The following is a 72,089-nucleotide window of genomic DNA, read 5'->3' on the forward strand; positions in this document are numbered from 1 at the left end:
TTTTTCTTCGAATTTTTCCCTTTGGTCCCCCCTTGGGGAAAGTGGGTCCGCAAATTTCCAAATTTTTGAATTTTTCACTTTGGTCCCCCCTTGGGAGAAGAGGGTTCGCAAATTTTCAATTTTTCTTCGAATTTTTCCTTTTGGTCCCCCCTTGTAGGGAAGGGGGCCCACAAATTTTTAAATTTTTGAAGTTTTCCCTTTGGACCCCCTTTGGGGGCTGTCCATTAATTACGTAAGAAAAAAATTACGATTTTTCGACAGCCCCACCCCCCTTGTAATATTTTTTGTATGAGAACCCTAAACATTTTTGTTTGTTTTCGATTTCTCAAACCCCCCTTCCCCCTATAAACCCTTACATAATTAATAGACAGCACCTTGGGGGAAGGGGGTCCGCAAATTTTCATATTTTTGAATTTTTCTCTTTGGTCCCCCCTTGGTGGAAGAGGGTCCGCTAATTTTCAATTTTTTGATTTTTTCTCTTTGGTCCCCCCTTGGGAGAAGAGGGTCTGCAAATTTTCAAATTTTTCCCTTTAGTCCCCCCTTGGTGGAAGAGGGTCCGCAAATTTTCAATTTTTTGAATTTTTCCCATTAGCCCCCCCTTGGGGGAAGGGGGTTCGCAAATTTTCAAATTTTTGAAGTTTTCCCTGGTCCTTCCTCGGAGAAAGAAAGTTTGCAAATTTTTCAAATTTTTTGATTTTTTCCTTTGGTTCCCTCTTGGGGGAAGTTGGTCCGCAAATTTTTTTTAATTGTTTTCTTTGGGGGAAATGGGTCCCTGTGGCCCCCTTGGAAAAAATGGATCCAAAAATTTACATTTTTTTTTAAATTTTTCACTTTGGTCCCCACTTGGGAGAAGAGGGTTCGCAAATTTTCAATTTTTTTTTTAAATTTCCCTTTGGTCCCCCATTGGGGGAAGAAGGTCCGCAAATTTCCGATTTTTTGAATTTTTCAAATTTTCAAATTTTCAAATTTTTCTCTTAGGTTCCCTCTTGGAGGAAGAGTCCGCAAAATTTCAAATTTTTGAATTTTTCCCTTTGGTCCCCCCTTGGGGGATGTAGGTCCGCAATTTTTCATTTTTTCCCTTCAGTCCCCTTTTGGGGGAGGGGGGTCCGCCAAATTTCAAATTTTAGAATTTTTCTTTCTGGCCCCCTTGGGGAAGAGGGTCTACAAATTTTCAAAATTTTCTCTTTAGTCCCCTCTTGGTGGAAGAGGGTCCGCAAATTTTCAATTTTTTGAATTTTTCCCATTGGTCCCCCCTTGGGGGAAGGGGGTTCGCAAATTTTCAAATTTTTGATGTTTTCCCTTTGGTCCCCCCTTGAGGGAAGGGAGTCCGCATTTTTTCAAATTTTTCCTTTTGGTCCCCCCTTGGTGGAAGAGGGTTCGCTAATTTTCAATTTTTTGAATTTTTCTCTTTGGTCCCCCCTTGGGAGAAGAGGGTCTGCAAATTTTCAAATTTTTCCCTTTAGTCCCCCCTTGGTGGAAGAGGGTCCGCAAATTTTCAATTTTTTGAATTTTTCCCATTAGCCCCCCCTTGGGGGAAGTTGGTCCGCAAATTTTTTTTAATTGTTTTCTTTGGGGGAAATGGGTCCCTGTGGCCCCCTTGGAAAAAATGCATCCAAAAATTTACATTTTTTTTTTAAATTTTTCCCTTTGGTCCCCTCTTGGGGAAAATGGATCCGAAAATTGTGAACTTTTTGAATTTTTCCCTTGAAGGAAGTGGGTCCGCAATTTTTTTCCCCTTTGGGGAAAATGGTTCCGCAAATTTTAATTTTTTGAATTTTTGCCTTTGGCCCCCTTGGAGGAAGCGGGTCTGCAATTTATCATTTTTTTGAATTTCTCCTTTTGGTTCCCCCTTGGGGGAAGTGGGTCCATAAATTTTCATTTTTTTATTTTTTCCCTTTGGTCCCCCCTTGGGGGAAGTGGGTCCGCAAATTTCCAAATTTTTGAATTTTTCACTTTGGTCCCCCCTTGGGAGAAGAGGGTTCGCAAATTTTCAAATTTTTTTTTTTAAATTTCCCTTTGGTCCCCCATTGGGGGAAGAAGGTCCGCAAATTTCCGATTTTTTTAATTTTTCCCTTTGGTCCCCCCTTGGGGGAAGAAGGTCCGCAAATTTTCAATTTTTCTTCGAATTTTTCCCTTTGGTCCCCCCTTGTAGGGAAAGGGGCCCACAAATTTTTAAATTTTTGAAGTTTTCCCTTTGGACCCCCTTTGGGGGCGTAAGAAAAAATTACGATTTTTCGACAGCCCCACCCCTCTTGTAATATTTTTTGTATGAGAACCCGAAACATTTTTGTTTGTTTTCGATTTCTCAAACCCCCCTTCCCCCTATAAACCCTTACATAATTAATGGACAGCACCTTGGGGGAAGGGGGTCCGCAAATTTTCATATTTTTGAATTTTTCTCTTTGGTCCCCCTTGGGGGAAGAGGGTCCGCAAATTTTCAAACTTTTCCCCTTAGTTCCCTGGGGAAGAATGTCCGCTAATTTTCAATTTTTTGAATTTTTCTCTTTGGTCCCCCCTTGGGAGAAGAGTCCGCAAATTTTCAAACTTTTCCCTTTGGTCCCCCCTTGGGGGAAGGGGATCGGCAATTTTTCCAATTTTTGATTTTTTCCCTTTAGTCCCCCCTTGGGGGAAGGTCTACAAATTTTCAAATTATTTTGAATTTTTCCCTTTGTAGGGAAGGGGCCCGCAAATTTTCAAATTTTTGAAGTTTTTTCTTTGGTCCACCTTTGGAGGTATGGGGTCCGCAAATTTTCCAACTTTTCCCTTTGGTCCTTGGGGGAAGGGGGTCCTCAATTTTTCAAATTTTTCCCTTTAGTCGCTAATTTTCAATTTTTTCTCTTTGGTTCCCTCTTGGGAGAAGAGTCGGCAAATTTTCAATTTTTTGAATTTTTCCCTTTGGTCCCCCCTTGGGGGAAGAAGGTCCACAAATTTTCAAATTATTTTGAATTTTTCCCTTTAGTCCCTCCTTGGGGGAGAGGGTACGCTAATTTTCAAATGTTTGAATTATTCTCTTTAGTTCCCCCTTGGGGGAAGGGTCGGCAAATTTTCAATTTTTTGAATTTTTCCCTTTGGTCCCCCTTGGGGGAAGGGGATCGGCAATTTTTCCAATTTTTGATTTTTTCCCTTTAGTCCCCCCTTGGGGGAAGGTCTACAAATTTTCAAATTATTTTGAATTTTTCCTTTTGTAGGGAAGGGGCCCGCAAATTTTCAAATTTTTGAAGTTTTCCCTTTGGTCCACCCTTGGAGGTATGGGGTCCGCAAATTTTCCAACTTTTCCCTTTGGTCCTTGGGGGAAGGGGGTCCTCAATTTTTCAAATTTTTCCCTTTAGTCGCTAATTTTCAATTTTTTCTCTTTGGTTCCCTCTTGGGGGAAGAGTCGGCAAATTTTCAATTTTTTGAATTTTTCCCTTTGGTCCCCCCTTGGGGGAAGAAGGTCCACAAATTTTCAAATTATTTTGAATTTTTCCCTTTAGTCCCTCCTTGGGGGAGAGGGTACGCTAATTTTCAAATGTTTGAATTATTCTCTTTGGTTCCCCCTTGGGGGAAGGGTCGGCAAATTTTCAATTTTTTGAATTTTTCCCTTTGGTCCCCCTTGGGGGAAGGGGTTCCGCAAATTTCCAAACTTTTCCCTTTGATGCCCCCTTGGGGGAAGGGGGTCCGCAAATTTTCAAATTTTTGAATTTTTCCCTTTGAGGGAAGGGGGTCCACAATTTTTCAAATTTTTCCCTTTAGTCCCCCCTTGGGGGAGAGGGTACGCTAATTTTCAAATTTTTCTCTTAGGTTCCCTCTTGGGGGAAGAGCCCGCAAAATTTCAAATTTTTGAATTTTTCCCTTTGGTCCCCCCTTGGGGGATGTAGGTCCGCAATTTTTCATTTTTTCCCTTCAGTCCCCTTTTGGGGGAAGGGGGTCCGCCAAATTTCAAATTTTAGAATTTTTCTTTCTGGCCCCCCTTTGGGGAAGAGGGTCTACAAATTTTCAAAATTTTCTCTTTAGTCCCCCCTTGGTGGAAGAGGGTCCGCAAATTTTCAATTTTTTGAATTTGTCCCATTGGTCCCCCCTTGGGGGAAGGGGGTTCGCAAATTTTCAAATTTTTGAAGTTTTCCCTTTGGTCCCCCTTGGGGGAAGGGGGTCCGCAATTTTTCAAATTTTTCCCTTTAGTCCCCCCTTGGAGGAGAGGGTACGCTAATTTTCAAATTTTTCTCTTTGGTTCCCTCTTGGGGGAAGAGTCCGCAAAATTTCAAATTTTTGAATTTTTCCCTTTGGTCCCCCCTTGAAGGAAGGGAGTCCGCATTTTTTCAAATTTTTCCTTTTGGTCCCCCCTTGGTGGAAGAGGGTCCGCTAATTTTCAATTTTTTGAATTTTTCTCTTTGGTCCCCCCTTGGGAGAAGAGGGTCTGCAAATTTTCAAATTTTTCCCTTTAGTCCCCCCTTGGTGGAAGAGGGTCCGCAAATTTTCAATTTTTTGAATTTTTCCCATTAGCCCCCCCTTGGGGGAAGGGGGTCCGCAAATTTTTTTATTTTTTTTTCTTTGGGGGATATGGGTCCCTGTGGCCCCCTTGGAAAAAATGGATCCAAAAATTTACATTTTTTTTTAAATTTTTCCCTTTGGTCCCCTTTTGGGGAAAATGGATCCGAAAATTGTGAACTTTTTGAATTTTTCCCTTGGAGGAAGTGGGTCCGCAATTTTTTTCCCCTTTGGGGAAAATGGTTCCGCAAATTTTATTTTTTTGAATTTTTGCCTTTGGCCCCCTTGGAGGAAGTGGGTCTGCAATTTATCATTTTTTTGAATTTCTCCCTTTGGTTCCCCCTTGGGGGAAGTGGGTCCATAAATTTTCATTTTTCTATTTTTTCCCTTTGGTCCCCCCTTGGGGGAAGTGGGTCCGCAAATTTCCAAATTTTTGAATTTTTCACTTTGGTCCCCCCTTGGGAGAAGAGGGTTCGCAAATTTTCAATTTTTTTTTTAAATTTCCCTTTGGTCCCCCATTGGGGGAAGAAGGTCCGCAAATTTCCGATTTTTTGAATTTTTCCCTTTGGTCCCCCCTTGGGGGAAAAAGGTCCGCAAATTTTCAATTTTTCTTCGAATTTTTCCTTTTGGTCCCCCCTTGTAGGGAAGGGGGCCCACAAATATTTAAATTTTTGAAGTTTTCCCTTTGGACCCCCTTTGGGGGCTGTCCATTAATTACGTAAGAAAAAAATTACGATTTTTTGACAGCCCCACCCCTCTTGTAATATTTTTTGTATGAGAACCCGAAACATTTTTGTTTGTTTTCGATTTCTCAAACCCCCCTTCCCCCTATAAACCTTACATAATTAATGGACAGCACCTTGGGGGAAGGGGGTCCGCAAATTTTCATATTTTTGAATTTTTCTCTTTGGTCCCCCCTTGGGGGAAGAGGGTCCGCAAATTTTCAAACTTTTCCCCTTAGTTCCCCCTTGGGGAAGAAGGTCCGCTAATTTTCAATTTTTTGAATTTTTCTCTTTGGTCCCCCCTTGGGAGAAGGGTCTGCAAATTTTCAAACTTTTCCCTTTGATGCCCCCTTGGGGGAAGGGGGTCCGCAATTTTTCAAATTTTTCCCTTTAGTCCCCCCTTGGGGGAGAGGGTACGCTAATTTTCAAATTTTTCTCTTTGGTTCCCTCGTGGGGGAAGAGTCCGCAAAATTTCAAATTTTTGAATTTTTCCCTTTGAGGGAAGGGGGTCCGCAATTTTTCAAATTTTTCCTTTTGGTCCCCCCTTGGTGGAAGTGAGTCCGCTAATTTTCAATTTTTTGAATTTTTCTCTTTGGCCCCCCCTTGGGAGAAGAGGGTCTGCAAATTTTCAAATTTTTCCCTTTAGTCCCCCCTTGGTGGAAGAGGGTCCGCAAATTTTCAATTTTTTGAATTTTTCCCATTAGCCCCCCCTTGGGGGAAGGGGGTCCGCAAATTTTTTTAATTTTTTTTCTTTGGGGGAAATGGGTCCCTGTGGCCCCCTTGGAAAAAATGGATCCAAAAATTTACATTTTTTTTTATTTTTCCCTTTGGTCCCCTCTTGGGGAAAATGGATCCGAAAATTGTGAACTTTTTGAATTTTTCCCTTGGAGGAAGTGGGTCCGCAATTTTTTTCCCCTTTGGGGAAAATGGTTCCGCAAATTTTAATTTTTTGAATTTTTGCCTTTGGCCCCCTTGGAGGAAGTGGGTCTGCAATTTATCATTTTTTTGAATTTCTCCCTTTGGTTCCCCCTTGGGGGAAGTGGGTCCATAAATTTTCATTTTTTTATTTTTTCCCTTTGGTCCCCCCTTGGGGAAAGTGGGTCCGCAAATTTCCAAATTTTTGAATTTTTCACTTTGGCCCCCCCTTGGGAGAAGAGGGTTCGCAAATTTTCAATTTTTCTTCGAATTTTTCCTTTTGGTCCCCCCTTGTAGGGAAGGGGGCCCACAAATTTTTAAATTTTTGAAGTTTTCCCTTTGGACCCCCTTTGGGGGCTGTCCATTAATTACGTAAGAAAAAAATTACGATTTTTCGACAGCCCCACCCCTCTTGTAATATTTTTTGTATGAGAACCCGAAACATTTTTGTTTGTTTTCGATTTCTCAAACCCCCCTTCCCCCTATAAACCCTTACATAATTAATGGACAGCACCTTGGGGGAAGGGGGTCCGCAAATTTTCATATTTTTGAATTTTTCTCTTTGGTCCCCTTGGGGGAAGAGGGTCCGCAAATTTTCAAACTTTTCCCCTTAGTTCCCTGGGGAAGAATGTCCGCTAATTTTCAATTTTTTGAATTTTTCTCTTTGGTCCCCCCTTGGGAGAAGAGTCCGCAAATTTTCAAACTTTTCCCTTTGGTCCCCCCTTGGGGGAAGGGGATCGGCAATTTTTCCAATTTTTGATTTTTTCCCTTTAGTCCCTGTTGCGACGCCGCACATTTTGAACCGGTCTAAAATATGAACCCGTCTAACCACAACATAACTGCAGCATGACAGTTCTCGCGCGGTAGTAGTGGTAGGTGAAATAAGAGGGAAAGTAGATGAATGAGGTGCAAGTAGAATTCGATAAAAACAACGGAATTTCGCCATCGTAAAAGTAGGAAAAGAAAATCAGTTTAGAGTTATTAAAGTTATTTAAAATTTATTTCGGTAACCAAATTACACTAATTGGTGCTTCCGTAAGTTGTGGGACTGCGGTGTAAACTGATATACAAAGTCCCTGTGCAAATACCGGTGCTTGGTACGCCCCGAAACAGGGGAAAATAACCAGAAAAGCTGCCGTGCCAGTGGATTATATCGTAAGTAGACGCAAGAATAGAAGTTTTCTTATGTGTAATGTATAATTGAAAATATTTGTGATTACAAAAATAGCATCCGCGCAACATACCGATTAGGGTAACGTCCCCAATTATAGTCCAACCAGAGAATTGAGAAAAGAAGTCGTGGCAAGGAAACCATTTAATTGTAAGTTGTTAGTAATTTTAGTCTGTGTTGTGAATTGTGTTTATTGAATTTGTTAATAAATTTCAGTTTAAGCGTTGCTACAAAAAACTTGAGCCGCTCTAAAAACCTGGCTTCCCTCTCGGGAACATTCTTAAAAATTAAATGACACCCGCGAAGTAACTTCTGCGAAGTAATAGTGTCAAGTGAGAAGTTCGGACCTGCCAAAAGATGACTTCCGATGCTGAGTCCACCCACGACCAAACCGTCATGGATCTGACGGCATCTCAGTGTACAATTTGTGGACTATCTACGAGCGACGAGGTGATGGTCTGCTGTGACGGATGTTCTAAATGGTTCCATACATGTTGCGTGGACATCGATGAGGACAATCTGCCGAAGAAGTGGTACTGCCAAAGCAAAGCCTGCCAGGAGAAGGCCCAGGAGTACCGGCAGAAGCAGAAGGACACCAAGAAGCAGTTTCGCACCCGGAAACACGGCAACGAGTCGGACAAACCCAGCGTCAGCTCTTGTCTAGCTGCGTCTAGCTTGGAAGCAAAGCGCCGAGCGCTAGAAGAGAAGCAGAAGCGGCAGTATGAAGAGCTGGAGGTGGAGATGCAGCTGCGGAAGAAGGAAAGGGAGATGCAGCGTGCGTTCGAGCAGCGAAAGACGGAGTTGGAGCTGCAGATGCGCGCTGAAGAAGAAGAAGAACAAAGAGCATGGCAAGCGGAGATGCTCCAAAAGAAGGAGCAGATTCAGCGGCTGAAGGCGAACCGGGAGTCGTCGTTCGAGATGCAAATGGCGGCGATGGATGAGGAGTTAGCGGAACTTTCGGGTCAAAAGTCGAAGCCGGCGCCGGAAGTAGTCAAGGACGTTTCGCGAGCGGGTCCTTCCGGCAAAGTCAACCCAAACGTGTTGAAGCTGAGAAAGGCGAACGTGAAGAAGCTAACACGAGACTACGAGAGCACCGACGAAGAAGACGAGGACGACGATCCGTCAACCCAGAGTTCGCATTCGTCCATGAAAACGAGGGTGAGGGATAGGGCTCTGAGGAAGACGTGCCAGAAAGTGGGAAGTGCCAGCCAAAACTGGCTGGGGCAGCAGCAGACCGGGCCGACGAAGGCCCAGCTGACCGCGAGGATGGGGTTAACCTACACCCAAAACAGAGCCATAAGCGCGTTTTAGCTCACAGCCTAATGTGCACGGAATGCGCATGCTACAAGCGCAAAACGCTCATGCTCGCTGGCGCACAAACGCTCACGGACGGTATACTCAATACATGCGCCGTGAAACTATGTAACGATACATCAACTGCTCGACGGTTGTACTCGAAGAAACTGCGATTGACAATGCACGCATACTAATACTGTATGGAAAATAAACAAATTACGGAATACACGCACACACACAGTGTACAGAAAGCAGTCGCATTTGCGCACGGTTCATGTGTGCGCATATGAGGTAGCTTTTTCAGTTTTTCGGTCATCTCTTGCCAGTCCGGTCGTCCTTCGTTGTCGCGCTGGTGATAAATTTTTGTTCGTCGTGCGTGTGTCCCCGCCCAGAAAGCAGAATGTTCGCATCAACAAATAAAACAACCGCCGCGAAAAAAATGGAACGGTCGTTCGTCGCGCATATTCCGGAAGTGTTTATTTTGTTAGTTTAATAGTTTATTTAATCAAGTGATAAAAGGGAAGTGGCAAAAGTGGTGTTGGGTAGTGAAAAATTAAAAAATAAATAAATTAGGTATGTGCCTTGCAAAATGAAGTTATGTTCAATGATGATGCTTATAGCAAGTAGCAAGTTCCGTCAGAATCGGAAGTGTTTTTCAGCTTAGGAAGCTCGGTAGTTTGTAAACGAAGATTGATCCTTATGGTTGCTCTATGTGGAAAAGGATCAGGTGTTGAAAATATTCAAAGGGAAAGCATTAGTTGGCGGTAGAGAAGGATTCGGCATCCGGCGACATGTAAGTTGCTGGAACAGGACCGCCAGCGTTGGTCGCACACGCATACCAGAAGGTCAACAGACAAACATCATATCCAGTAAACCAGGGACAGGCCGGCAACTCCGTGGTGTCAGGTCGCGCACACGATGGCTATTAGCCGTTGAGCAGGACTAAATGGCACTTAATGGTAGGAAAAGGATTCACCGTTCGTCGTTGATTTAACGAATCAAATTATTGCCCAGCATAAAGTAAGTAAATCATGTTTTTTTACTCAACTTGCCGATTCTTATGGAACTCCTTGGTGCAATTTTGTGTGTTTAATTAAGAAATGCTTTAATAATTTGACTTTTATTGAGAATTGGTATCGTAAGATGGCAATTCTTATGAAACTTTTTGGTGCAATTTTGTGTGCTTAATTAAATAAGAAATTCTTAAATAATTTGACTTTCATTGAGAATTGGTATCGTAAGATGTCGATTCTTATGGAACTCTTTGAAGCAATTCAGACTGCTTAATCAAGAAAAGCTTTAATGATTTTACTTGTATTGAGAATTGGTATCGTAAGTTGTCGATTCATATGGAACTCCTTGGAGCAATTCAGGCTGCTTAATCAAGAAATGCTTTAATAATTTGACCTTTATTGAGAATTGGTATCGTAAGATGTCGATTCTTATGGTACTAATTGGGACAATTCAAGCTGCTTAATCAAGAAATGCTTTAATAATTTGACCTTTATTGAGAATTGGTATCGTAAGATGGCGATTCTTATGGAACTCCTTGGAGCAATTCTGACTGCTTAATCAAGAAATGCTTTAATAATTTGGCTTTTATTGAGAATTGGTATCGTAAGATGGCAATTCTTATGAAACTCCTTGGTGCAATTTTGTGTGCCTTATTAAGAAATTCTTTAATAATTTTACTTTTATTGAGAATTGGTATCGTAGGATGGCGATTCTTATGGAACTCCTTGGAGCAATTCTGACTGCTTAATCAAGAAATGCTTTAATAATTTGACTTTTATACTACACTATTTTGTTGCGTAGTTATGTTATATATACATATATATATATATATATATAGCTTATAATTTGTATTAAGGATTTGTGTCGTAAGATTACAATTCTTCTGGATTTCTAAATGATTTATTAAAATATATTTTAAAATTTAATTTGTGTTATGAATTGGTATCATAGGATTCCAATTATTATGGAATTCCTTGGGATAATTCTGAATTATTTATTAAAAGAATATTTTAAAAGTTAATTTGTGTCACGGATTGGTATCGTAAAATCCCAATTTTTATGGAATTCCTTGGAGTAATTCTGAATTATTTATTAAAAAATCATTTTAAAATTTAATTTGTGTTAAGGATTGGTATCGTTAGATCCCAATTCTTATGGAATTCCTTGAAGTAATTCCCTTAGGATTCACAGGAAGAATTCCCGAGATATCGCAGCATTAAACTTTTGAAGTAATATTTTAAAGAATACTAAAAAAGGTTCTTTCTGGAGGAAAGATTGGAAGGAATTATTGGCGAAATGAACAAATAATAGGGGGAATCACTAAACAGCGTAAACTGATTAAACGTCGCGATTACCAAGGCAATTTTGGATTGTTTCATTCGCAATTTCATGAAACATTTCAAATAATCAGATAATCATGGCTTACGCAGTCAATTAGTGTTTAGTGAGTTTCCTAAATGTTTTTTTTTTCGAAATTCTTGAATGAATCTCTGGGATTTATTCTCGGGAGAATCTCTAGACTAATGAATTAAGGAATCTCTGGAATAATTTTCCCAAAAATCTTTGGGCATATGCCAGAAGAATTTCTGGAGAAATTTTAGATGGAATCTCCAAATATCATACCAAAAAAATGTCTCAACAGGACCCCGAAAATACTTTTGAATAATTTTTGATTGACTATTTGAAGGAATTCCTAAAGTTATCTCAAGAATAATTAACAAAATCATTTGTAAGAAAATTACCTAAGGAATTTGTGGACGAATGATCTATATTACTCCTTCAGAAATACCACGGAAGGATTCGTGATGGAAAGAGCTGGGTAAATTATTGAATGCAGCAATGGACGTATTTTTTTTTTTTTCAAATAAATTCTGGATTATATCCCGTAGGGTTCTCCGGAGTAACTTCCAAAGGAATCTCTGAAGGACTTCCAAAAGGAATGTCTAAGAAATTTCTCTCGGCAATCTCTGGAATAACTAACAAAAGTATTTGTTGTAATATTCCTTTAGAAATTCGTTGAGGAATTTTTGAACAAATCTATGAAGGAACTCTGGATAGAATGTCGGAATAAACTATTTCCACTATTTCATTGTGGATTGGATTCTGTGGCAATTCTTATATTTATCTTTGGATTTCTAAAAAAATCTTCGGAGAATTTTCTGGAGGAGTTTCTAAAAAAATTCTAGAGGAAGTCTCGTAAATATAAAATAATAAAACTATTGAATTAATATGCTTATTCATAAAAAAATATCTGGAATAATTACCATAGGATTTTGTGGACAAATCCCCGAAGGCATTTTTTCACGAACTATCGAAAAGATCTCTGAAAAAGTTTTCATGGGAATCTTTGAAGAATATCTGGAGGAACATTTTAAATTCTTGAATCAATTTCCAAATTAATATATGGTGGAATTTCCGAAAAAACAACTAGCTGCCAAGCTAACGGTATTAACATAGAACCTTTGGAGAAATGTCTTAAACATTTTCTTTAGCAAACCAAATTAAATCTCTGGAGGAAATCCCGTAGAACTTCTGATTAAACTTTCGATGCAATAATAAAAGAAGTTCACAAAATAATCTCTGGAGAAATAAACAACGTAATATGTCAGAAATTTCCGAAGAAATATGCGCATTTGATCCATCCCATGAACTCAAATGACTCATATCTTTTCTGAAGGTCTCGGCAAAAAGTAGGGTGAAAATTGTTAATATACCTGATTGGAAATTGAGGTGAATAGATTGTAAAAACCGATAACACTACCGAAAACCCCAAAACTTTTTTAACTGTAACTTTTTACTCCCGGTACGTATATAACTTTTTCCCCTATATAGACTTTTTCTTGTTTCACCGAGACCTTTCAGATGAGGTATGAGCCATTAGAGTACATGGGATGGGCCACACCCCATACATGTTTGCCCATTCTTCTTTCTAAGATTGCCTATATGTATAACGAATTTTTGAAAAATAAATCTGGATCAAGTTCCATAGAATTTTGAGGAATAATTGTCTAAAAAATCTTTGTGGGAAAAAAGTCTAAAAAAAAACTTTGCAGAAAAAACATAAGACAAATTGTGACAAAATTCTTTAATGAATCTATGAACAAGATTTTGAAAAAGTGTTCAAATTAAGTGCCGTAGTGTTCTGTGGAACAAATCCCTACTGAACCTCTGTTGAAACTCCATTAGCAATTATCAAAGAAATCTTTGGAAGATTTTTCAAGAAAAAAGTGCAGAATTTCATGAGGATATTTGATTTTTTTAAGATATTTTGTGTTCGATTTGATTAAGATATTTTGTGTTAAGAATTGTTGTAGTGAGATCACAGTTCGTATGGAACTCTATCGAGAAACTCCGATTAATTTATTGATATTATTTTTGGAATTTTCTTTGTGTTAAGAATTGTTGTCGTGTGATCACAGTTCTTATGGAACTCTTTGGAGGATTTCTGATAAATTTATTGAAATTGTTTTTGTGTTAAGAATTGTTGACGTGCAATCAGAGTTCTTATCGAACTCTTTGGAGGAACTGTTTGTGGAAAGAATTGTTGTCGTGAGATCACAGTTTTTATGGAACTCTTCGGAGGAACTCTGATTATTTTATTGAAAATCTTTTTGGAATTTTGTTTGTGTTGAGAATTGTTGTCGTGAGATCACAGTTCCTGTGGAACTCTTTAGAGGAACTCTGATCAATTTATTGAAATTGTAATTGTGTTAAGAATTGTTGTCGTGAGATTACAGTTCTTTTGGAACTCTTTAGAGAAACTCTGATTGATTTATTAAAATTATTTTTGAAATTTTGTTTGTGGAAAGAATTATTATAGTGAGATCACAGTTCTTATCGAACTCTTTGGAGGAACTCTGATTATTTTATTGAAATTGTTTTTGGAATTTTGTTTGTTGAAAGAATTGTTGTCGTGAGATCACAGTTCTTATGGAACTCTTTGGAGGAACTCTGGATAATTTATGGAAATTATTTTTGGAATTCTTTTTGTGTTAAGAATCGTTATCGTGAGATCACAGTTCGTATGGAACTCTTTTAAGGAATTCTGATTATTGTATTATAATTGTTTTTGGAATTTTGTTTGTGGAAAGAATTGTTGTAAAGAGATCACAGTTCTTATGGAACTCTTTGGAGGATTTCTGATTAATTTATTGAAATTGTTTTTGTGTGAGGAATTGTTGACGTGCGATCACAGTTCTTATCGAACTCTTTGGAGGGACTCTGATTATTTTATTAAAATTGTTTTTGGAATTTTGTTTGTGGAAAGAATTGTTGTCGTGAGATCACAGTTCTTATGGAACTCTGATTAATTTATTGGTATTATTTTTGGAATTTTCTTTGTGTTAAAAATTGTTATCGTGAGATCACAGTTCTTATCGAACTCTTTGGCAGATCTCTGATTATTTTATTGAAATTGTTTTTGGAGTTTTGTTTGTGGAAAGAATTGATATAGTGAGATCACAGTTCTTGTGGAATTCTTTGGAGGAACTCTGATTAATTTATTGAAATTACTCTTGAAATTTTGTTTGTGGAAAGAATTGTTATAGTGAGATCACAGTTTTTATGAAACTCTTTGGCGGAACTCAGATTATTATATTGAAATTGTTTTTGGAATATTGTTTGTGGAAAGAATTGTTATCGTGAGATCACATAGTTCTTATGAAACTCTTTGGAGGAACTCTGATTATTTTATTGAAATTGTTTTTGGAGTTTTGTTTGTGGAAAGAATTGTTGTCGTAAGATCACAGCTCTTATGGAACTCTTTGGAGGAACTCTGATTAATTTATCAAAATTTAATTTGAAATTTTCTTTGTGTTAAGAATTGTTATCGTGAGATCATAGTTCTTATGGAACTCTTTGGAAGATTTCTGATTAATTTATTGAAATTGTTTTTGTGTTAAGAATTGTTGACGTGCGATCACAGTTCTTATCGAACTCTTTGGAGGAAGTCTGATTAATTTATTGAAATTGTTTTTGGAATTTTCTTAGTGTTAATAATTGTTATCGTGAGATCACAGTTCTTATGGAACTCTTTGGATGAACTCTGATTATTTTATGGAAATTGTTTTTGGAGTTTTGTTTGGTGAAAGAGTTGTTGTAGGGAGATAACTGTTCTTATGGAGCTCTTTGGAGGAATTCTTATTATTTTATGGAAATTGTTTTTGGAGTTTTGTTTGTGGGAAGAATTGTTATAGTGAGATCACATTTTTTATGGAACTCGTTGGATGAACTCTGATTATTTTATGCAATTGTTTTTGGAGTTTGCAGCTCTTATTGAATTCTTTAGAAGAACTCTGATTAGTTTTTTGAAATTATTTTTGGAATTTTGTTTGTGGGAAGAATTGTTGTAGTGAGAACACAGTTCTTGTGGAATGCTTTGGAGGAACTCTGATTAATTTATTGAAATTATTTTTGAAATTTTGCTTGTGGGAAGAATTGTTATAGTGGGATCACAGTTCTTATGGAACTCTCTGGATGATCCTCGGAATATATTTTAAGGATTTCTGGTGCCAACTCTTTTTGTAAATCTTTGTGGTAATAGCTGATCCTCGGAATACATTTTAAGGATTTCTGGTTAAAACTAAGAATTCACTGATTTTTTAAAAATCTTTTTGGTTTTAGCTCATGTTCGGGAAATATTTTAAAGATTTGTGATGCCAACTGGTAATTCACAGAATCCTTGCAATTTTAGAATCCTTGCGGCAATGGCTGATTCTGGGAATATATTTTAATGATTTCAAGTGGGAACTGAGAAATCACAGATTGTTTTTAGAATCCTTGCGGCAATGGTGGATAGTCGGAATATATTTAAAGGATTTCTGATTCAAAGTGGGAATTCTCTGATTGTTCAAAAAGCTTTTTGGTACTAGCTGGTTTTCTTAAGGATTTCTGGTGCCAACTGGAAATTTACAGATTATTTTTATAATCCTTGCGGCAACGGCTGTTTCTGGAAATATATTAAAAGGATTTCTAGTGCCACTGAGAAATCACAGATTATTTTTAGAATCCTTGTAGCAATGGCTGATCGTCGGAATATTTCTAAAGGATTTCTGGTGCCAACATATAGGATATGTATGTAAATGTATAATCCTTGAGAAATTCCTGGAGGAATTCCTGGAGGAATTCTTGGGGGAATCCGTGGAAGAATTCGTGGAGTTATCCCTGGGAGAATTCTTGGGAGAAACCTTGGAGGAATCCCTGGAAAAATTCCTGAAGAAATCCCAGGAGATATTCCTGGAAGATTTCCTGGAGAAATTCTTGGAGTAATCCCTGGAGGAATTATTGGGGGACGCCCTGAAGGAATGCCTAGAGGAATCCCTCGAAAAATTGCTGGAGGAATCTCTGGAGGGATGCTTGGAGAAACCCCTGGAGAAATTCCTGAAGGAGTCCCTCTGAAGATATCGCTTGAGAAATCCCTGGAGAGATTCCTGCAGGAATCTCTGGAGAAATTCCTGGAGGAATTCCTGAAGAAGTTCCTGAAGGAATCCCTGACGAATTTCTTGGAGAAATTCATACCCTTCAGAAATTTCTGGAGGAATTCCTGGAGGAATCCTCGGAGGAATTTCCTAAGAAATACCTGGAGAAATTGCAGAATTTCTTTGAGGTAATCCTGGAGGAATGCCTGGAAGAATTCCTGTAGAAATCCTTGGAAAAAATCCTGGAGGAACCCCGGAGAAAATCCTAACGGATGCGTGGAGGAATTCTTGGAGAAATCCCTGGAGGAATTCCTGGAAGAGTCTCTTGGGGAATACCTGTAGGAATTCTTAGAGAAATTCCTGGAGGAATCCTTGGAGAAATCCCAGGAAAAACTCTTGGAGGAATCCCTGAAGATAATACTGGTGGAATCCCTGGAGAAAATCCTGGAGAAATTCCTGGACGAATCCCTGGAGGAATCCCTGAAGCAATACCTAGAGGAATCCCTCGAAGAATCGCTGGAGGAATCCCTGGAGGATTCCCTGGAGGAATTCCTGGAGGTATCCCTGGAGAAATTTCTGGAGGAATCCCTGGAGGGATTCTTGGAGAAATCCCTGGCGAAATTCCTGAAGGACTCGCTTGGGTAATACCTGGAGGCATGTCTAGGTGAATTTCTGGAGGAATCCCTAGAGGAATACTTAGAAGAATTCCCGAAGGAATTCTAGAAGAATTCTTGGAGGAACCCTGGGGGGATATCTGGAGGAATTCTTGTAAGAATACTTCGGGGAATCTCTAGAGGAATTCCTGGAAGAATTCCTGAAGGATTCACTGGAGGAATTCCTTAACAAATTCCTGGGGGAATCCCTGAAGGAATTCCCGGAGGAATCCCTGGAAAAATTCTTGGAGGAATCCCTGAATGAATTCATGGGGGAAGCCCTGGTGGAATCCTTGGAGAAATTCCTAGTGGAAATGCTAGAAAATTTCCTTAAGGAATTCCCGAAGATATCCCTGGAAGTAGCTCTGGAGGAATCCCATGAGAAATTCCTGGAGGAATCCCTGGAGATATTCCTGAGGGAATGCCTTAAAAAATTCCAGGAGGAATTCATGGGGGAAGCCCTGGTAGAATCCCTGGAGAAATTCCTAGTGGGAATCCTGGAAAAAATCCAGGATTCCTCTGAAGCAGTCCCTGGAGGAATTCTGGGGGAAAGCCCTGGGGAAATTCCTGAAGGAATTCCTGGAGAAATTCCTGGAGGAATCCATGGAGAAATTCTTGGAGGAATCGCTGGAGAAATTCTACTTGGATGAATCTAGAAGAACTCCTGGCGGAATCCCTGGAGGGATACTTAGAGCAATTTCTGGAGAAATCCCTGGAGGAATTGTTGGGGGAATCTCTGGGGGGATACCTTGAGGAATTCTTGTAGGAATCCCTAGAGGAATTCCTGAAAGAATCCCTGGAGGAATTTCAGGAGAAAACTCTGGGTAAATTACTGGAGGAACCCCTGGAGAAATTACTGGAGAAACCAATGATAAAATTCCTAGCGGAATCCCTGACGAAATCCCTGAGGAAATTCATGGAGGAATTCCTGGAGAAATACTGGAGGAATCCCAGGAGAAATTCCTGGAGGATTATTATTATTTATCTAAAAATTCCTGGAGGATCCCTGGAGAAATTCCTGGAGGAATCCCTGTAGAAATTTCTGGAGGAGTCCCTGGAGAGATTACTGGAGGAACCCCTGGAGAAATTCCTGGCGGAGTCCCTGAAGAAATTCCTGGAGGAACCCCTGAAAAAATACTGGAGGAATCCCTGAGAAATTACTGGAGGAACCGCTGGAGAATTTCCTGGCGGAATCCCTTGAGAAATTCCTGGAGGGGTTCCTGGAGAAATACTGGAGGAATCCCTGGAGAAATTCCTAGAGGAATCCCTGGAGAAATTCCTGGAGGAATCCCTGGAGAAGTTTCTGGAGGAATCCCTGGAGAAATTCCTGGCGGAATCCCTAAAGAAATTCCTGGAGAAAGACTGGAGGAATCCCTGGAGAAATTCCTGGAGGATTATTATTATTTATTTAAAAATTCCATGAGTATCCCTGGAGAAATTCCTGGAGGAATCCCTGAAGAAATTTCAGGAGGAATCTCTGTAGAAATTTCGGGAGGAATCCTTGGAGAAATTACTGGAGGAATCCCTGGAGAAATTCCTGGCGGAATCCCTGAGGAAATTCCTGGAGGAATTCCTGGAGAAATTACTGCAGGAATCCCTGGACAAATTCCTGGACGAATCCGTGGACAAATTCCTGGAGGAATTCTTGGAGAAATTCCTGGAGGAATCCCTGTCAAAAATTCTGGAGGAATTCCTGGTGAAATTCCTGGAGGAACCTCTGGAGAAATTCCTGGCGAAATCCCTGAGGAAATTCCTGGAGGAATTCCTGGAGAAATACTGGAGGAATCCCTGGAGAAATTACTAGAGGAACCCCTGGAGAAATACTTGAGGAACTCTCGAGAAATAACTGGAGGAACCACTGGAGAAATTCCTTTTGGAATCCCTGACGCAATTCCTGGCGGAATCCCTGGAGAAAAACTGGAGAAATCCCTGGAGAAATTCATGGAGGAATCCCTAGAGAAATTCCTGGAGGAATCCTTGGAGAAATTACTGGAGGAACCCTTGGAGAAATTCCTGGCGGAATCCCTGAGGAAATTCCTGGAGGAATTCCTGGAAAAATACTGGAGGAATCCCTGGAGGAATTCCTGGAGGAATCCCTGGAGAAATTACTGGAGGAACCCCTGGAGAAATTACTAGAGGAACCCTTGGAGAAATTCCTGGCGGAAACCCTAAGGAAATTCCTGGCGGAATCCCTGGAGGAATTCCTGGAGGAATTCCTGGAGAAATTCCTGGAGGAATCTCTGGAGAAATTTCTGGAGGAATCCCTGGAGAAATTACTGGAGGAATCCCTGGCGGAATCCCTGGAGGAATTCCTGGAGGAATTCCTGGAGAAATTCCTGGAGGAATCTCTGGAGAAATTTCTGGAGGAATCCCTGGAGAAATTACTGGAGAAACCCCTGGAGAAATTCCTGGCGGAATCCCTGAGGAAATTCCTGGAGAAATTCCTGGAGAAAGACTGGAGGAATCCCTGGAGATATTCCTGGAGGAATCCCTGGAGAAATACTGGAGAAATTCCTGGCTACATCCCTGAAAAAATTCGTGGAGGAATTCTCGGAGAAATACTGGAGGAATCCCTGAAGAAATTCTAGGAGGAATTCCTGGAGAAATACTGGAGGAATCCCTGGGGAAATTCCTGGAGGAATCCCTGGAGGAATTCCTGGATGAATTCCTGGAGAAATTCCTGGAGGAATCCCTGGAGAAAATTTCTGAAGGAATCCCTGGAGAAATTACTGGAGAAACCCCTGGAGAAATGCTGGAGGAATCCCTGCAGAAATTTCTGGAGGAATCCCTGGAGAAATAACAGGAGGAACCCCTGGAGAAATTCATGGCGGAATCCCTGAAGAAATTCCTGGAGAAATTCCCGGAGAAATACTGGTGGAATCCCTGGTGAAATTACTGGAGGAATTCCTGGAGAAAAACTGGAGGAATCCCTGGAGACATTCATGGAGGAATCCCTAGAGAAATTCCTGGAGGAATCCCTGGAGAAATTACTGGAGGAAACCCTGGAGAAATTACTAGAGGAACCACTGGAGAAATTCCTGGCGGAATCCCTGAGGAAATTCCTGGAGGAATTCCTGGAGAAATACTGGAGGAATTCCTGGAGAAATTCCTGGAGGAATCCCTGGAGAAACTCCTGGAGGAATCCCTGTAGAAATTTCTGGAGCAATCCCTGGATAAATTACTGGAAGAACCCCTGGAGAAATTACTGGCGGAATTCCTGAGGAAATTCCTGGAGGAATTCCTGGAGAAAAACTGAAGGAACCACTGGAGAAATTACTGGCGGAATCCCTGAAGAAATTCTAGGAGGAATTCCTGGAGAAATACTGGAGGAATCCCTGGAGAAATTCCTGGAGGAATCCCTGGGGAAATTCCTGGAGGAATCCCTGGAGAAATTCATGGAGGAATTTCTGGAGAAATACTGGAGGAATCCCTGGAGAAATTCCTGGAGGAATCTCTGGAGAAATTCATGGAGGAATCCCTGGAGAAATACTGGAGGAACCACTGGAGAAATTCCTGGCAGAATCCCTGGAAGAATTCCTAGAGGAATTCCTGGAGAAATTCCTGGAGGAATCCCTGGAGAAATTTCTGGAGGAATCCCTGGAGAAATTACTGAAGGAACCCCTGGAGAAATTCCTGGCGGAATCCCTGAGGAAATTCCTGGGGAAATTCTTGAAGAAAGACTGGAGGAATCCCTGGAGAAATTCCTGGAGGAATCCCTGGAGAAATACTGGAGAAATTCCTGGCTACATCCCTGAAAAAAATCGTGGAGGAATTCCCGGAGAAATACTGGAGGAATCCCTGGAGAAATTACTGGAGGAACCACTGGAGAAATTCCTGGAGAAATACTGGAGGAATCCCTGGATAAATTCCTGGAGGAATCCCTGGAGAAATTACTGGAGGAACCACTGGAGAAATTCCTGGAGAAATACTGGAGGAATCCCTGGATAAATTCCTGGAGGAGACCCTGGAGAAATTTCTGGAGGAATCCCTGGAGAAATTACTGGAGGAACCCCTGGAGAAATTCCTGGCGGAATGCCTGAGAAAATTCCTGGAGGAATTCCTGGAGAAAGACTGGCGGAATCCCTGAAGAAATTGCTGGAGAAAATCCTGGAGAAATACTGGAGGAATCCCTGGAGAAATTCCTGGAGAAATTCCTGAAGGAATCCCTGAAGAAATTCCTGGAGGAATCCCTGGAGAATCACTGGAGGAATTCTGGGAGAAATTACTGGAGGAACCACTGAAGAAATTACTGGAGGAGCCCCTGGAGAAATTCCTGGAGGAATACCCGGAGAAATACTGGAGGAATCCCTGCAGAAATTTCTGGAGGAATCCCTGGAGAAATTACTGGAGGAACCCCTGGAGAAATTCATGGCGGAATCCCTGAGGAAATTCTTGGAGGAATTTCTGGAGAAATACTGGAGGAATCCCTGGAGAAATTCCTGGAGGAATCCCTGGAGGAATCCCTGGAGAAATTTCTGGAGGAATCCCTGGAGAAATTCCTGGCGGAATCCCTGAAGAAATTCCTGGCGGAATTCCCGGAGAAATACTAGAGGAATCCCTGGAGAAATTACTAGAGGAACCACTGGAGAAATTCCTGGCGGAATCCCTGAAGAAATTCCTGGAGGAATTCCTGGAGTAATACTGGAGGAATTCCTGGAGAAATACTGGAGGCATCCCTGGAGAAATTTCTGGAGGAATCCCTGTAGAAATTTCTGGAGGAATCCCTGGAGGAACCCCTGGAGAAATTTCTGGAGGAATCTCTGGAGAAATTTCCCTGAGGAAATTCCTGGAGAAATACTGGAGGAATCCCTGGAGAAATTCCTGGAGGAATCCCTGGAGGAAACCCTGGAGAAATTTCTGGAGGAATCCCTGGAGAAATTTCTGGCGTAATCCCTGAGGAAATTCCTGGAGAAATACTGGAGGAATCCCTGGAGAAATTCTTGGAGAAATCCCTGTAGAAATTTCTGGAGGAATTTTTGGAGAAATTCCTGGAGGAACTCCTGGATAAATTCCTGGCGGAATCCCTGAAGAAGTTCCTTGAGGATTTCCTGGAGAAATACTGGAGGAATCCCTGCAGAAATTACTGGAGGAATCTGTAGCGGACAGGAGATTTTGTAGATATTTTGTAAATAAGTCTGTAAATATTTAAAATAAGATAGATTGTAAGAGAATACAATCTGTCACAGATAATTCAAATTTGTAAATATCTCTTAGCTTAGGCAAACGAAAAGCATTCATTAACAAACGCTTCCCGAGGTCGAGGCCATTTGTTTTCTGGATAAGGTGGGAAAGGGAAAGCAGCACGACTATCGGTCAAGTTATCCACATAGCGGTGTAGTCACGATTGAACACGAAGGGTTTCGGGAAATGACGTACTTCCGGGTACGTCCGAGATCATTCACTTTCCCTTATCTGAGGCTACCAAGACTCGATCATTTCGTCCGTGATAGCTCAAAGAGTTGGAAGTGTCCGCGTTTGCTTGTTAGTTTTCGTGTGCCTAGAGTAGGTTTAATGTGATGTTAGATATAGTTAGATAGTTTAATTTCTGTGTTTCGTTCCATAGTAGGCCAAAAGTGTGCGTAGATAACTGTGTGCGATTGTTGAACGATAAGAAGCCTAAGGAAAGGTAAGAAATTGTGCTCGTAAGGTGCTCTTGGTGCCAGTGCTAAGCTCTTTGTCCCGCCAGTACGGGCATTCATCTTCAATCCGCAGATTCTCGCACCCAAACGTGACCGCTTCTCCCCAACGGACGAAAACACCCGGCGACCGTCAACCTGCCGGAAGCGGACGGATCCGTCACCAAATCGGTCCGAGAAGGCCCGGGGACCTTCAGGTGGACGAAGTCCACGAGCTGGTGCGCCAACTGACCAGCAGGGCATCAACCAAGTGCCAGAAACCGCCATCGCATAGCTACCGTCAACCGCCATTGCGAACACGCGGTGACGAGCCGATCAACGACAGCGCCTCAATCAACCAAGCCGCCGGTGAGTCAACGACCCGGCTTACAGGTCATCGACTGCTGAGGTTGAGTAAGCAGAATAGATCGGTGAGTCAACCAATTTCTTTTATTTGCGGAGTGCGGCGTCCGCTGAGGGCGCCGCGGAGGATCTTTTTTGCCAGTCAAAGACTGATGAGATGAAGTGCCATTAGAGCCAATCGACCCTTTTTGAACATCGAAATTCCTTTCGATAGCGTCTTGGGAGCCACCGTCTTCGGTTCCGTGAAAATGCGTGCGTGAGCCCGTTTTTGCCACCACTGCAGGGAAGCTTCGTCACCAGGAGCGCAGACAAATACGAAGCTGAGCTTCCAGCAAATGTGACGTCACGATACAGAGCACTGAGCACAGTTAGGAAGAGAGAGGGAGTGGCTAGGGAAATCGCACACATGCTAGGAGGTAGAAGATAGAGAACGAACACAAATACGAATAATGAATTCGAATTGAGGTATACCCGTGAACATGTATGTCATCTTAGGAAATAAGTCAATATAGTCATATAGGCCAATATATTCGTATCCGTCTTATTAGTATCTGGAATAAATGTGTTTGAGTTTCCTTCCTAGCAATTTGGTTGTTTAAATGTATTTAACATCACTGCGCGTTTTGTTGTAGCTTCGTTTCCCGTCCTCCACATGTCGAGTTTGATTGGGTTGTTTTATGAGTGTCTTCCAGCTCAGTGAGGGATCTGGTGGCGAGAAGAGAGAGTTCGCCAATGATGAGAACTTCTCTTTAGTGAGATCGTAGGGGTTCAGGTGAGATCTCTCACCGCTTCTCTGAGTGTCGTCGTGATTGTGCTGTTATGTTGTGGTAATAGGGATTTCCCGTTTGGCCGTTTTAGATCGTAGCCAGCTGGATCGATCCATAAATCCTTTCCAGGAAATTAAATGGACTCGCCCTTTGGGAGTCTCATCCGGGCAATTTAAAATTGGGCTCGTGGTCTCCTTTCGAGGAGTGGCGCATAAGCCACGTGTTTTATGCTGGATCGCCCAGCGGCGGCTACAAATTGGCGCCCAACTAAAGGTTTTCGTAATATTTGAGTAATTTATTGAGTTTCTGATGTAAAATTATGTGAATTTATGAATTTTGTGGTACTTATGGATAGTTTTAGGTTCATGTATTGATAGTTTTCGAATGATTTAGTGTTTCTTTCGATATTTTTGAGTCTGTGGAAAGTTCTTTGAGTGTTAAAGTGTTTTTTTTTGTGGTTATTGAGAATTTAGAAGATATTGAGCTTTGGTAAATATTGAATGTGTGTAGTGTAACATCTTATTTTTGTTGAAAAATCGTTACATTGGAAAATATCGTTTAATTTGAGCTTATTCTCTTAGTTGTTTCTATTATTTTGGTATTTATGATATTTCGTTAAAATGGCTCTTAGACTCCCTTATGCGGGCCATTTGATAAATGAGGAAGTAGATTATGAGCTTACGATTAGCGGAAAAAGTGAGGAACAATGAGGTTGAGGCAAATACCGGATGTTGACGTACTGGCTTGAGGAAAATTTGAGAATGGAGTGTATGAGTACGAACCTTATTGATTGATTTTTCACGTGGTATCGTGCTGGAATAGGTTCGGGTTTAGCGTTTACGGCCGTTTAGCGTTTACGGCCGAAGCAGAACATGAAGAAATAGGAGAATAGAGCATGATTTGTACTGAGAGCGACGTAGGGGTAGGGGGTGAGAAAGATCCAGGGAATGAGAGAATTAAGGCTCTGGAGGCCCAAGTGGCTGAGCTCACCCTGATGATTGAAATAATTCAAAGGAGAATGCGAGGATCTGTTGAGCAGGAGGACAGACGAGGGGGAGTTAAGGTGGTAGAAAGTTTTCAAGGAGAAGAACAGGTTAAAATCCAGTTTAACACGTTCGATTATACGAATGACCGTGAGATGGAGCCCCTATCGGAGCTACCGACATGCTCGTATTGTGAGAGATACGATCACGTAGAAGATGATTGTGTTGTTAAAAAGAGGATTCTGGAGATAGGGCGTAGGTTAAATAAAGAAAAAGCGAGGAAAGGCCAGGAACAACTAGGGGTGGCAAGAGGTCTTGGACCGGAATGCGAGACTGCGAGTAACGGAATCACAAAACCAGAAGGTGTGGCCAATACACAAAGGCCGGAAAACTGTGCCATAGTTGGTCAGGAAATAGCCTACGATACTGAGAAGTTTGATGCGGTGTTGCCAGTCAAACAAACTTGGTTTCGAAAATATGACGTTCTGGTGTCCGCGAAACGGAGTAGGAAGAGGGAAACTAGGCAGGTAGTTCCGTGGCAAGCAATTTCAGAAAGCGGAAAGAGTCCCAGTAGAACGAGAAATCGTTTGGATATTAGGAAGAAGGGAACGGAGAAAAGAATAAACAGAGAAACTGTAAAGGAGTGGCTCATCGAGTGGTCGATAACTTCTGAGAGATGGAGGATTTGGTTTCTGAAAATCTTATCGTCCTACGTTGGTTTTGTCGTTCAAATCTCTGGGTTTAGCTCCTGTCTGATACAATGGCTAAGCTGGCTCCGAAGGATATACCATCAATTGACATTGCTACGATTTAGAGGGTTTGGATGGAAAAAGACTTGGCATTTTCCATTGCAAGTTTCTGAAGAAACTTGCCAAGGCAAACCCTCCATAATTTGACTGGAATTGGTTTTCAAGCTATGTAACTGTCTTGGGCAGCAACGAAGAACCAGTGCTTTGCCTGGTCTCGCAAAAATACTTGAAGAGAGCTTTTCTTTTCCAGCTATGAACTATTGGGTACGCCCAAGAGTTACGATTACTCCGTTGAGCAGTGCTCCGGGTAACGAAAATACTAGTTCGCCACTGCAAAGCTTAGCGCTGATCCTTGGATCAGCTGCTGCCCCTACAAAACCATTCACTTACTAGGGGCATCCTTGGACTGTTCAACAGTCCAAGAAGAAGCTTTGTAGTGTGTTGAAGAAAGGAATTGGTTCTTTCAAAGCAGATCCATTAAGTAGTAGAAGTTGTGCTATACGCGATCCCCTCGACCAGAAGTCAGAGAGAGCCCTGGAAGAATTCCCGGGCGATGATCTCGTAAACAGAAGCTCAGAGCCGTTGGGTGATGACGAGCAGTACCATTCATGGGAAGTCAAAATCGCGAGTCTGATATTGGGGATTGTCAGATGATGACCGAAAATCAAGACTCAGAAGTTTCTCATTGAAGAATACGATGTTGAGCAACCCGAGTCAATCGAGCGATAGCAACAACATCTTCAAAAACTGGCTCTAACTTGAAAGGATCAAATGTACTGCCCGAATGTGGGAAGGATGAGGTCAATCCTCAAGGTCATTTGAAATGATTCGTTTTTTTTTTAAATAGACGTGGGAGTTTTCCGAAATTTGTGAATGATTTTAGTTCGTAGTTCACAAAGGTAAACTTATAGTTAAATTAGTACTTAAAATTAATGTCTTTATTCAAAACATGTACAGAAACTTAGCTTAAAAACTATCCTGGTAGGGCCACCGGTCACCATATAGCGTCATCCTTCAATGTCGTCCGTCTCATCTCTCGTTACCTAAAAACAATAACAGAGCATTAAAATCCGATAATAAATTTACTAATAGTTGGAACGATACTTGCCTAAACTTGGGCGTCCCAGCACATCTCCATCAGGCCGGTGAAGGATTCTTCAAAGGCAGGTCGTCCATCTAGCGTTCCGTCCCGTCCTGCGAGATTCACATTCGCCGTGCCTCCGTCATTCATCCGTTATCGCCTCCTTCGTCAACTCGATATTCGTCGTATATAAACCTAAACCACAAATAAACAAAGAAAATATGATTACTTACTGTTCAATAGACACTTCTTTTAGTTTTTCCAGTAGTCTAAGGCCATTCCCCGTCCGTATTTCGTTGAAACATTACCTAAAAACTTTCACTAAATTTCGTCGCACTGCACTTCAATGTTTACCTTTTTACTTTGACGTGTCTCTGAGTGGGTGGGTGTTTCAGTATATGAGTGTCGTGAGTGTCCGAAGAGAATTTTCTCTGAGTGACGTAATAGAGTTGGTCTTGTGTATTTCTCATTTATTAATGTTTCGTGAGAGCCGGGGTAGAGCATCGGCATTTGGAGCATTTTTGAATGTTTGTTTGGGAGAATTGTGGGGAGAATTCACGTTTCATACACATCTATTGACGAGAGCCGGGGTGTACTCTGGTGTGTCAATACATGTTGTGTGTAGATGATTGTGGTTGTATTGCGTTTTATCATACACAGAGGCGCAAATCCAAGTAACAGGCTTGGAGGGTTTCTGTGAGATGAAACAGTTGCGGAGAATTCAGATTCGGAGCGTAGTACCAGCGATGAGGATTGGTGTGCTTCGAGTCTGGATGATCCTGTTTATTGATGTTATGTGCGGTTGTATCGGAGAGAGGCAGTTAATCGACAGCAAGGTTCGATGTTTGTTTCTCTCCATGTGTACCTGTTATATGTAAGTTTACGTTCATTGAGATGTTCGAGAAACGATCTCAATGGTGTGTTGTTATGGTTGGCTTCTGCTGAGACTGTGAGGTGTCTGCAGTAATGCCGTTTTAAGATTTGTTATGGTTTGAGAATTTGTTGGTGTCTGTACTCACACTTGCTCAGAGAACGTTGAATGGCTCGTAGAAATCTTCTTTGGGATGAACCTATATTTTGTAAATATTATTTTGTAAATATTTTGTGTATGATGTATACATTTATAATTTTTGCAATATTTTTGAATTTAATATATGTTGAATAGGTTAGGAACCCGGATGAATACTAAAAAAACTGGAAATTAATTGAATTTATAGGGGATTAAGTAAAAAAAAAAACAAAAAGAAAATGAATTTGTATATAGCAGTCACATTGCAAAATTTACCACTACGAAAATTTGGTTTAAGTCCTTAAACCAAATTTTCGTAAAATAGCCGTGGTGCAATGTAGCGGACAGGAGATTTTGTAGATATTTTGTAAATAAGTCTGTAAATATTTAAAATAAGATAGATTGTAAGAGAATACAATCTGTCACAGATAATTCAAATTTGTAAATATCCCTTAGCTTAGGCAAACGAAAAGCATTCATTAACAAACGCTTCCCGAGGTCGAGGCCATTTGTTTTCTGGATAAGGTGGGAAAGGGAAAGCAGCACGACTATCGGTCAAGTTATCCACATAGCGGTGTAGTCACGATTGAACACGAAGGGTTTCGGGAAATGACGTACTTCCGGGTACGTCCGAGATCATTCACTTTCCCTTATCTGAGGCTACCAAGACTCGATCATTTCGTCCGTGATAGCTCAAAGAGTTGGAAGTGTCCGCGTTTGCTTGTTAGTTTTCGTGTGCCTAGAGTAGGTTTAATGTGATGTTAGATATAGTTAGATAGTTTAATTTCTATGTTTCGTTCCATAGTAGGCCAAAAGTGTGCGTAGATAACTGTGTGCGATTGTTGAACGATAAGAAGCCTAAGGAAAGGTAAGAAATTGTGCTCGTAAGGTGCTCTTGGTGCCAGTGCTAAGCTCTTTGTCCCGCCAGTACGGGCATTCATCTTCAATCCGCAGATTCTCGCACCCAAACGTGACCGCTTCTCCCCAACGGACGAAAACACCCGGCGACCGTCAACCTGCCGGAAGCGGACGGATCCGTCACCAAATCGGTCCGAGAAGGCCCGGGGACCTTCAGGTGGACGAAGTCCACGAGCTGGTGCGCCAACTGACCAGCAGGGCATCAACCAAGTGCCAGAAACCGCCATCGCATAGCTACCGTCAACCGCCATTGCGAACACGCGGTGACGAGCCGATCAACGACAGCGCCTCAATCAACCAAGCCGCCGGTGAGTCAACGACCCGGCTTACAGGTCATCGACTGCTGAGGTTGAGTAAGCAGAATAGATCGGTGAGTCAACCAATTTCTTTTATTTGCGGAGTGCGGCGTCCGCTGAGGGCGCCGCGGAGGATCTTTTTTGCCAGTCAAAGACTGATGAGATGAAGTGCCATTAGAGCCAATCGACCCTTTTTGAACATCGAAATTCCTTTCGATAGCGTCTTGGGAGCCACCGTCTTCGGTTCCGTGAAAATGCGTGCGTGAGCCCGTTTTTGCCACCACTGCAGGGAAGCTTCGTCACCAGGAGCGCAGACAAATACGAAGCTGAGCTTCCAGCAAATGTGACGTCACGATACAGAGCACTGAGCACAGTTAGGAAGAGAGAGGGAGTGGCTAGGGAAATCGCACACATGCTAGGAGGTAGAAGATAGAGAACGAACACAAATACGAATAATGAATTCGAATTGAGGTATACCCGTGAACATGTATGTCATCTTAGGAAATAAGTCAATATAGTCATATAGGCCAATATATTCGTATCCGTCTTATTAGTATCTGGAATAAATGTGTTTGAGTTTCCTTCCTAGCAATTTGGTTGTTTAAATGTATTTAACATCACTGCGCGTTTTGTTGTAGCTTCGTTTCCCGTCCTCCACATGTCGAGTTTGATTGGGTTGTTTTATGAGTGTCTTCCAGCTCAGTGAGGGATCTGGTGGCGAGAAGAGAGAGTTCGCCAATGATGAGAACTTCTCTTTAGTGAGATCGTAGGGGTTCAGGTGACACAGATCGAAAAAAGAGTGTAAAATTCTGTGACATATGATGCACATAATTGGAGCGTGGCATATCACAGAAGTTTACATGACATATCATGTAAAAGTCATAAAATATCATGTAAACTTCCATTATATGTCATGTAATTCAGCATGACTCTGAGTGTTTACATGACATATAACACAAATTTACATGATATATCATGTAAACCATCATAACAGTAAGTTTACATGACTAAAATGAAGTTTACATGACATGTAAATCTCATTATTTTTATCTGTGGAGATCTCTCACCGCTTCTCTGAGTGTCGTCGTGATTGTGCTGTTATGTTGTGGTAATAGGGATTTCCCGTTTGGCCGTTTTAGATCGTAGCCAGCTGGATCGATCCATAAATCCTTTCCAGGAAATTAAATGGACTCGCCCTTTGGGAGTCTCATCCGGGCAATTTAAAATTGGGCTCGTGGTCTCCTTTCGAGGAGTGGCGCATAAGCCACGTGTTTTATGCTGGATCGCCCAGCGGCGGCTACAAATCCCTGTAGAAATTTCTGGAGGAATCCCTGTAGAAATTCCTGGAGGAATCCCTGGAGAAATTCCTGGAGAAATCCCTGTAGAAATTACTAGATGAATCCCTGGAGAAATTACTGGAGGAACTTCTGGAGAAATTCCTGGCGGAATCCCTGAGGGACATTCCTGGAGGAATTCCTGCAGAAATACTGGAGGAATCCCTGGAGAAATTCCTGGAGGAATCCCTGGAGAAATTCCTGGAGGAATCCCAGGAGAAATTCCTGGAGAAATTACTAGATGAATCCCTGGAGAATTACTGGAGGAACTTCTGGAGAAATTCCTGGCGGAATCGCTGAGGAAAATTCCTGAAGGAATTCCTGGAGAAATACTGGAGGAATCCCTGGAGAAATTCCTGGAGAAATTACTGGAGGAACCACTGGAGAAATTCCTGGCGGAATCCCTGAAGAAATTTCTGGAGGAACTATTGGAGAAATACTGGAGGAATTCCTGGAGAAATTCCTGGAGGAATTCCTGGAGAAATTCCTGGAGGAATCCCTGGAGAAATTACTGGAGGAACTACTGGAGAAATTCCTGGCGGAATCCCTGAAGAAATTTCTGTAGGAACTCCTGGAGAAATACTAGAGGAATCCCTGAACTGGAAGAAAATTTGGTCGAGTCTTCACTGGCGCAGCTTCACATCGGCGGAACGATCCAGTTTATTCATGCTGGTCAATGAGAAGGGGGAGTATCGTAAGCTTCTGTACACTATGCAACGCGCGGATGGCGAAAATTGTGTATTTTGCAACGAGCCTGTTGAAACACTGCAGCATAAGTACAGCGAATGTCAACGTGTCAAAGCAGCATGGGAGTCACTTCAGCGTAGAATAACGACACATATAGGCGGTCGGAGAAGGATCTCTTTCAACGAGTTACTGCGACCATCACTGGACAGAATTGGGAAAAATAACAAAATATATATTCTAAAATTATTTGTTCACTACATCTCCTTTGTTAATGATGCTAACAATGTTGTCGATGTAAATTCCCTTAATTTTCATTTAAATGTGAATTGCTCATAATTTTGTAATTAAATTTTAAACAAGTCACGTCAATAAAATTTTTATATATAAAAAAAAAAAAACCTCTGGAGAAATTCCTGGCGGAATCCTTGAAGAAATTCCTTGAGGAATTCCTGGAGAAATACTGGAGGAATCTTTGGAGAAATTCCTGGAGGAATTCCTGGAGAAATTCCTGGAGTAATCCCTGGAGGAATTTCTGGAGGAACCCCTGGAGAAATTCCTGGCGGAATCCCTGAAGAAATTCCTTGAGGAATTCTTGGAGAAATACTGGCGGAATCCCTGAAGAAATTCTAGGAGGAATTCCTGGAGAAATACTGGAGGAATCCCTGGAGAAATTCCTGGAGAAATCCCTGGAGAAATTCCTGGAAGAATCCCTGGAGAAATTCATGGAGGAATTTCTGGAGAAATACTGGAGGAATCCCTGGAGAAATTCCTGGAGGAATCCCTGGAGAAATTCATGGAGGAATCCATGGAGAAATACTGGAGGAACCACTGGAGAAATTCCTGGCAGAATCCCTGGAAGAATTCCTAGAGGAATTACTGGAGAAATTTCTGGAGGAATCCCTGGAGAAATTTCTGGAGGAATCCCTGGAGAAATTACTGGAGGAACCCCTGGAGAAATTCCTGGCGGAATCCCTGAGGAAATTCCTGGGGAGATTCTTGAAGAAAGACTGGAGAAATTCCTGGAGGAATCCCTGGAGAAATACTGGAGAAATTCCTGGCTACATCCCTGAAAAAAATCGTGGAGGAATTCCCGGAGAAATACTGGAGGAATCCCTGGAGAAATTACTGGAGGAACCACTGGAGAAATTCCTGGAGAAATACTGGAGGAATCCCTGGATAAATTCCTGTAGGAATCCCTGGAGAATTTACTGGAGGAACCACTGGAGAAATTCCTGGAGAAATACTGGAGGAATCCCTGGATAAATTCCTGGAGGAGACCCTGGAGAAATTTCTGGAGGAATCCCTGGAGAAATTACTGGCGGAATTCCTGGAGAAAGACTGGCAGAATCCCTGAAGAAATTGCTGGAGGAATTCCTGGAGAAATACTGGAGGAATCCCTGGAGAAATTCCTGGAGAAATTCCTGAAGGAATCCCTGAAGAAATTCCTGGAGGAATCCCTGGAGAAACACTGGAGGAATTCTGGGAGAAATTACTGGAGGAACCACTGAAGAAATTACTGGAGGAGCCCCTGGAGAAATTCCTGGAGGAGCCCCTGGAGAAATTCCTGGAGGAATACCCGGAGAAACACTGGAGGAATCCCTGCAGAAATTTCTGGAGGAATCCCTGGAGAAATTACTGGAGAAATCCCTGGAGAAATTCATGGCGGAATCCCTGAGGAAATTCTTGGAGGAATTTCTGGAGAAATACTGGAGGAATCCCTGGAGAAATTCCTGGAGGAATCCCTGGAGGAACCCCTGGAGAAATTTCTGGAGGAATCCCTGGAGAAATTCCTGGCGGAATCCCTGAAGAAATTCCTGGAGGAATTCCCGGAGAAATACTAGAGGAATCCCTGGAGAAATTACTAGAGGAACCACTGGAGAAATTTCTGGCGGAATCCCTGAAGAAATTCCTGGAGGAATTCCTGGAGTAATACTGGAGGAATTCCTGGAGAAATACTGGAGGCATCCCTGGAGAAATTTCTGGAGGAATCCCTGTAGAAATTTCTGGAGGAATCCCTGGAGGAACCCCTGGAGAAATTTCTGGAGGAATCTCTGGAGAAATTTCCCTGAGGAAATTCCTGGAGAAATACTGGAGGAATCCCTGGAGAAATTCCTGGAGGAAACCCTGGAGAAATTTCTGGAGGAATCCCTGGAGAAATTTCTGGCGTAATCCCTGAGGAAATTCCTGGAGAAATACTGGAGGAATCCCTGGAGAAATTCTTGGAGAAATCCCTGTAGAAATTTCTGGAGGAATTTTTGGAGAAATTCCTGGAGGAACTCCTGGATAAATTCCTGGCGGAATCCCTGAAGAAGTTCCTTGAGGATTTCCTGGAGAAATACTGGAGGAATCCCTGCACAAATTACTGGAGGAATCCCTGTAGAAATTTCTGGAGGAATCCCTGTAGAAATTCCTGGAGGAATCCCTGGAGAAATTCCTGGAGAAATCCCTGTAGAAATTACTAGATGAATCCCTGGAGAAATTACTGGAGGAACTTCTGGAGAAATTCCTGGCGGAATCCCTGAGGGACATTCCTGGAGGAATTCCTGCAGAAATACTGGAGGAATCCCTGGAGAAATTCCTGGAGGAATCCCTGGAGAAATTCCTGGAGGAATCCCAGGAGAAATTCCTGGAGAAATTACTAGATGAATCCCTGGAGAATTACTGGAGGAACTTCTGGAGAAATTCCTGGCGGAATCGCTGAGGAAAATTCCTGAAGGAATTCCTGGAGAAATACTGGAGGAATCCCTGGAGAAATTCCTGGAGAAATTACTGGAGGAACCACTGGAGAAATTCCTGGCGGAATCCCTGAAGAAATTTCTGGAGGAACTATTGGAGAAATACTGGAGGAATTCCTGGAGAAATTCCTGGAAGAATTCCTGGAGAAATTCCTGGAGGAATCCCTGGAGAAATTACTGGAGGAACTACTGGAGAAATTCCTGGCGGAATCCCTGAAGAAATTTCTGTAGGAACTCCTGGAGAAATACTAGAGGAATCCCTGGAAAAAATTACTGGAGGAACCACTGGAGAAATTCCTGGCGGAATCCCTGAAGAAATTCCTGGAGGAATTCCTGGAGAAATACTGGAGGAATCCCTGAAGAAATTTCTGGTGGAATCCCTGGAGAAATTTCTGGAGGAACCCCTGGAGATATTCCTGGCGGAATCCCTGACGAATTTTCTGGAGGAATTCCTGGAGAAATACTGAAGGAATCCCTGGAGAAATTCCTGGAGGAATCCCTGGAGAAATTACTGGATGAATCCCTGGAGAAATTACTGGAGGAACCTCTGGAGAAATTCCTGGCGGAATCCTTGAAGAAATTCCTTGAGGAATTCCTGGAGAAATACTGGAGGAATCTTTGGAGAAATTCCTGGAGGAATTCCTGGAGAAATTCCTGGAGTAATCCCTGGAGGAATTTCTGGAGGAACCCCTGGAGAAATTCCTGGCGGAATCCCTGAAGAAATTCCTTGAGGAATTCTTGGAGAAATACTGGCGGAATCCCTGAAGAAATTCTAGGAGGAATTCCTGGAGAAATACTGGAGGAATCCCTGGAGAAATTCCTGGAGAAATCCCTGGAGAAATTCCTGGAAGAATCCCTGGAGAAATTCATGGAGGAATTTCTGGAGAAATACTGGAGGAATCCCTGGAGAAATTCCTGGAGGAATCCCTGGAGAAATTCATGGAGGAATCCATGGAGAAATACTGGAGGAACCACTGGAGAAATTCCTGGCAGAATCCCTGGAAGAATTCCTAGAGGAATTACTGGAGAAATTTCTGGAGGAATCCCTGGAGAAATTTCTGGAGGAATCCCTGGAGAAATTACTGGAGGAACCCCTGGAGAAATTCCTGGCGGAATCCCTGAGGAAATTCCTGGGGAAATTCTTGAAGAAAGACTGGAGAAATTCCTGGAGGAATCCCTGGAGAAATACTGGAGAAATTCCTGGCTTCATCCCTGAAAAAAATCGTGGAGGAATTCCCGGAGAAATACTGGAGGAATCCCTGGAGAAATTACTGGAGGAACCACTGGAGAAATTCCTGGAGAAATACTGGAGGAATCCCTGGATAAATTCCTGGAGGAATCCCTGGAGAATTTACTGGAGGAACCACTGGAGAAATTCCTGGAGAAATACTGGAGGAATCCCTGGATAAATTCCTGGAGGAATCCCTGGAGAATTTACTGGAGGAACCACTGGAGAAATTACTGGAGAAATACTGGAGGAATCCCTGGAGAAATTACTGGAGGAACCCCTGGAGAAATTCCTGGCGGAATGCCTGAGAAAATTCCTGGCGGAATTCCTGGAGAAAGACTGGCAGAATCCCTGAAGAAATTGCTGGAGGAATTCCTGGAGAAATACTGGAGGAATCCCTGGAGAAATTCCTGGAGAAATTCCTGAAGGAATCCCTGAAGAAATTCCTGGAGGAATCCCTGGAGAAACACTGGAGGAATTCTGGGAGAAATTACTGGAGAAACCACTGAAGAAATTACTGGAGGAGCCCCTGGAGAAATTCCTGGAGGAGCCCCTGGAGAAATTCCTGGAGGAATACCCGGAGAAACACTGGAGGAATCCCTGCAGAAATTTCTGGAGGAATCCCTGGAGAAATTACTGGAGAAATCCCTGGAGAAATTCATGGCGGAATCCCTGAGGAAATTCTTGGAGGAATTTCTGGAGAAATACTGGAGGAATCCCTGGAGAAATTCCTGGAGGAATCCCTGGAGGAACCCCTGGAGAAATTTCTGGAGGAATCCCTGGAGAAATTCCTGGCGGAATCCCTGAAGAAATTCCTGGAGGAATTCCCGGAGAAATACTAGAGGAATCCCTGGAGAAATTGCTAGAGGAACCACTGGAGAAATTTCTGGCGGAATCCCTGAAGAAATTCCTGGAGGAATTCCTGGAGTAATACTGGAGGAATTCCTGGAGAAATACTGGAGGCATCCCTGAAGAAATTTCTGGAGGAATCCCTGTAGAAATTTCTGGAGGAATCCCTGGAGGAACCCCTGGATAAATTTCTGGAGGAATCTCTGGAGAAATTTCTGGCGGAATCCCTGAGGAAATTACTGGAGAAATACTGGAGGAATCCCTGGAGAAATTCCTGGAGGAATCCCTGGAGGAACCCCTGGATAAATTTCTGGAGGAATCTCTGGAGAAATTTCTGGCGGAATCCCTGAGGAAATTCCTGGAGAAATACTGGAGGAATCCCTGGAGAAATTCTTGGAGAAATCCCTATAGAAATTTCTGGAGAAATTACTGGAGGAACTCCTGGATAAATTCCTGACGGAATCCCTGAAGAAGTTCCTTGAGGATTTCCTGTAGAAATACTGGAGCAATCCCTGCAGAAATTACTGGAGGAATCCCTGTAGAAATTTCTGGAGGAATCCCTGTAGAAATTCCTGGAGGAATCCCTGGAGAAATTCCTGGAGAAATCCCTGTAGAAATTACTAGATGAATCCCTGGAGAAATTACTGGAGGAACTTCAGGAGAAATTCCAGGCGGAATCGCTGAGGAAAATTCCTGAAGGAGTTCCTGGAGAAATACTGGAGTAATCCCTGGAGAAATTCCTGGAGGAATCCCTGGAAAAATTCCTGGAGAAATACTGGAGGAACCACTGGAGAAATTCCTGGCGGAATCCCTGAAGAAATTTCTGGAGAAACTATTGGAGAAATACTGGAGGAATCCCTGGAGAAATTCCTGGAGGAATCCCTGGAGAAATTCCTGGAGGAATCCCTGCAGAAATTCCTGGAGGAATCCCTGGAGAAATTCCTGGAGAAATTACTAGATGAATCCCTGGAGAATTACTGGAGGAACTTCTGGAGAAATTCCTGGCGGAATCGCTGAGGAAAATTCCTGAAGGAGTTCCTGGAGAAATACTGGAGTAATCCCTGGAGAAATTCCTGGAGGAATCCCTGGAAAAATTCCTGGAGAAATTACTGGAGGAACCACTGGAGAAATTCCTGGCGGAATCCCTGAAGAAATTTCTGGAGAAACTATTAGAGAAATACTGGAGGAATCCCTGGAGAAATTCCTGGAGGAATCCCTGGAGAAATTCCTGGAGGAATCCCTGCAGAAATTCCTGGAGGAATCCCTGGAGAAATTCCTGGAGAAATTACTAGATGAATCCCTGGAGAATTACTGGAGGAACTTCTGGAGAAATTCCTGGCGGAATCGCTGAGGAAAATTCCTGAAGGAGTTCCTGGAGAAATACTGGAGTAATCCCTGGAGAAATTCCTGGAGGAATCCCTGGAAAAATTCCTGGAGAAATTACTGGAGGAACCACTGGAGAAATTCCTGGCGGAATCCCTGAAGAAATTTCTGGAGAAACTATTGGAGAAATACTGGAGGAATCCCTGGAGAAATTCCTGGAGGAATTCCTGGAGAAATTCCTGGAGGAATCCCTGGAGAAATTACTGGAGGAACCACTGGAGAAATTCCTGGCGGAATCCCTGAAGAAATTTCTGTAGGAACTCCTGGAGAAATACTGGAGGAATCCCTGGAGAAATTACTGGAGGAACCACTGGAGAAATTCCTGGCGGAATCCCTAAAGAAATTTCTGGAGGAACTCCTGGAGAAATACTGGAGGAATCCCTGGAGAAATTCCTGAAGGAATTCCTGGAGAAATTCCTGGAGTAATCCCTGGAGAAATAATGGAGGAACCACTGGAGAAATTCCTGGCGGAATCCCTGAAGAAATTCCTGGAGGAATTCCTGGAGAAATACTGCAGGAATCCCTGGAGAAATTACTGGAGGAACCACTGGAGAAATTCCTGGCGGAATCCCTGAAGAAATTCCTGGAGGAATTCCTGGAGAAATACTGCAGGAATCCCTGAAGAAATTTCTGGTGGAATCCCTGGAGAAATTTCTGGAGAAACCCCTGGAGATATTCCTGGCGGAATCCCTGAGGAATTTCCTGGAGGAATTCCTGGAGAAATACTGAAGGAATCCCTGGAGAAATTCCTGGAGGAATCCCTGGAGAAATTACTGGATGAATCTCTGGAGAATTTACTGGAGGAATCCCTGGAGAAATTCCTGGCGGAATCCCTGAAGAAATTCCTTGAGGAATTCCTGGAGAAATACTGGAGGAATCTTTGGAGAAATTCCTGGAGGAATTCCTGGAGAAATTCCTGGAGTAACCCCTGGAGGAATTTCTGGAGGAACCCCTGGAGAAATTCCTGGTGGAATCCCTGAAGAAATTCCTTGAGGAATTCTTGGAGAAATACTGGAGGAATCCCTGAAGAAATTTCTGGAGGAACCCCTGAGGAAATTCCTGGAGAAATACTGGAGGATTCACTGGAGAAATTCCTAGAGGAATTCCTGGAGAAATTCCTGGAGTAATCCCTGGAGAAATACTGGAGGAACCCCTGGAGAAATTACTGGAGGATCCACTGGAGAAATTCCTGGCGGAATCCCTGAAGAAATTCCTGGAGGAATTCCTAGAAAAATACTGGAGGCTTCTCTGGAGAAATTTCTGGAGGAATCCCTGTAGAAATTTCTAGCGGAATCCCTGAGGAAATTTCTGGAGAAATACTGGACGAATGCCTGGAGAAATTCTTGGAGGATTCCCTGTAGAAATTTCTGGAGGAATCCCTGTAGAAATTTCTGGCGGAATCCCTGAGGAAATTCCTGGAGAAATACTGGACGAATCCCTTTAGAAATTCTTGGAGGAATCCCTGGAGAAATTCCTGGCGGAATCCCTGAGGGACATTCCTGGAGGAATTCCTGGAGAAATACCGGAGGAATTCCTGGACAAATTCCTGAAGGAATCCCTGGAGAAATTACTGGAGGAACCACTGGATAAATTCCTGGCGGAATCCCTAAAGAAATTTCTGGAGGAACTCCTGGAGAAATACTGGAGGAATCCCTGGAGAAATTCCTGAAGGAATTCCTGGAGAAATTCCTGGAGTAATCCCTGGAGAAATAATGGAGGAACCCCTGGAGAAATTACTGGAGGAACCACTGGAGAAATTCCTGGCGGAATCCCTGAAGAAATTCCTGGAGAAATACTGGAGGCATCCCTGTAGAAATTTCTGGAGGAATCCCTGGAGAAATTTCTGTAGGAATCCCTGGAGAAATTCCTGGCGGAATCCCTGGGGGACATTCCTGGAGGAATTCCTGGAGAAATACCGGAGGAATCCCTGGACAAATTCCTGGAGGAATCCCTGGAGAAATTACTGGAGGAACCACTGGAGAAATTCCTGGCGGAATCCCTGAAGAAATTTCTGGAGGAACTCCTGGAGAAATACTGGAAGAACCCCTGGAGAAATTCCTGGAGGAATTCCTGGAGAAATTCCTGGAGTAATCCCTGGAGAAATACTGGAGGAACCCCTGGAGAAATTACTGGAGGAACCACTGGAGAAATTCCTGGAGGAATTCCTGGAGAAATACTGTAGGCATCCCTGGAGAAATTTCTGGAGGAATCCCTGTAGAAGTTTCTGGCGGAATCCCTGTAGAAATTTCTGGCGGAATCCCTGAGGAAATTCCTGGAGGAATTCCTGGAGAAATACTGGAGGCATCTCTGGAGAAATTTCTGGAGGAATCCCTGTAGAAATTTCTGGCGGAATCCCTGAGGAAATTCCTGGAGAAATACTGGACGAATCCCTGGAGAAATTCTTGGAGGAATCCCTGTAGAAATTTCTGGAGAAATTGCTGGAAGAACCCCTGGAGAAATTTCTGGCGGAATCCCTGAAGAAATTCCTGGAGAAATTTCTGGAGGAAACCCTGGAAGTAGCCCTGGAGAAATTCCTGGACAAATCCTTGGAGAAATTCCTGAAGGAACCCTTGAGAAACGCTGACTAAACTGCCAGTATATTGCTGTAGCAATAATTTAATTATTTGCCAAAGAAACTTATATAAGGAACTACGAATAATTCCTCAAAACACTACCGCAGACATTTCCTTAAAAATTGACAAAGAAATGCTCAAAGTAATGCCAAAGAAATTTCCCAAAAATAGATTTGAGCGTAGATTGAGCATTTAGTTAAAATACCTAACATAAAGTAAAAACCAAAAAAAAGATTTCGAGAATTTTTTAATAAACTTCTTAAAGAATCCAGAAATAAGTTTGCCGAAAAATTTTAAATAAAATATTGTCCGAGTTGCCGAAGGAGTTTTGCTTCTAAACGTCTACCGTATTCATATTTATTATAGTACTAATAAGTAGTTGCAGACGACGAAAAGTACAAAACCCGGGTAAGCCAACACCGCTGTTTCCTGCTGCTGTCATCGCGGTGCGTCTGAGCCCGTTACGCCGGTACCTTTCTGCATCGCATCCGACTGCTACAGGCGCCCACCCGCCACCCCTTCTGTCGTATCATTGTTTGGTTCGCTCATCTTGCTGTCACAGGTTTGAACTGAATGGGATAATGGGAGCGAAATGGGGAGACGAACTTTCCCAAATGTCTCATAAACGGCAAAGAATCCGCAATGCCGTTCGCCTACGAGGACCGATAATCGCACCCGTGTCCATCGTTCGATCGGAACGAAAACAAACCACCGATCACGGTAGGACACCCACACATTCTCAACATTTTCCCCAACCAATACAGATGCACGTTTTGCATGTATTGGTGACGCGAAAGTATGTGAACACCAATACATTCACAGCAACGTAGCAACCGATGACACCCACACATTGCAGCTTGTCAATGTGTGGTCAAAAATACTACTCGAATTTTTGTGCGCGCAGGCGCACCATCAAATAAGCGCGGAAAAGTGCTTCTACCGCCGACAAGCTACTTTTGCGCTTACAGCGTGAGCGTTTATGCACGGAATATGCGCGCTTTGTTTTGGGTGTACAAACTCCCAAAATTCTCCGGCAAACCAGCACAGTGGCCATTGTTCTACGCGGCCTACAAAACGTCCAATGATGTCTGCGGCTACATGAACCACGAAAACCTGATGCGACTGCAGGAAGCGCTGGAAGGCGATGCCCTCGAACTGGTATCTGGGCAGTTACTACTTCCCGAAACCATCCCGCAGGTCATCGAGAAGCTGCGCCGGCACTTCGGCCGCCCGGAACAATTGCTTCAATGCCTGCTGGACAAGGTGAACCAGCTGGAACCCCCGAGGCCGGACAATCTGAGGAGTTTTGTTCCATTCGGAAACACGGTGGAGCAACTCTGCGGCCATCTGGAGGCAGCGGATCTACGGCAACACCTCGTCAACCCGCTGCTGATAAAGTCGCTGGTTGCTAAGCTGCCGGATCGGGAAAAGCGTGAGTGGGTCCATTACCGGCGAGGTCGAGGGGAAACAACCTTGAGGACGCTGACGGATTTCCTGATGGACATCGTGGCAGACGCCTGTGAAGCTAATGTTGACGTGGAGTTCAATCCATCGCCGTCGTCTGAATCAGATTCCCAGCCCGAAGAGGAGAGTTCGAATGAGGCTGGGCTATACTGTCACTGCGAAGGCAGCAGTTCGACCTACAACACAAGTGAAGAGAGTAAGCTGAAACCGTGCAAGATGTGCCAATCCAAGGATCATCGTCTGCAGCACTGCGCAGATTTCAAGAAGTTGCGGTACGATGAGCGTTTGAAGCTGGTGACGCTCGAGAAGTTATGCCATGTCTGCCTCAACGAGCACGACGGGCAGTGCAAATTGAAAATCCGCTGCAACATCGGCGACTGCAGAGAGTTCCACAACTCGCTCATGCATCCGGTCGGGCTGAGTGCACCCATAAGGACAAACTGCACGGTCTTGTTCCGGATCGTTCCGGTACAGCTGCACTGCGGAGGCAGAACAGTTTCGGTGTTAGCGTTCCTGGACGAAGGAGCTTCCGTCACGCTGGTGGAAAAAAAGCTCGCCGACCGTCTGGGCGCGGTCGGAGTACAAGAGCGATTGACCATCCGGTGGACGGGAAACACGTCGAGAGTGGAGGATTGCCGAAGAATGAGTCTGTGGGCTTCGGGAACAGGCGCTGCAGCCGGCGGCAAGATGCTGTTGCACACAGTGCACACGGTGGACAAACTGATGCTGCCACATCAAAGGTTGGATTCTGAGGAGTTTGCAGCACAGTACGAGCACATGCGAGGACTGCCCATTGAATCGTACGACGGACAGCCGCAGTTGCTGATTGGGGTAAACAATATCCACGCGTTTGCACCGATGGAGGCAAAGGTGGGTACGCCAGTGGAACCGATTGCTGTTCGAACCAAACTAGGATGGACGGTCTATGGGCCGCGACAGCAAACCCCAGCGGCGGCCGACAACTATCTCGGTTACCACCGGCAGGTAACAAACGAGGATCTGCCGCCCGAGAGTCATTATGCGTCGAAAGAATCGGTGGTGACAATTTCACGGGGCACCGTGGAGAAGAAATGGGCCCAGCGAATAAGAGAGCGAACCGCCCAACTCGTCGGCGATCGCTGCGAAGACGAATCGCTGTCGAAGACCCGGAGACAAGAAATTAAAACGTGTCGTCATCCGGACAGCTCCGGAAAAATCGCCACGAACATGGCGGTTCTCATCCCGAACGCAAGAAGACAGGCTGAACAACAAAATAGGCGGGTTCGAAATCCGAAACGGGATGATCAACTCGCTGGAAGCCTTGCGGAGCCTAGAAGAGGCGAAACCGACGACACCGACGCATTTGATGGCGAAGGAGAGAGTCCTGGGAGCGGTCAGGGATCCAAGTGGGGATCGGCGTTTTCGACTCGCTTTTCGACGAGGCACCGCGGCGAGTTGTTGCCGCAGTTGTACGAGGAAAAGTGGTCGTCGAGAAAGCTCGTCGCAAGTGTCGCAAAACCGGAGGAAGTCAAGAACGGTCGGCGAAAGGAGAAGCTTGGGGTGATGCGTGCGCTCGATGAGGGGCGCAAGTTGTTGGGCAAGATCCTACCAACGACACTAGCGGAAACGGCTGGCAATGGTTCGACGATTCTTCGTGGTCGACGGGAAATCCCGACAGTCTTGCAGATGAAGCTTCATCGCTGCGGTCATCAAGGTCTCAGAAGGACGAGCTCGACAGACAAACGTGAGGACGAAGATGGTAAGGCGCAGAGACGGGACTTGGTAAAGCTTGCGTCGTTAAGAGGTAATGTAAATCCGAAAATGCCGGATGTTACGGGCTGGGGTGTTGCGACGCCGCACATTTTGAACCGGTCTAAAATATGAACCCGTCTAACCACAACATAACTGCAGCATGACAGTTCTCGCGCGGTAGTAGTGGTAGGTGAAATAAGAGGGAAAGTAGATGAATGAGGTGCAAGTAGAATTCGATAAAAACAACGGAATTTCGCCATCGTAAAAGTAGGAAAAGAAAATCAGTTTAGAGTTATTAAAGTTATTTAAAATTTATTTCGGTAACCAAATTACACTAATTGGTGCTTCCGTAAGTTGTGGGACTGCGGTGTAAACTGATATACAAAGTCCCTGTGCAAATACCGGTGCTTGGTACGCCCCGAAACAGGGGAAAATAACCAGAAAAGCTGCCGTGCCAGTGGATTATATCGTAAGTAGACGCAAGAATAGAAGTTTTCTTATGTGTAATGTATAATTGAAAATATTTGTGATTACAAAAATAGCATCCGCGCAACATACCGATTAGGGTAACGTCCCCAATTATAGTCCAACCAGAGAATTGAGAAAAGAAGTCGTGGCAAGGAAACCATTTAATTGTAAGTTGTTAGTAATTTTAGTCTGTGTTGTGAATTGTGTTTATTGAATTTGTTAATAAATTTCAGTTTAAGCGTTGCTACAAAAAACTTGAGCCGCTCTAAAAACCTGGCTTCCCTCTCGGGAACAGTCCCCCCTTGGGGGAAGGTCTACAAATTTTCAAATTATTTTGAATTTTTCCCTTTGTAGGGAAGGGGCCCGCAAATTTTCAAATTTTTGAAGTTTTCCCTTTGGTCCACCCTTGGAGGTATGGGGTCCGCAAATTTTCCAACTTTTCCCTTTGGTCCTTGGGGGAAGGGGGTCCTCAATTTTTCAAATTTTTCCCTTTAGTCGCTAATTTTGAATTTTTTCTCTTTGGTTCCCTCTTGGGGGAAGAGTCGGCAAATTTTCAATTTTTCCCTTTGGTCCCCCCTTGGGGGAAGAAGGTCCACAAATTTTCAAATTATTTTGAATTTTTCCCTTTAGTCCCTCCTTGGGGGAGAGGGTACGCTAATTTTCAAATGTTTGAATTATTCTCTTTGGTTCCCCCTTGGGGGAAGGGTCGGCAAATTTTCAATTTTTTGAATTTTTCCCTTTGGTCCCCCTTGGGGGAAGGGGTTCCGCAAATTTTCAAACTTTTCTCTTTGATGCCCCCTTGGGGGAAGGGGGTCCGCAATTTTTTAATTTTTTGAATTTTTCCCATTGGTTCCCCCTTGGGGGAAGGTGGTTCGCAAATTTTCAAATTTTTGAATTTTTCCCTTTGGTCCCCCCTTGGGGGATGTAGGTCCGCAATTTTTCATTTTTTCCCTTCAGTCCCCTTTTGGGGGAAGGGGGTCCGCCAAATTTCAAATTTTAGAATTTTTCCTTTCTGGCCCCCCTTTGGGGAAGAGGGTCTACAAATTTTCAAAATTTTCTCTTTAGTCCCCCCTTGGTGGAAGAGGGTCCGCAAATTTTCAATTTTTTGAATTTTTCCCATTGGTCCCCCCTTGGGGGAAGGGGGTTCGCAAATTTTCAAATTTTTGAAGTTTTCCCTTTGGTCCCCCCTTGGGGGAAGGGGGTCCGCAATTTTTCAAATTTTTGAATTTTCCTTTGGTCCCTCCTTGGGGGAAGGGAGTCCGCATTTTTTCAAATTTTTCCTTTTGGTCCCCCCTTGGTGGAAGAGGGTCCGCTAATTTTCAATTTTTTGAATTTTTCTCTTTGGTCCCCCCTTGGGAGAAGAGGGTCTGCAAATTTTCAAATTTTTCCCTTTAGTCCCCCCTTGGTGGAAGAGGGTCCGTTAATTTTCAAATTTTTCCTTTTGGTCCCCCCTTGGTGGAAGAGGGTCCGCTAATTTTCAATTTTTTGAATTTTTCTCTTTGGTCCCCCCTTGGGAGAAGAGGGTCTGCAAATTTTCAATTTTTTCCCTTTAGTCCCCCCTTGGTGGAAGAGGGTCCGCAAATTTTCATTTTTTTTTCCCATTAGCCCCCCCTTGGGGGAAGGGGGTTCGCAAATTTTCAAATTTTTGAAGTTTTCCCTGGTCCTTCCTCGGAGAAAGAAAGTTTGCAAATTTTTCAAATTTTTGATTTTTTCCTTTGGTCCCCTCTTGGGGGAAGTTGGTCCGCAATTTTTTTTTAATTTTTTTCTTTGGGGGAAATGGGTCCCTGTGGCCCCCTTGGAAAAAATGGATCCAAAAATTTACATTTTTTTTTAAATTTTTCCCTTTGGTCCCCTCTTGGGGAAAATGGATCCGAAAATTGTGAACTTTTTGAATTTTTCCCTTTGGTCCCCCCTTGGAGGAAGTGGGTCCGCAATTTTTTTTTCCCCTTTGGGGAAAATGGGTCCGCAAATTTTAATTTTTTGAATTTTTGCCATTGCCCCTTGGAGGAAGTGGGTCTGCAATTTATCATTTTTTTGAACTTTTCCCTTTGGTTCCCCCTTGGGGGAAGTGGGTCCACAAATTTTCATTTTTTCCCTTTGGTCCCCCCTTGGGGGAAGTGGGTTCGCAAATTTCCAAATTTTTGAATTTTTCACTTTGGTCCCCCCTTGGGAGAAGAGGGTTCGCAAATTTTCAATTTTTTTTTTAATTTCCCTTTGGTCCCCCATTGGGGGAACAAGGTCCGCAAATTTTCGATTTTTTGAATTTTTCCCTTTGGGGGAAGTGGGTCCGCAAATTTCCAAATTTTTGAATTTTTCACTTTGGTCCCCCCTTGGGAGAAGAGGGTTCGCAAATTTTCAAATTTTTTTTAAATTTTCCTTTGGTCCCCCCTTGGGGGAAGAAGGTCCGCAAATTTTCAATTTTTCTTCGAATGTTTCCCTTCGGTCCCCCCTTGTAGGGAAGGGGGCCCACAAATTTTTAAATTTTTGAAGTTTTCCCTTTGGACCCTCTTTGGGGGTTGTCCATTAATTATGTAAGAAAAAAATTACGATTTTTCGACAGCCCCACCCCCCTTGTAATATTTTTTGTATGAGAACCCGAAACATTTTTGTTTGTTTTCGATTTCTCAAACCCCCCTTCCCCCTATAAAGCCTTACATAATTAATGGACAGCACCTTGGGGGAAGGGGGTCCGCAAATTTTCATATTTTTGAATTTTTCTCTTTGGTCCCCCCTTAAGGGAAGAGGGTCCGCAAATCTTCAAACTTTTCCCCTTAGTTCCCCCTTGGGGAAGAAGGTCCGCTAATTTTCAATTTTTTGAATTTTTCATTTTGGCCCCCCCTTGGGAGAAGGGTCTGCAAATTTTCAAACTTTTCCTTTTGGTCCCCCCTTGGGGGAAGGGGATAGGTAATTTTTCCAATTTTTGATTTTTTCCCTTAAGTCCCCCCTTGGGGGAAGGTCTACAAATTTTCAAATTATTTTGAATTTTTCCCTTTGTAGGGAAGGGGCCCGCAAATTTTCAAATTTTTGAAGTTTTCCCTTTGGTCCACCCTTGGAGGTATGGGGTCCGCAAATTTTCCAACTTTTCCCTTTGGTCCTTGGGGGAAGGGGTCCTCAATTTTTCAAATTTTTCCCTTTAGTCGCTAATTTTCATTTTTTTTCTCTTTGGTTCCCTCTTGGGGGAAGAGTCGGCAAATTTTCAATTTTTTGAATTTTTCCCTTTGATCCCCCCTTGGGGGAAGAAGGTCCACAAATTTTCAAATTATTTTGAATTTTTCCCTTTAGTCCCTCCTTGGGGGAGAGGGTACGCTAATTTTCAAATGTTTGAATTATTCTCTTTGGTTCCCCCTTGGGGGAAGGGTCGGCAAATTTTCAATTTTTTGAATTTTTCCCTTTGGTCCCCCTTGGGGGAAGGGGTTCCACAAATTTTCAAACTTTTCCCTTTGATGCCCCCTTGGGGGAAGGGGGTCCGCAATTTTTCAAATTTTTCCCTTTAGTCCCCCCTTGGGGGAGAGGGTACGCTAATTTTCAAATTTTTCTCTTTGGTTCCCTCGTGGGGGAAGAGTCCGCAAAATTTCAAATTTTTGAATTTTTCCCTTTGGGGGATGTAGGTCCGCAATTTTTCATTTTTTCCCTTCAGTCCCCATTTGGGGGAAGGGGGTCTGCCAAATTTCAAATTTTAGAATTTTTCTTTCTGGCCCCCCTTTGGGGAAGAGGGTCTACAAATTTTCAAAATTTTCTCCTTAGTCCCCCCTTGGTGGAAGAGGGTCCGCAAATTTTCAATTTTTTGAATTTTTTCCATTGGTCCCCCCTTGGGGGAAGGAGGTTCGCAAATTTTCAAATTTTTGAAGTTTTCCCTTTGGTCCCTCCTTGGGGGAAGGGGGTCCGCAATTTTTCAAATTTTTCCCTTTAGTCCCCCCTTGGGGAAGAGGGTACGCTAATTTTCAAATTTTTCTCTTTGGTTCCCTCTTGGGGGAAGAGTCCGCAAAATTTCAAATTTTTGAATTATTTTCAAATTATTTTGAATTTTTCCCTTTAGTCCCTCCTTGGGGGAGAGGGTACGCTAATTTTCAAATGTTTGAATTATTCTCTTTGGTTCCCCCTTGGGGGAAGGGTCAGCAAATTTTCAATTTTTTGAATTTTTCCCTTTGGTCCCCCTTGGGGGAAGGGGTTTCGCAAATTTTCAAACTTTTCCCTTTGATGCCCCCTTGGGGGAAGGGGGTCCGCAAATTTTTAATTTTTTGAATTTTTCCCATTGGTCCCCCCTTGGGGGAAGGTGGTTCGCAAATTTTCAAATTTTTGAATTTTTCCCGGGGGTCCGCAATTTTTCAAATTTTTCCCTTTAGTCCCCCCTTGGGGGAGAGGGTACGCTAATTTTCAAATTTTTCTCTTAGGTTCCCTCTTGGGGGAAGAGTCCGCAAAATTTCAAATTTTTGAATTTTTCCCTTTGGTCCCCCCTGGGGGGATGTAGGTCCGCAATTTTTCATTTTTTCCCTTCAGTCCCCTTTTGGGGGAAGGGGGTCCGCCAAATTTCAAATTTTAGAATTTTTCTTTCTGGCCCCCTTTTGGGGAAACGGGTTTACAAATTTTCAAAATTTTCTCTTTAGTCCCCCCTTGGTGGAAGAGGGTCCGCAAATTTTCAATTTTTTGAATTTTTCCCATTGGTCCCCCCTTGGGGGAAGGGGGTTCGCAAATTTTCAAATTTTTGAAGTTTTCCCTTGGTCCCCCCTTGGGGGAAGGGGGTTCGCAAATTTTCAAATTTTTGAAGTTTTCCCTTTGGTCCCCCCGCACATCCCCATAAGCAACTCATATATGTAAAGTGAGGCAAAATAAATTCATTGTATAACTTCCAACATGTTTCAATAGTGATAAAAGATCTTGCTTTTCTAATGGCAAATACATAAGGAGTGACTTGTTTGATGACATTTTCAATGTGCGTTTTCCATGTCAGATTGGTGTCTATAATTAATCCAAGAAAGTTGGCAGACTCTACTTTTTTAAGATGAAATGAATTAATCCTTACTTCAATTGATAAGTTATTATTTAAGGCTAAATAAGAAGATTTTTCCACGTTTAGTCTCAAATCATTTACTGATAACCAACGTAACAATAGATCCATATCGTGTTGTATATCGTATTCTAGTTGTTCCCTTGTTTCGGCCTCATAAACAAGACAAGAATCATCTGCATACAACTGTAAGCGTCCTTTCAAAGGCAATTCCCATATATCATTCACATATAATATAAAAAAAGGGACCCAAAATTGATCCTTGTGGGACTCCTGACACAATAATTCCTGGCTGACTGTAACAATTATTGACAGATGTGTATTGCAATCTATTTTGCAGATATGATCTCAAAAGCTAAATTGCGTTTTCTGAAAATCCGTATTTTTGGATTTTGTGTAGTAATAATGAATGTGAAATGCAATCGAATGCTTTACTAAAGTTTAAAAACACACATATGACTTTGTAACCCTTGTCTTTGGCGCGATATATACTATTCATCATATCTGCAGAGGCTGCTACAGTATTAGATTTTTTCTGGAATCCGTACTGATTTTTGTTAATAATATTATTAGTGTGCAGATACGACCTCATTTGACTTTCAATCACAGATTCAAATATCTTTGACGTAGCTGGAAGAATGGAGATAGGACGAAAACACGTTTTTGAGGTTGCATCACCAGCTTTAAACAGAGGGATTACTTTTGACACTTTTAGCTTATCCGGAAATATTCCTGATGTGATTACTTCATTGATAATATCAGTTACTTTAGGTGTTATGAAAGTTTTAGCGCGATACAAAAATTTAACCGATATTCCATCTTTACCAACTGCTGCTGTGCGATTTAATTTAGTTATAATTTGATCTACATCTATCTCTGACACGTGTACAAAGTTGAAATACAATGGGAAATCGTTTTCTACGAGTAGCACATTTCTTCTAGAAGCAGTTTGACAGCCTATACTTAGAAAATAATCATTAAATATTTGTGCATTTTCGATTGGAGATAGTATTTTTGTTCCATTTTCTTTATTATTTATTGAACACTACTTCATTTATCGTAGCCCACATTTTCTTAGGATTCCCCACACAATTTTCGAATTTAGTATTGTAGTATCTTGCTTTAGCAAATTTTGTTTTGTTTCGAACAGAATTTCTTAGTGATAGATATTGTCTCCTTAATGTTTCATTACCTGGATTTGCTTTGGAAAGTTTGAACAATTTGTTTTTCTTTTTAATTTCCGCAAACAGATGCCTATCGATGTATGGTTGCAGTGGTTGTTTGTCTTCGTGTACTGTACATGTGGATTTGTTGCAATTGATTTTATCGTTACACAGGTTTTCAAATTGATCATATGTTTGGATCGCATTTAGCTGTAGTCTAAAGCTGTCATTCAATATGTTTTCATAATGTATAACACATTTACTGAACTTAGTACCAACAGTTTTTAAAGTGTATTGAATTGAAAAGATTAACGTTTTGTGATCGGATATAAGATTTTCAGTGTCATTTACTGTTAAGGTCATTTTTCTATCAATTATATCAGTTAAAACGTGATCTATGATTGTTGATATTGTATTTGATATTCTAGTGGCATAATCATTCTCTATTTTATTCATAACAACAAAACCGTTCGCATTTATGCAACATTTGTAATTATTTACGATAGCATTATTATCGTCTAGTAGATTAATGTTCATATCTCCTAATATAATCATTCGTTTGAAGTTACTTAATGTTTCCTCAAATTTTAATAGAAAGCTATCAACATCTCTGCCTGGAGTATAAACACCAAAAACTTTTAAATCATAATCCATTAGTTCAACTATCAAAAAATTGTTCATATCCAAGGTTGCAACCATTCATTTGCAAAGATTTACATTCATTTGCTATTATCTCAGTTCAGAAGCATGCTATCGAAAAACAATGTATGGATGAATTTAACCTTGTAGTTTTATCTGAAACTTTTCCGAATAACATTGGGGTCGCACACGCATTCCAAAGTCGTGATCGAGCTGTGAAGGCAACTTTCCACAGCGTGAATGAAATTTACATTCACCGCGTGGAGAGTTGCCTTCACAGCTCGCTCACGACTTTGGTATACGTTTGCGACCCCAATGTTATTCGGCAAATTTTCAGATAAAACTACAAGGTTAAATTCATCCATACATTGTTTTTCGATAGCATGCTTCTGAACTGAGATAATAGCAAATGAATGTAATTTTTTGCAAATGAATGGTTGCAACCTTGTTCATATCATCTACCATTTCATACACCTTACGATGCTTGATCGACGAAAGAATAAATATCGAAACTCCTCCACCTCTGCCAGGCCTACACGAATGGTAAACATCGTAGTTCAACATATTACAAATTTCGTTCTGATATAGCCACGTTTCACTAAATACTACTACATGCACATGCTGGAAATCATTGATTAACTGGATCAGGTCGCTCATTTTGCCACGGCAGCTTCTCGTGTTGAGATGTAGGAAGTTCAATGTAGATGCAGATACCAGAGCCGAGTTAAGACGATGCTCGATATCCATACTAGTCAAATGATCACCCAAATCCGCCATGGTTGAACCGATGTCGATGTGTATGTAGAGGTATCGCGAAGAGATCGGATTCACTCATCAAAATCCGAAGGCAAATCTTCTCGTGAGATGATACGTTGAGCTGTGGAGTTCTCATCCCGCTTGATGTAGATGTACCCTTTGCTGAACCATGCGAACTTATATCCATGTCTTCTTTTGTAGGCTCTCACGTACTGTAGCAACGCTTGATTGTATGCCGTGAGATGGTGGTTGAAATAGATGCGCTGATCAATTGTGAACCCGATATTTTGACATGATAGTGAGGCAGTTTTTGCTACAGATATAATTCTGTCCTTCACATATCTATTGGCGAACTGTACCAAAATCGGTTCAATTTGCTTCGTATTCCTCGTGGCCAAACGAGTGATCATCAGAACGTCTCGCTCATGCAATTCGATCTCGAGAACTTCGCAGATTTTACCCAAGATAGCACATAGATCTTCGTCGGCAGTTTTGATGACATTCGATATCAGCAAGTTGTTTGATAGCTGTCCTTGCTGAATAAAGTTGAGGTCTTGTTCCATAGTAGCCAGTTGTGATGAGATCTCCGCATGTCCACTCTTTAACGACGTGACATCAATGGTCGTTTTCTTCATTTCATCCGTGATTTTACTCAACCCGCTCTTGAATTGTTCAAACTCTGCGTTTATGAAGTTTTGGGACTGCTTGACTTCATCTACCTCAGTGCTGAGTTTCTTGATTTCCCTCTTCATGTCCGTTATGCTATTCTGGATTTCCTCTTTAGATAATTGGATTTCACCTTTAAGTGACTTGTGCAGGTCAGCAAGAGTCATGTCCCTACTCATTGTGACGTTGGAGCTTTTCCAAGGACGCTTCGCTGGATTCTCAGAGGACGTGGATTCCTTGTTCTTCTCACCCTCGGTTGGACTAATATCAACTCGTTTTTTCGACTGATTCCTGGTAGTGCTCGGCATAGAACAAAAAAACATCTAACGCGACAGCCGAAATAGATGAAACGAACGACGGACTATACTTCCACGCAGCGAACGAAAAATAGATACGTGTGCACTCATCAGCAGCTCAACTGAAATGTAGCTTATACCATAAAATTTTCATTAAAATCGATTAAGTATTGGTTGATATATAGATAGAGCCATCGACCTACCTTTTTAAAATTTTGTACAAAGGCGCTCCATAGTAAATTTTCGGAAATTTAAGTTCAGTAAAGCACAATTTTGATTATAGATCTACCAATACTGCTCCGATTTTCATCAAAATTTTACAGTATAATACTATTATGAAAATATGTTCTTGAAAAAAATTTGAGCCATTTTGTATGAATACTTTCAAAGTTGTAGCAGTTTGAATATGAAAAAAACTGACCGGGTGCCACTTAAGCAAATATAACTTTGTATCGGCTGGATCAAATTGAATGAAATTTTTACACATCATTTTGATATGTATACTTCACATGCAGAAAAATTTTCATTGAAATCGGTTAAGTATCTCTGGTTCTATACATAAATCAGTAAACATGTGTTCTTATTTGTGAATCCTCTTTGCACAAAATTTTAAAATTGCAGATATCAGGGTTCAACAATATCTCCGCAAATACTAGACCGATTTTGATGAAAATTTTATGGTACAAGCTACATATAATGTACCATTACTGATCCAAATATCAGCTGTTTTGGTGCACGCAGTCTAAAGTTATAAAAAAATGTGTGACCAAAATTTGACTTAACTTGACAAAAATTTGACCACCTAAACGAATATAACTTTGTAACGGCTGGATCAAATTGAATGAAATTTTTGCACAACATTTTGATAGGGTACCGGGATGCTTCGTTGGCATAGTCCCCTCGTTCGGCCTATCTCAACGTAAACCAAAAACTCAAACAAACATGCATAACAGAATATCGGAAAAGCTATGCGCTATACAACTGTAACATTTCGTTCCAATTTTAGCACTTTCGAGCATTAAATTGAATGAAAATGACACTTTGTTTAGCTTTTGTAGACGCCATGTTTCTTCGGCTTAGTGGGTAGTCTATACACATGATCATAAATGGCATGATTCTGCAACATTTTGAATTAACTTTTCAATAACTGAACATTTGATGCGACGGCCAAAGACGCTATTTTGAACTTCTGTATTTGTTTTCAACGAATAATAACTATTTTACAAATTGAATGTAGGCCGAATATTGAGGACATTTTTTTTACTATGTACCCAAATCTTGGCCCATCAGTAAAATTACGTAAACACCAAAAAGGGGCGTTAACAACATTGCTTGCGTAAGAGCCAGAAAGAACGAACAGGAAGAAAGATTTAGTGTGAGGTGACTGTAAAAATATAACACAATAATAGGGTTGCGTTGTTTTCATTACTTAATTAAGAAAGAACTTTAGTTTAAGTGATTTATTTATAATTTTTATAAAATTTGGCTCCGAAAATGTAATTTAAAAGTAAGGTTGGTGAACAAACAGAGACAATACTTCAGCATAAATATTGGAAAAATGAGATAATACGTGGTTCTAGTGCGTGGAAAGCAATAGGCCAACGTTGTATCCACTAATAGGCCGTTGCATACCATCACATCGAATCTTTTCAACTAAATTAAGTAAATTCTTGAATATTAACATTAGTTTAATTCCAATTGGTGAAACATGCATTACTTAGAGTGTGTAATAGGGTCAACATATTATTTCTAGTGCTTTTGATTCATGAGTTATGGTCAAAATTGTCAAGGCGGCTTGCAAATTAGGCCAAGGAATGGTACATATACCCTATGTATACTTTACATACAGAAAAATTTTCATTGAAATTGGTTCACTATTTCTGACTATAAATAAAAGAGTAAAAATGTGTTCTTATTTTTTAATCCGCTTTGTACAAAATTTTAAAATTGCAGTTTTCAGAATTCACAATATCTCCGCAAATACTAAACCGATTTTGATGAAAATTTTATGGTATAAGCTACATATAATGTACAATTACTGGTCCAAAAATCAGCTGTTTTGGTGTACGCAGTCTCAAGTTATGAAACAAATTGTGTGACCAAATTTTGACCGTATCACCCTTTAGTGCCGATTCATTCGTTGGGGGTCGCTAGATGGGCTGTCTCGATGGTTGGATGTTCGCTGGTTAGGGCAAAACCCAACTAAAACGCATTGTTAATGTCAAAATCGATGTCAAAACGAGTTTAACGTCTGACCGCCGTTGCATCGCACCTTCTATATACAGAACGTTTTTACAAGTACATATGTGAGTGTTTCGTGACGATTGTATGTCATTCCCCAGAAACCCATTCCCCAGAACGACATTCCCCAGAATGGAATTCCCCAGAATGACCCAATCCCTAGAATGGGACATTCCCCAGAAAAATATGAGAATCACTAGTTCCATGGGAATTCTGGTGAGTTGTTTGTTTTTAGAGCTCAAGGTGATGTGACCGAACTCTAGCGGAAGACCAGAACACTTCAGCGTGGTTTAAATCACCCTTCCATCCTGACAAATTAAAAATCGTTGAATGAGATAACTTTCAAATGGAAATGGTTTTCATATAATGATACCTTCTTCAGTGTATATCAAAATTCAATAAATGAATTGAGTTAAGAACAAAAAAGGAAATAAAAGAAAATCTAAAATTTCAAAATATCCCTAAAAGAACAGCCTGTTAATTAAAGAAGGCAAATTTCAGATGAAAAAAGTCAGCCATTCTATTGGACGCACCTCGGAATGATTGTTTCAGGAGTACGTTAACTTGTAGAGTTCCATATTTTTGCATGAAGATGAATTATATACCAGTGTTATGAAAAATGAAAAAAAAAGGTAACTCATTAGGACAAAGGACACTAGACTGCAAAAATGTTGTTTGGACCAATCGGAGACAAAACAGCGCATTTTTAGAAAAAGCAAAACATATAGATGGAAAGTTTATCTGTATATTCACCAAACTACTGCGCTACAGTTACAGTTTTGAGCAGTTTAGGCTTTTACTTGTTACAGTTTGTGCTCATGTAAATTGAAAGTGTGCCTTCGTTATCTATCCAACTTAGTTTGAAAGAACAGCATATTATAAAAAGAAGGAGGAATCTTTTATAGAATAGGCCGCTTGCCTGCCAATATACTACATAACAGCAAAGGTGGTTATGTAGCCAAACACTAGTGCAACTTCAAGCTTAGTACTGCTCAACCTACCATATCAGGGTTACTCAAATTTTGTCCCGAAACCAATTTAAAAATAAAAATAGAAACGATTCTGGGGAATTTCCTATTCTGGGGAATGGTTTTCTGGGGAATGGGTCATTCTGGGGAACGGCTTTCTGGGAAATGTCTCATTCCGGGGAACGGCATTCTGGGGAATGGGATACTGGGAAATGACCTACAACTTTTCGTGACGTAACTATCGCAGTATGTGATAGGATAATCTACGACGAACTACAACTTTGCTGAAGAAACCAACTCTCTAAGTAATCAGGATCCTGAGATATCTGATATTGAAATTTTGTTAGTGTCACATCTGTTTGTCTGTGATTTATGTAATATCTTAGACAAGCAGATGCAACACTGACAAAATTTCCATCTCATATACCTCAAGATCCTGATTACTTAGAGAGTTGTTTTTTTCGGCAAAGTTGTTCAGCTGGGCTTTCAGATTATGGGCCGTATGATTTCACCGCTAGAGAGCAAACAAATGTTAAATTTCAGGACCCTGATATATATGAAAAATAAAATTTGTTAGCTCACTAGCGCCACCTGTTGGTGGAATTTCCATCAAATGTAAGTCCTTCACCAGCTTAAGAATATTACCAAGCACACCAACACTGTAAGTAATCAAGTCCCTAAGATATATTGTAACCTGTCGGTTACATCCAAGGATTTTCATTATTTGTATGAGCCAGAAGTATGGCAGAAGTATTCAGGCGTCCGTGTGAGTCATGTCGATCTTCGTGATCGTTGAAAAGTAGTGTCCGCGGTAGTTTTTGGAGGGATACCGGGATTGCGGCCTACTCTCGTTCAGGACATCTTCCGTATTACAAAATACAGCTTCCGAGCCTAACAGCCAAAGACGACCTTACGTCCGATTCCGGACGAATCCCTCGGGCTCCAGGCCCTAATCATCCGGGAGGGTTCTCTCTCGGCACAGCCATTCCGGTATCGTCCTGGGCCGAGCCGATATCAACAATGAGAGAAGACGCCTATTAGCACCAAAGGCTCCAGCAAAGCCGCTGGAAAGATTCCGATGCCATTCCGGATCAACGTGCATCCCCAAGCAACCCCGCTGCGAGAAACCGGCCGCACGGTAGGGCTATCGCAATCGTGCGTAACCATGGGAGCCAACGCTGAAGGAGCAGAGCAGTGAGTACCCAGTGATGCTCGATTCCCTCTTATACTTACACGCCACACAAAATGTGAAAACCACACCCACACGTCACAGAATAGGGCAAATAAATGTTTAAAGAACATGAAAATCCTTGTGTTTTCCATACTTTGTCATGCGTCCCTTTGATCACCCAGTGGTAAGCCGACTCTGAGATCCAGTTCGAGGAGTTTCTTGCTGCTGCTAGCTTGTTGGCAGGCAGCTACTTACAATATGGGATAGATATTTTATCAGTGTTACGTCTGCTTGTCTTTGATATAACAGGATTTGATACCCCTTAGCAGGATTCGGATCCACTGGCATGCTTTTGGTTCACCAAATGCTCAAACAACACTGACCCCTTTGTACACTCTGTGTGTGCACTGAGTTCTGTTTTTTCTGCGTGCGCGCAGAAATTGCGCACTGGGATTATGACTTGCGGGCTCTCACTGCTATCACGCAGCACTCTAGTCACTCGCACAAAAACTCTGCATGAGAGCAATTATGTACATTTTATTGTGCGTTTTTTCTCTTTCTCTTTTGTAATGTAAATGAAACTGAGCCAATTCGAAGTCGTTTAGGTGCTCTACGGTAATGGCCTTCCACAGCAACCCACGGTTTGGTTCACGATCAATCGCAGTATCTCGTCGATTACGATGTGGAACAGTAGCGATGATAGTATACATCCTTGCCTAACTCCAGCAACGACCCGATCCCATGCGGGACACCGTTGTGCAGTACTCCGCCCGAAAATGCTCTGTATTGTGCTTCAATGACCATGTTTCGTGATTGAGACGGTCGAAAGCTTTTTCGTAATCAATGAACACCAGGTAGAGAGATTCTTGGAATTCATTGATTTATTCTACAATGCTCTAGAATGCTCCGAATTGTCACGCTCCGTGACAATCTCGTCCACACAGGATCGTCCGGCACGGAACCCTGCTTGCTGCCGCCGGATAGTTGCGTAAATCTTTTTCTGTGTCCGATTAAGGATCACTTTGCTGCGAACTTTGAGAGCGATGCACAGTAACATGATGCCCCGCCGATGATCGCATACAGTCAGTGTCAGGTCATCCTTTTTGGATAGCTTTACTAAGACGCCTTGCATCCAGTCGGTTGGAAATGTCGAAATTTCCCATATGCCACAGAAAAATTGATGCAGCAATTGGGCGGATGCTGCGGAGTCAGCTTTGAGAATTTCAGCTGATATACGATCGACCACTGGGTCCTTATTCGATTTCATGCTACGGATGGCTGTCTCCTGTTCACCTCGTAGGTCAGAGTTTAGCAGAATTGAACCCGACGTCAATTTGTGTTCTCCAAAGTTCGGCCAACGAACTTCACTCAGCTCTAGGATCTCAAACTTCATACGGCATGCCTCATTGCCTAGTTGTGCCAGTTTACCCTGCTGGGATAGGGTTGATATATTCCAAGTTCCAAATCTTATCCTTAGTTTCGCATTAAACGTCGTTGCCGTTGAATCAGTTCGTAATCTTTCATTTTTGGTTTCTGTAACGGTTCTTGGGTTTCGGAAACAGTAGGTTGCTGGCCTAAGCTTCCCTATCCACCATGGTGGGGTTGCCACCTTAGGTATAGCTTCCGATAGAGGAGCATTTCATACTCAGCCGCTGGCGCTGGATGCCAGAACAGACGCTGTTTGAGCCGCACCTCCTTGGTAAACAGGCTCTCGAGACGAGCCTCCTCAATCTAGCTGAAGTAAGAAGGACAATAGTGCTCAGGCCGCACTACCAGTTAAAGCTAAGTTTCCAGGTCCCAAGTAAAGCGCTCATGTAAAATTCCTCCTTTTCCGCAAGTAATTACGACAATTGATCTATATGGGGAGAAATATCCACTTTTCCTTACGGAATAATAACATGGACTATTTTTCCGCGCGGAAAAGTGACAGCTTCATCTGATTTGCACGGGAAGCGTTACTGGCGTTACACTTTTTTCCTTACTTGCCATCTGCGAACCGCTCAAGTAATTTTGATGTGGAGTCATTACTTAATCATTACTTGTCCTATCTTTTTACACAGTACGTAAGAAGTGGAAACTAGCCATAAGCACACAACCCTTAGCTGGCGGTCTTTGCCATCGTTTGACCCGTTGAAGCATGGGGTAGGAACTTGTGAGGACTAGAGCTACCTATGTTGGACGCTCTCCTTATAGACTCATCGTTTTGTAGCGCACGGTAGTTTATTTTGTTTTTTTTTTTAAACTTATTATCACTACATCAATTTAAAAATTAGTACTCATTATTTACCTTTGATATGCATGTAGACTTGGGGGTGGAAGCTCAGGTAAAATATTATCTCCTGGGCGCCCATTAAAAACACCACCCCCGGCGAAGACTGGCGCTCGAGCCTAGCTATTTAGCACTGTAGTTGGAGGAAACGCCAATGCAGAACCCGTAGCTTCCGGGAAGGTAAGCCCAGCTCCCTGGGTTAGTGGGTTGGTGTCAGGCCCTGCGAGCCAGCCGTAAAAAAGACTAGCACCGGAAAATCAACAAGAGAAGAATGCGAACCGATACCAATGGCGACGACCACAGCGACGAAAAGGGACTTGCGATTGGAAGCTCGGTACGTGGAACTGCAGATCTCTCAACTTCATCGGGAGCACCCGCATACTCGCCGATATACTGAAGGACCGCGTGTTCGGAATCGTAGCGCTGCAGGAGGTGTGTTGGACAGGATCTATGGTGCGAACGTTTAGAGGTAATCATACCATCTACCAGAGTTGCAGCAACACACGTGAGCTGGGAACAGCTTCTATAGTGATGGGCGACATGCAGAGGCGCGTGATCGGTTGGTGGCCGATCGACGAAAGAATGTGCAGGTTGAGGATCAAGGGCCGATTCTTCAACATTAGCATAATAAACGTGCACAGCCCACACTCCGGAAGCACTGATGATGACAAAGACGCATTTTACGCGCAGCTCGAACGCGAGTACGACCGCTGCCCAAACCACGACGTCAAGATCATCATAGGGGATCTAAACGCTCAGGTAGGCCAGGAGGAGGAATTCAGACCGACGATTGGAAAGTTCAGCGCCCACCAGCTGACGAACGAAAATGGCCTACGCCTCATCGATTTCGCCGCCTCCAAGAACATGGCTATTCGTAGCACCTTCTTCCAGCACAGCCTCCCGTATCGTTACACCTGGAGATCACCACAACAAACGGAATCGCAAATCGACCACGTTCTGATTGATGGACGGCACTTCTCCGACATTATCGACGTCAGGACCTATCGTGGCGCTAATATCGACTCCGATCACTACCTGGTGATGGTTAAACTGCGCCCAAAACTCTCCGTTATAAACAACGTACATTACCGGCGGCCGCCCCGGTACGATCTAGAGCGACTGAAGCAACCGGATGTCGCCACCGCATACGCGCAGAATCTCGAGGCAGCGTTGCCGGACGAGGGTGTGCTCGATGTGACCCCTCTAGAGGACTGCTGGAGTACAGTGAAAGCAGCCATCAACAACGCAGCCGAGAGCACTATCGGGTACGTAGAACGGAGTCGACGAAACGATTGGTTCGACGAGGAGTGCAGAGCGGTTCTGGAGGAGAAGGATGCAGCGCGGGCGGTAATGCTGCAGCATGAAACCCGACAGAATGTGGAGCGATACAGACAGAAGCGGAAGCAGCAGACCCGTCTCTTCCGGGAGATAAAGCGCCGCCTGGAAGAAGCGAAGTGCAAGAAAATTTAACTGCTGTGCCGTTCACAGGAAACACGCAAGTTCTACCAGAAGCTCAACGCATCCCGCAAAGGCTACGTGCCGCAAACCGAAATATGCAGGGATAAGGAAGGGAGCCTCCTGACGGACAAACGTGAGGTAATCGAAAGGTGGAAGCAGCACTTCGACGAGCACCTGAATGGCGAAGACAATGTAGGCACGGAGGACCAAGGCAGCGGATGAAATGACTATGTTGGTGCAGCAGAGGACGGGAACGAACCAACTCCCACGCTGAGGGAAGTTAAGGATGCCATCCACCAGCTCAAAAACAACAAAGCGGCTGGTAAGGACGGTATCGCAGCAGAACTCATCAAGATGGGCCCGGAAAAGTTGGCCACCTGTCTGCACCAGTTAGTAGTCAAGATCTGGGAAACCGAACAGCTACCGGAGGAGTGGAAGGGGTTCTACAACATTTACCCGAAAACCATTTACCCGAAAGACATTTACCCGAATGACATTTACCCGAACGTCATTTACCCGAATGCGACAAATACCCGAATGCGACAAATACCCGAATGCGACATTTACCCGAATGCGACATTTACCCGAATGCGACATTTACCCGAATACGACATTTACCCGAATGCGACACTTACCCGAAAAATAAAAAAAATGTGTACTTGATCCCCATATGATTTGTCAATAACAAATATGTTATGGCCCAGTATCATATAGCAGGCTTTGGTTAGACCTAATAATCTGAGTGATCATCAAGCACCCTCATACAGGACTTACTGGCTGTCACAATGCTATTTTGATCAAAGGATTTTTGTTGATATTCTGTTCTTTTACGGCTCCATCCAATAAGCCCGAACGTCAATCCGAATCAATCAGGAGGTCGCCCAAAAAATGCAAAATTAGCTACTTATATACACGATCACAAACACGAACACATACCGCAAGTATTATCCACTTCTTCTAAGATTTGCCTTCTTTTTAAAATAGGCTGTTCTTTCGAATTTACATTGTCCACCCGTAAACTGTTGATGAGTTGGTCGGCTGGTACTGGCTAAACTGGTAATTTCTCCATATAATGTATACATTCTTTCCATAAGAGGCTACTTTTGCGAGTTGGAGTTGAAATGTTATTTAGTTTGTTGCGGACGAACTACTAACTCCATAGGAGACCCGTGAATCCATCTTTCTATCTATATCCTTTAGGGAACTATTATACATATCTATCGGGGTGATGACCCATTCGGGGAAATGGCTTTTGGAATAATGTCCTATTCGAGGTTATGATGGCATTCAGGGTAAGGGGGTAGAGTTTCTTTAACAGACATAGTATCACTGTGTTGTTTGGTGGCCAAACTATTACCTATCCTTCGGAGATTTTCCCTTCTTCTCTTCAAAGGCTGTTCTTTCGAGTTGCACTGCTGCATATTTTGCTGGCGTTCGAACTACTAACTGCAGAACAAACATAGTTGCTGTACAATAGAAGAATAAGTCAATCATAAGCTTAATTTTTGAAATTTTGATTGAATAAGCTGTTATTCAGCTACCATTATTGTTAGTTGGGATGCATATAAGTTTTGTCCTTGTTTCGATTATATGATGTTCTTTTGAATTACACTCTTACATGATTGAGTGATGGATTCCAAGTCTACATCTAGGATTTTTTCCTTCTTTTAATAATGGGATGTTCTGTTTGGTGAACAATCTGCAAACTTTTCTGTCAAATATTATTTTCTAATGATATGTTGATTTTCCGAGGGCTGTTTCTAATCGTTTCGAACTAATGACACCTTGGGCTACAAACAGAGATTTCCCCTTCTTTAAAAACGATCAACGATCAATTCTGACTATACATGTCAATGGTTGCTCCTCCGTGATTGATCTGAACTGCTACCAGTTGCACTGTGATCCAACTGAATATGGGGCTGGGACATTGCACTTATTCTCAAAGTGCAATTTTAGCAGCTCATGCATATTTGATCAATAACGGCGCCGGCCAAGTCCTTATAGTCAGCTGGGAAGGGAAAGGAATGTTAGAGTGTACTGGTTGTTGCTACTAGAGACCGAGAGCACTCTGCGTCCCACAACCCGCACGGACTGGGGTATTTGTTAGACGGAAAGGATGGGAGATCTGGGAGTCACCGTTGGGTCGGTGATGCGATCCATGGATAGGGTTATTTATAGTGTTCGTGATAGATTGTGTGGTGAATAAGGTGAATAAGGTCAAGCGGCACTGCACGCTTTGGTTGCATAACTTATAGGCGTTATATATACACTGTGCTGTGAGTAGAAGTTGGAAGGGAGGGAAACGACTTTTTTTCAATTCGTTTCTGGTTCTAGCGATGGCTATGAACATATGAATATACATGAGTTGTATATGTAGAGAAGAGAGAGTGAGAGAAAGTGGATAGAAAGATACAAAGTAGGATGAAAAGGACGGGCCAGGGATTGAACCCATGACCTTCTGCATACGAATCAGAAGCGGTAGCCACTAGACCACCAAGCCCGTTCACAAACAGAGATTTCCCCTTCTTTAAATCATAAACTGTTCTTTTCTTATCAAAAGAGCAGCATATGAATCAAAGAAGGGTAAATATCTAGAGTGAACGCTAACAGCGTTAACATAACAAATGTAAGCGGCAGTTATGAGTTTAATTCAAGCATATGCCCTGTGAATTCCTATCGCGGATCATTTCAGGGAAAATTTGATAAAATGGGTTCTTGAGGAATATCAAAATGCTTTTCTGATCCACAATACAAAATAATACATGCACTTTTTAAATAGAACAAAATAAGTGAACTTTATTCTCAAAATCATAATTTGTGCATAGTAATAAACTATTCGGGTAAATGTCGCATTCGGGTAAGTGTCGAATTCGGGTAAGTGTCGCATTCGGGTAAATGTCGCATTCGGGTAAATGTCGCATTCGGGTAAATGTCGCATTCGGGTATTTGGCATTCGGGTATATGTTACATTCGGGTAAATGGTTTTCGGGTAAATGTCTTTCGGGTAAATGGTTTTCGGGTAAATGTTATAGAATCGTGGAAGGAAGGGATAATCTGTCCCATCCACAAGAAAGGCGACAAGTTAATGTGTGAGAACTTTCGAGCGATCACCGTTTTGAATGCCGCCTACAAAGTGCTATCCCAGATCATCTTCCGTCGTCTTTCACCTAAAGTAAATGAGTTCGTGGGAAGTTACCAAGCCGGTTTCATCGACGGCCGGTCGACAACGGACCAGATCTTCACCGTACGCAAATCCTCCAGAAATGCCGTGAATACCAGGTCCCAACGCATCACCTGTTCATCGACTTCAAAGCGGCATACGACAGTATCGACCGCACAGAGCTATGGAAAATTATGGACGAGAACAGCTTTCCCGGGAAGCTGACTAGACTGATAAGAGCAACGATGGACGGTATGCAGAACAGCGTAAGGATTTCTGGTGAGCTATCCAGTTCATTTGAATCTCGACGGGGACTACGACAAGGTGATGGACTTTCCTGCCTACTATTCAACATCGCCCTGGAAGGTGTTATGCGACGAGCCGGACTCAACAGCCGAGGTACGATCTTCACGAAATCCAGCCAATTTGTCTGTTTTGCGGATGACATGGATATTATAGCCAGAACATTTGGAACGGTGGCAGAACAGTACACCCGCCTGAAACGTGAAGCAGCAAAGGTCGGACTGGTGGTGAATGCGGCCAAGACAAAGTACATGCTGGTAGGTGGGACTGAGCGAGACAGGACAAGCCTTGGCAGCAATGTTACGATAGACGGGGATACTTTCGAGGTGGTAGAAGAATTCGTCTACCTCGGTTCCTTGCTAACGGCTGACAATAACGTGAGCCGTGAAATACGAAGGCGCATCATCAGTGGAAGTCGTGCCTACTATGGGCTCCAGAAGAAACTGCGGTCAAAAAAGATTCACCCCCGCACCAAATGTACCATGTACAAGACGTTAATAAGACCGGTGGTTCTCTACGGACACGAGACATGGACGATGCTCGAGGAGGACCTGCAAGCACTCGGAGTTTTCGAGCGACGGGTGCTAAGAACGATCTTCGGCGGTGTGCAGGAGAACGGTGTGTGGCGGAGAAGGATGAACCACGAGCTCGCTGCACTTTACGGCGAACACAGTATCCAGAAAGTGGCCAAAGCTGGAAGGATACGGTGGGCAGGGCATGTTGCAAGAATGCCGGACAACAACCCTGCAAAGTTGGTGTTTGCTAACCATCCGGTTGGTACAAGAAGGCGTGGAGCGCAGAGAGCACGATGGGCGGACCAGGTGGAGCGTGATCTGGCGAGTGTTGGGCGTGACCGAGGATGGAGAGCTGCAGCTGCAAATCGAGTATTATGGCGGCAAATTGTTGATTCAGTATTATCATGAATTTGATGTGAACTAAATAAATGAAATGAATGAATGCATGTAGACTTTCTTTCAGTCAGGTTGGCAAAAATGGTAATTTATCTATTCACAGAAGATTAAGGAAGAATGTCATATTACCACTTATAATTCATTCAATTCTATCATAAATCAATGCGACAAATTTTATCAGAATTCCATAAGAACAGTTTTATTCGTCTAATCAACGTTCATACAAGTCCAATATCCATGGGTTTCAGAAATTCGTGCTTTGGTTAGCAATGCAAAACTATAAATACCATAATAGAGCTTCATTCCATAAAAAGAATTTTATTCATTTCTACCGACTGGATGCACATACACATTATCTAATCAGTCTAATCAATTTATATCATTTTCACCACCAACCACCCCAATTTCGAAGGGTACGTCCCTCCTATGTTCAATGAACTGATAGTTACCGCTTAACATTTTATATTGGCACTGGTTTACCTTCTAATTCTACACTTCTTTTTTATGACTTTCCCATAGTCGATGTAATACCTGTTCGTTATGATAAGAGAATTTTTGATTTTGTTTCGTTTAATTTCTGATAACCTCATGCAAAATTTGATTTACGTTTCCAAACATTTACCGACATGATGGATTTTCGAATGCCAAAGAGAAGATAGTAGGTCCCAAAACTTACTCTGTTAATTTCTGAATTCTAGTGAAATGGTTTCTTATCCACATTGTTGTTGTCATCATGAGGGAACGTAGGAGGTTTAATATCGACCTGTGTAGAGGTGATTGTAAATGGATTATCGCCGTAAGTATTTCTTCTCATTAGCCAGTCAGGGTTTGCGGTACAGCATTCATCATTGGAGGGAGGCCTGGGCCTGTCGAAGCTTACCTGTGGAAACGAGTATAAGTAGGTATGTTGTAGACTAAATAAACAGCTTTTAAAGAATGTCACTTCCTTCTTAATCTTTTGAAGATATTGAGGAAGTCTGCAAATGTCGTGAAACCCATCACGTTGAAAACTATAATAATTGCATTTCCACCTTTGCATAAGACAACCTACCTGTGGGTCATCTTCCAGTCCTAAAGTGCTTCGAATGCGCCTATTGATAGCTTCTGCCGTCAGTGTGTAGTTAATTGGATTCATAGAACTTCGGGCGTAACTCTCAAAAGAGTCAATTGGCTTCATTAGAGAGTCATCCAAAAAAGGATTCCGCATTTTCTTCTCAACCGATGCGTACGCTTCATCGTAATAATGCTGCATTGTGAGCTTCTGACGCTTCCGATAATTGTCTAGCTCATCCTGGTGATAGTAGCCACTGCCGTCAACCGGATTACGAGACCGTTTTCGGCACGCCTGTTCAATCTTGTACTCCAACGGTTGATTGTCTAGCGGAGTAGCAGCTGCAGGCTGCTGACTAAGGTCCAACGTTTCCGGCTCTTCATTATCGGCGTTGGAGCCCGTGTGAATATCCGGCAAATCGATATCGTTTTCATCCGGACTGCAACATTACATTATTGGGTTAGCAATCGGATTTTTCCAAAATTTTCGACACATGCGACATGCATATCATGCTTAGAGAATCATTATCAAGACAACAGATTTCGCTTGCTTAACAGCGCATTGGAATTTATTCAAGTAACAATCAATCTGAAGAAGCAATGGTAAATTCATAAGCCAAATGCAAACGAGATCTGTGATAGAGTTAAAATTGAAGTAAATAATGTCAAAGAGAAAAAAAAACATGTTGATTTTGTGATATCTCACGGTTAATATATTCCGCAAAATGAATTATTCAATTTTGAACCCTGATGAACTGTTCCCCTTTTTTACAATGGTTATATTTCAGAGCGTCAACTGGTGCAGATATTAATAAAAATATAACAAGTTTATGTTACCTACAACGATGTGCCATTTCTAAATCCTAAATAATAGGCACAATATACATACCATTCAAGGAGGAACCAACCCGTTATGACTAGCTAATGATGTGATGTACGAGCTGTAAAGATAAAAAATGAATATGTTGCGTAATTATCAAGAATGTATTTGTGTAAAGGAGACTGGGTGGAATTGATCCCTTAATCGAAATGTGTCTGCTATATTTAGGAGAACACGAAACTAGATCCGTTTTTTGTGCAGAATGTCAGGTGAACATCAATTGCAACTTTATACATAATAGCAGAGCTTCAAATTATTGTATGAGTTTTTTAAACTCTGTTTTAAAGGCATATCTCGCATTTAAAAAAAAATGGATGACACCTGTTGCCCCTTTGAGAACATGTTTTTTTACGGAAAAAATACTTCAAAGTCTTTCAATTCACATTTCATTAGAGTTTTCTTTAACCGTTATCTGGGGGGAAGTCGATCACTTTTTCTCTATTCTTTTCAATAAAATCGGATGCAATGTATATGATTCCAAATAAATATTTTTAAATCATGTATTGAGTGGACCTGTAACAAGTTCCATAAACGAAATTCTTACAAGAAACTGCTAAATTTTGTAAAAAAAATCAAATGGGAAAATTTGAAAACTTTCAATTTGGGGTGAAGTTGATCAACCAATGACATAACATTCCAAGATCCCAAACTAACATAGTATTAAGGCAGTAATAAATTGCAAAATATAAAATCAATGTAAAAACAAAAGATTTCGGCTCAGTTATGCCCATGTAGCGCCCGAGCCTTCCAAATAAACGAATAATTAAAAAAAAAGTCATTCCAAGATTTGAAAATTATTGAACAAACCAAATTTAATGATGCTTAATCTGAATCAGTTTTTCGAATTCTTATAACTAGTGTATTTTGTATGTTAAAAGTAAAATAAAGATAAGTTAGTTACAGAATGACCCACAATAAACGTTTAAAGGTAGGCAATTTATAAAAAATCGTCTTTATTTCTCAAAAATATGACATTTTCTAATAAAACTTATGTTAACATCAATTTCAACTCAAATCTATGCTCAATAAGCCTACCATGAATTAAAAGAAGCGTTTTGTGAGTCATCTGATATACAAGGCGTTGATAGGAGGCGTTTTTTGAAAGACAATTACTTCACAGTGTTTTAATACACATAAAAAAGTCGATATTTTAATATAAAATCTGACATAATTGGCATAAAAACCTTTGAAAATCCATCAAATATATTCGCCCAATTGATTTACGTAAAATGTTTTTTGCAACATCTCATCGTAATAGGCTATTTTACCTCACGCAAATCTGACAGGAAAAGGCCTACTTTTCCACACCAAATTAACAGTGCTGTAATGGTTCATTACAGCACTGATTTGCGTTGCGTAATGAACCATTACAGCACTGTTTTCAGTTTTGATCAGCTTATTGAAGCTTTCTGGACGCAGGTTTGAAAAATTGTGACAACTGCACAGTATAATCTGCTATGATCAGACTTCCTTAATTATGGCTATGAACATCAGTGTGCAGTCTGATGAAAAAGTTTAGTTAAAAACTATCCTCAAGTGGTAGAAGGTGCAAAAAACGTTGTACGCAACTCGGTGCAGAACTCGATTTTTACAGCACTCGTCGGAATTATCCAACTCGGCAAGCCTCGTTGGATAAATGTACGACTCGTGCTGTAAAAATCTTCATTCTGCACCTTGTTGCGTAAACTACTATTTTTCCACTGGAACAGAAATGTAGGGTCATGAATCGTAGTAGGCATCGCCGCGATCGGTTGTGTTACCAATCGCTTGTCACGTTTTTCCTCGCGTTCGCGAAAAAAAAAACACTTCCACTGGTGGATCGATCGGTATTACGTTATCCGGAAAGTTTTCCGCTTGTGAAAGTTCATCTCTTCTGAATCCCGTATTGTGCTAATTATCCTTAGTGGGAATTGTTTCCTCGAGATTTGTTTGATTATACTGGTAGTTCGGGTGCTACCTTGTATTGAATGTGGCTGTATCGTGTGTGTTGTTGCACTTCGTGCAATCTTTTGGTGGATAGTACGACCGTGACGAGTGCGTTGTGGTTGGAAAACGTGGTGAAATTTACACGAAAGTTCTTTGAGCGCCCGTCGGATGCCACCGAAAATGGGCAAAAAAAAACAAGTGAAGTACTGCATGCGGTGCCTTTTCCACAGATCGGATGAACGGCAAAAGAACGAAGAAGCAGCCAGTCAGGAAGATCGTCGCGGTTTCAGAAAAGATGAATAAGAAAACGCGATTAATCTACACGCGTTCTTTTGGATATGTTGCGAAAGAGGAGCAAGTGTTTGCCGATGATGAAAGATGCGACCTCGCGTAGGAAACCTTTCGGATGATGTTGGAGCGCATAGGAGTTTTCATGATTACCGTCAAGGCGCCATTCACCGTGGGGGCTCCATTCACCGTGTGCCTTCGAATATTTTTTCACTATTTCCATATTATGATTGAATGATATGACAATTTCCCTTCAATTTCACCAATACAACACTAATGTATTGGAACCATGTCAAAACGCTCATTAGAAACATTTAAAAGTATCATTTTGACACTAAAGTGTGTTTACATGATGCGGGTTTCTGCTCGTTCACTGCATTCATAGTGAAAAAACGAAAACTGCGCTATGGTGATTTAAGCGATAAACTAAAGGTAGTAACGTTTTTATTCCACCTAGAAGCAATTAAATTCACATAGCAAGTATGTATTTTGCATTACCGAAGTAAGTTTATCAAAATAGTACAATTACTCGTACTTTTTAATTGAAACAAAACGGCACGGTAAATGAGTACCCTAAAAATCAATGGTTCACCGTGCCCCATATTGTCCCATATATCTAGAAAAAATGGAAAATTTGAACATTCGTTTTTCTAATAAAATCTTGCAAGTTATTACTTGAAATTAATTTAAACGAAGAAAATTCCCTTGGCTGGGTTGTTTTGATCATTTTTAAACAAAGTAGAATAAAATTTCTCATACACGGTGAATGGGTCCCTACTACCACGATGAATGGTGACCTACCATGGAATTAGGCAACCTTACTACCCTTTACTAATTGTACTATATCACCAAATTTTGTGACTTCTGTGGATATTGCTTTAATTTTAACCTATAATGAAGGCAATTAAAAGCGGCACCAACAATGTTTATAAGACTGGTGTCAAATGACAGCCCTTATTTACCTCGAATCCTCTTAGATCCACGGTGAATGGTGCCTTGACGGTACTTAGAGACTGCAGCGTACAATTTGGTGAGATCGTTTCAGACTACTTTCCCTTTTTTTACCCTTGCGGAGGCGTTAAATAACCATTAAAATCATTTTTCGTAAAATCACTAATCCCCCACAGCCAGAAATCTTTATTTTGTTTCATTTCAGAGAGCGAGTAAAGGCACTTAAGCCTAGGCAAAAGGGCCAGGATACAGAGTAAATACCTGTGTTCCATCCCAGGAAGCATAGGACCAAGGGGTGACATTAACCTTCTTAGCATCGTCACCCCCATCGATTTCACGTATTTGCTTACTAAAAAGCTGAGTGGTTGGTACGAGATGTCCCCCTCAATAGCTTTATCCAAATATCAATAACGCTGCACAGTAGGCCTGTCCGCTTTAATGCTTGCAATGCATTTCCGATGTACTGCAAACATAATGACAAGAAAAATGGTAGAAGTAGTCGATTCTACCATTTTCCAGAATTCTTTCAATGAATGGCTGTGGATGTGTAGACTAGACTAGACTAGACTAGAAACAGAAATGTAGGCTCCTCCCTCAGCCGTTGAAAGACGTGGACCCCATAGTGATCAACTTCATCCCGCTGATCAACTACCCCCCAGATTACGGTATTTTTGTTGACTATAGTATTTTGTAAAAGACGAATTTCGCCCCAAATCGTATTCGGAGTTGGCAGCACCCTCTCAGATTACAATGAAACTTTCTGGGTGTATAGACCTTGACTAGATAAGCCACTTTGCATACTTAGTTTCTTCAAAAATTATCTAGACTATCTTTTGAGAAGCGCAAAACTTTTTTCACCGATTTTTTTCAAATGTGTTTTATAAAAAATGACTACTCCTACAAGAAAGTGTTGTATAGGTGATAGTCACTAAATACGTCAAGTTTCAAGAAAAAAATATTAAAAAAAAACCAAATTGAGTCCTACACTGAAAAAATCGTTTTTAAAAATTCAAAGTCGATTTACAAAAAAAACACCATCTTCGATTTCGATTAAATTTTGTCTCAAGATAGGTAATTATGTTCCCTAATAACCATCCATACACCACCAGATGGGCACTTTTAAAGAAAAAAGTTTTTCTAACAAAAACTTTTTCATGTCCAAATGATTTTTTTTTCAGTGTCTTTTGTTAGCAAAAACTAAACCAGTGAAGGTCATTATCATCTCAGAATCCAATGAAACACAATTTGTTAAGAGATTTTGTCTCATTTATTCAAGGAGATTTTGTCTTATCCATTCAATCAATTCAACTTTTATATTTAAATAAATACTTTATTACAAATGGTTTCTCTTAGGAAATGGCGAATTTCGTCCTCAATCGTATTTGGAGTTAGCAACTCCCTCTCAGATTACAATGAAACTTTCTGAATATGTAAACCTTGACTAGATAAGCCACTTTGCATACTTAGTTTCATCAAAATTCATCTAGACTGTCTTTTGAAAAGGGCTACCTTTTTTTATTGATTTTTTGCAAATGCGTTTAGTAAAAAAATGACTACTATTACAAAAAATATTAGTAATTAGTAACACAAAATAAGTCAATTTTTATGGAAAAATATTGGAAAAATTCAAATTGAACCCTAGACTGAAAAAAGTCATTTTTAAAATTCAAAGTCGATTCAAAAACAAAAATACATTTGTTTTTTGAAGCAAACTTTTTTCCTTGAAAGTGCCCGTTTGGTAGGGAACATAATTACCGAAATTTCATCGATATCAAAAATGTGCTTTTTAATCGACATTGTATTATTTTTAAATTATTTTTTTCAGTGTAGGGCACAATCAGGATGTTTTCAATACTATTTCTTAGAAACATTCCGTGAAAATCACCCATACAAAATTTATTTTTAGGAGTAGTTATTTTTTTATTGAATGCATTTGAAACAAATCGATAAAAAGTGCGACGAGGATACATTTTAAATAAAGTATTTATGTAAATAAAATAAAAGAAAACTTTTCCAAATGATTGAAAAAATGACACAAAATCTATAACAAAATGTGTTTCATTGAATTTTGCGGGGACTCTAGCCTTCACTGATTAAGTTTTTAATAACAAAAGACACTAAAAAAAATAATTTGGACACGAAAAAGTTTATGTTAGAAAAACTGCTTTTACTTAAAAGTGCCCATCTGGTCGTGTATGGACGGTTGGAGGAAAACGTACCTCTGGAGCCGACCTACTGATATCTGATGGACGGTTGGTAGGGAACATAATTACTTATCTTGCGACAAATTTTCATCGAAAACGAAAATGTTTTTTTATTGTAAATCGACTTTGATTTTTTTTTCAAATGATTTTTTTTAGTGTAGGGCTCAATTTGGTTTTCTTTAAATTTCTTTGAATTATTTTGTGAAAATCACCCATACAACACTTTTTTGTAGAAGTAGTCGTTTTTTTTACTAAATGCATTTGAAAAAAATGCCCTTTTCAAAAGACAGTCTAGATAAATTTTGAAGAAACTAAGTATGCAAAGTGGCTTATCTAGTCAAGGTCTACACACCCAGAAAGTTTCATTATATTCTGAGAGGGTGCTGCCAACATTTGTTCGTGTTGGCGCGAAATCCGTCAAAATGAAAATTTTTCTTAAATATCTAAGAAAATAGGGAGACTCGATCTTCCTTTTCATGATGCGCACTAAAATTAAAACAAGCATATCTTTTCATTGAATATACTAATTTCAAGCAATTACCTAACAGCTTCCCAATAAAATTTTAGTTTTTTCGTACATATACTGTATCTCTTGTCTACATTCTAATGTGTACTAAACCAAATTTGTGTACTAACAGACAACTGTAGAAATAGGCATGATTTTTATAGTATTTGATAGTATTTGAGCCTTTTTTGTTTCTATGACAAAAGGTCGAAAGACATAAGGTCGAAGGACAAAAGGTCGAATTCGTCAGAAGGTCGAATGAGACAAAAGGTCGAATGGTACAAAAGGTCAAATGGGACAACAGGTCGAATGGGACAAAAGTTTGAATGGACAAATGGTCGAATGGACAAAACATCGAATAAGACAAAGGGTTAAATAGACGAAAGACGAACTGG

The 72,089-nt window shown here is 41.7% G+C and overlaps 3 protein-coding genes across 3 annotated transcripts in view; 1 reads left to right on the forward strand and 2 right to left on the reverse strand.

Moving 5' to 3' along the window:
* Positions 1–40,211: 40,211 nt before the first annotated feature.
* LOC134290617 (uncharacterized) lies at positions 40,212–42,548 on the forward strand. The gene has a single exon (XM_062857786.1). The coding sequence runs from the start codon at positions 40,212–40,214 to the stop codon at positions 42,546–42,548; it is 2,337 nt and encodes a 778-aa protein (XP_062713770.1).
* Positions 42,549–50,518: 7,970 nt separating this feature from the next.
* LOC134290618 (uncharacterized) lies at positions 50,519–51,292 on the reverse strand. The gene has a single exon (XM_062857787.1). The coding sequence runs from the start codon at positions 51,290–51,292 to the stop codon at positions 50,519–50,521; it is 774 nt and encodes a 257-aa protein (XP_062713771.1).
* Positions 51,293–64,049: 12,757 nt separating this feature from the next.
* Positions 64,050–72,089, reverse strand: part of LOC109417157 (uncharacterized) — an 8,213-nt gene continuing 173 nt past the window's right edge. Inside the window, exons 2-4 of the mRNA XM_062857788.1 lie at positions 65,849–65,881; positions 64,942–65,380; positions 64,050–64,770 (exon numbers count right to left, since the gene is read on the reverse strand). Of these exons, the coding sequence (XP_062713772.1) occupies positions 64,585–64,770; positions 64,942–65,380; positions 65,849–65,881 (658 nt within the window). The 3' untranslated portion in view covers positions 64,050–64,584. The remainder of the gene's footprint in view (positions 64,771–64,941; positions 65,381–65,848; positions 65,882–72,089) is intronic.

This window comes from Aedes albopictus, chromosome 3, assembly GCF_035046485.1.
Source record: "Aedes albopictus strain Foshan chromosome 3, AalbF5, whole genome shotgun sequence".
Taxonomy (NCBI): Eukaryota; Metazoa; Arthropoda; class Insecta; order Diptera; family Culicidae; genus Aedes; species Aedes albopictus.

Coding starts and splice junctions, on each gene's coding strand:
- LOC134290617 (XM_062857786.1), top strand. CDS start 40,212: ATGCGCGCTTTGTTTTGGGTGTACAAACTCCCAAAATTCTCCGGCAAA.
- LOC134290618 (XM_062857787.1), bottom strand. CDS start 51,292: ATGAGTAGGGACATGACTCTTGCTGACCTGCACAAGTCACTTAAAGGT.